At 43.9% G+C, this 67,355-nt stretch overlaps 1 protein-coding gene and 2 long non-coding RNA genes across 4 annotated transcripts in view; 2 read left to right on the forward strand and 1 right to left on the reverse strand.

The window, feature by feature from the left end:
* The window catches only part of LOC121668511, a 4,201-nt gene extending 2,095 nt beyond the window's left edge, over positions 1–2,106 (forward strand). The window contains exon 2 of the long non-coding RNA XR_006017408.1: positions 1–2,106. This exon is cut by the window's left edge and continues 1,221 nt beyond it. This is a non-coding gene — a long non-coding RNA (uncharacterized LOC121668511).
* Positions 2,107–23,083: 20,977 nt separating this feature from the next.
* On the reverse strand, positions 23,084–51,093 carry AZIN1 (antizyme inhibitor 1). Of its 2 annotated transcripts, XM_042035965.1 has the most exons (12): positions 50,801–51,093; positions 44,899–45,036; positions 37,237–37,434; positions 35,033–35,206; positions 34,601–34,773; positions 30,953–31,087; positions 29,353–29,434; positions 28,463–28,537; positions 27,236–27,401; positions 26,594–26,712; positions 26,203–26,417; positions 23,084–25,573 (listed from the first exon to the last, which is right to left on the reverse strand). In XM_042035965.1, the coding sequence occupies exons 3-12, from the start codon at positions 37,336–37,338 to the stop codon at positions 25,462–25,464; spliced, it is 1,353 nt and encodes a 450-aa protein (XP_041891899.1). In that variant the 5' UTR covers positions 37,339–37,434; positions 44,899–45,036; positions 50,801–51,093; the 3' UTR covers positions 23,084–25,461. The 2 variants fall into 2 exon arrangements, with proteins under 2 accessions (XP_041891899.1, XP_041891900.1); XM_042035966.1 differs by lacking the exons at positions 44,899–45,036; positions 50,801–51,093 and adding an exon at positions 36,174–36,344 and having other exon boundaries at positions 37,237–37,296.
* A 1,515-nt stretch (positions 51,094–52,608) lies between these two features.
* On the forward strand, positions 52,609–59,483 carry LOC121668527. The gene is made up of 2 exons (XR_006017428.1): positions 52,609–52,832; positions 56,002–59,483. It is a non-coding gene; the product is annotated as an uncharacterized LOC121668527 (long non-coding RNA).
* Positions 59,484–67,355: the final 7,872 nt, after the last annotated feature.

A 67,355-nucleotide genomic window follows, 5' to 3' on the forward strand; every position in this document is an offset into this window, starting at 1 on the left:
GCTGATGTAGGGTCTGGAGTACCAGCTGAGGGTTGTTTAGCCTGCAGAAAAGGAGGCTCAGGGGTGACATTATTGCTCTCTGTAACGACCTGACAAGAGTTGTAGCCGGGTGGGGGTCGAGCTCTTTTCCCAGGCAACAAGCAACAGGTTGAGAAGACAGTCAAGTTGCCTCAGGGGCAGTTTAGGTTGGACATTAGAAGGAATTTCTTCACAGAAAGGGTGATAAGCACTAAAATGGGCTGCCCAGGGGAGGTGGTGCAGTCATCATCCCTGGGGATGTTTAAGGAAAGACTGGATGTGGCACTTAGTGCCATGGTCTAGTTGGCATGGTGGTGTTCAGTCAGAGGTCTCAGATGCCTTTCCAACCCAATTGTTCTGTGATTCTGTCATTCTTCCTGTCCTTCCCCTTTTCAATGGTGTCATGGCCCTATTCTTTCATTCTGCTTAATTCTTCCCCATGCCAGCCAATTCCAGTTGGCAGAAGGGGTCTGGCAGGAGGTGATGTGTTCCTCTAACTCGCCTGAAAGCAAGGAAATGAGCAGTTTCTTCAGCCTGAAGATAGAATAAGGATATAAATATTGCAAAACATGATCATAGGTGTGTGTAATTTAAAGTAATACTTAATAAATTCAAAGACATGTATTGACAAAAGAGTGGTAATTTTATTCCCAGGAAGACACTTTTAAAAAAAATTGCTTTAATTCCAGTATTTCAATTGATACTTGTACAGATGGAATCTCTGTTACTTGGCGTCACAGTGGTACCCCAGACACATCTGATGGGATGTGCTCTCCTACTATACCCCCATGCACCAGGCCACCAGTGGTGGGATCCCTTTCTCCTTGCTCCTACACCTGCCACAATTGTCACCTCTAGGAAAACATGCCACTTGGCAGAGGGAAATCTGCATCTCACATCTTCTGTTTCTGTTATGCAGCCTGGGTATCTGCCTGACTTTCTGACAGATTTTGTAAGATCCCTCCAGTGCCTGCAGGGAAATAGATTGGCTTGACTGCCTTATCTAGAGGGAATTCCCAAAAGAGAATTCACTTCAGGATGATCCAAACTCCTTTCACTACTAGTAGCAAACAGTTGTTTACAAATTACTCCATTGGATCCCACGTGTCTGGGTGTCTTATCAGGAGAAAGTGTGTTTACTGTGTGTTTCACACTGAAATCAATGGGGAAAAAATGTTGATAAAAGGGTTGCTTGGCTCCCAGAACATGCTGTCCTTTGCCAAAAGGTGCTACTGTCACACAAGGCACAGCTGGGGAAAGAACTCCTGGCTCACAAGTGCATCTGTCTGCATCTGCCCCGGCTGAAATAAAGGTTATGGAACAAATACTCAATAGGTCTTGGTGAAATTCTGTGTTTTCTGTTTATGACAAGTTCTGTCATGGTTTCTGTGATTGTAACTGGTTTTATTTAAAACATTCTGAAATCTCATTTGAAGCATATTATTGCCACTAAAACTAAATCTGTATGTTATAAATGAAGTCTGTAATTCGTGCTGTTATGTATAAAAATGAACTGTAATAAAACTATACAGAGCCAGAGTTTCAAACCTCCCCACCAGCCTGGCTGAGAGGAAAATTTTACAACACTAGAGCAGTTGAAAAGGAAGTTTTTTCAGCACAGATGTAATCAATAGGTGAGGATTCCACCCTAGGTGGGGTTGGATCTTATCACTGGGACATTAACACTATGATGACTTGATCGCTATCTTCTGATATCTACATCTCAGCCGATAAGGAATTGGACATAACTGTTCCAGGAACCAGAGATGGCCCATTCATCATCCAAGATGGACAATTCATCAGACCCAGGAAATGCTTTGTGCAGTCCAACTTCGGGACAAGAAAACGTCATGAATGTGCTAAATGGCGAGAAGAACAGAATTAATTCGACTCTGCCCAAGAACTGTATAAGAAGGAACCAGCTGAAGCAGCATTTGTGAACTTGGGAGGTCTGATGGGATAGAGGTCAGATCTGTGCGTGTTCACCCAGCTCCAACCCCGGGCTCGGCGCTGCTTTTCTCGATCATGGCTTTCTGTGTGACCGATCTTTCAGCCACGGAATAAAACCTATTTCTTTATTAAATTTAATTTGGCTGAATTTCTTTACCTCATGTAAAAGTTGCACCAGCCTACATGATAAATTCACTCACAAAGCTAATTGTTTCTCCTGAACATTCAGCACGAAATTGTCACTTTTTTCACCCTCACTTGTATGTAATGCATATGTACAAATATTTACTGATACAGTAAGAACTTTAGTGTTAAAAATCTGGTTTCCAACATGAACAGAAGATCTGTAACATGGACTACTGTCACCATTTTTAGTTTGTTTGCTATGGCAACATGTTGAAGGTGTGTGCCGGAGTGTTTGAGGAAGTTAAGGTGATTATGCAGTAATTTTCTAGAAGTAAAGTGCTCTTTGGAGGGAGTACTATTATTTTCATATAAAATGGAAAGGTGAAATTAGCATAGCAATGTTTAAGCTTGATCATGTGCCCTTTAGACTTGTCATAAGGGTGACTTGAGTTTTGGCCATATCTGTCTCAGTTTATGTGATGTGAAGTAGGTTGTGATCCAACACTGACAGGTAGTTCTCAACTCTGCTATGGTGTAACTATGAGAAAATAACAAAGGGCTGACATGCAATGGCAGCTTATGCTTCAGGTGGCCTGTTCTGTTTTGTTCTTTTCCCATTCTTACTTCTTTCTCCCCTGTCCTTGCTTTACCTCCTTGCCCATCCTCCTCTTGGTTTCCCAGTCAGCCATCTCAGCTCTTTGTTGCTGTGGGCACTGCAGGATCACCCTTTCTGCTCCTGGCACCCCTTCCAGCAGCGACTCTCCATGGGTCCTCACGGCTCACCTGTCCCAGCTGCCAATCTCATGTGCCCCTGGCACACACAGTGCTTCTAATGCCTCTTAATGCACCTTCCTTCCCATCATGTCCATACTGCCTTTGCTCCGTGAAAGTCTCTGGCCATTCCCAGTAACCTGCACTTGCTGTAGCCTGCTCTGCACCACTTATGGCCATTCAGATCCTGCTGCCTCCTCCACCATTTCTGGATCCTCCTTAATGTATTCCTCCTCCACTGACACCTCCAGCCACTGATGTTCCCAGCCCTGCCTCCCCAACTGCCCTCTTCCTCTGCTTCTTTAAACCAGCTTGTTACAACTTTGATTTCCAAAGCAACCCTCTGCAGCCACGCCTCTCTCCAGTCCGCTTGTCCGGTTACTCAGGAAGCCTCCTGCTCATTCTCCCTGTGTGAGAGTCTCCTCTCACCCCTGGGTTTTGTTCCCACCATGTCAATGCTTGTCTGCTGCTGCCACCATCCCGGTGCAAGGCCCTGCAGGTTTTGTATTGTGTGCTGACCAGCTGCAGTCAAAATACACAGAAAGACTGGGGCTGAACTGGTCAGTCAAAAACCTGTTACACTTCTCCTTTAGGCCAGATCTTCAGATGTGTTCTGGGTTTGGCAGGGAGTATGGGCTTTGTCAGAGACTGCCTGGTGGTGTGGGGGATTGGGATGCAGGTGGGATGAAGGACTTCATGAGAGGGTGTAGAGGGGCTTTGCTGTGCCTGTCCTCCACAAACAGGCTTGACTGTCATCACAGTGGCATGTCCTGTAGCTGCATTTGTAGCAGCTGGCCTTGGTTCAGGAAAGAGCAGTCCTCGGAAGTGAGGAGATGTATCTGTTCCTTGACTCCCACAGTCCACAGGAGCTTTGTGTCCCCTCAGAGACCTCCGGTCCCTTCTGAGTGCACAGCCAGGAGCCCTGCCATGTATGTTCATCTGCTGTACCTTCTTTCCTCTTCTCCCCCTGCCCTGTGTTCTGCCTTTGAATTGCGAGGCAGAACTGTCAAAACCACCTCTCCCAAAAATAATCTCTTGCTTCAGAGGCTGGAAAATGTGACAGCTCATTTTCATATGCAGAGCGATGCAGTGGGTGTCTGAAAGCAGCTGAGGCTGAGGGGGTGGCCAGGGAAAGGCAGCTCTGAAATGGCAGCTGGGGAACATGAGAGGAAGGACGGAAGGAAGGGAGCAAATGAAGAATGGGGAGGGGGCGGAAGGACGGCCGGAGGCAGCAGACAGCGAGTCCAGGGGATAAGAGGGTTGTATGGTGTGGGACTGTTCTCTTTTCCCTGTCCTACTACTGCTCCCATTCAGTTACTGAATTAGAAAAGTATCTCTGCTGCTGCTGACAGCAATTGCGGAGCTTTATATATCAGATAACTGGGGAGAGGGAGCATACAGTCACCAACAAGGCAGTTTGTTGCTTTTTTTGTCTCCTTTTCCCTTCTTCTTCATACCCCATTTTCCTCACATATCCTAACCTTAAGAAAAATATGCTTCATCCTGGTTCTGCAATTGCTTATTGAAGTACCAAGTGAAAAACAGAACTTACTTGTCACTAAGATTTCAGGTTTTGGGTTTTACTTTGCTTTACCAGTCTGATTGCCAGATGGAGCAAATCCTGTTTGCCTGGCAGTGCCATGTTCCTCCCCAGCCCTCTATGATACTCACCCCGGTTTCTGTGTACGTGCATTTTACAGAGTATTGCTCATGGCCCTTTGTCTCTGGAGCATTTGTGGCTGTGCCTGAGTCATTGCAGTTTCAGTCCTGCTGTGCATGCTCAGTGGAAGGCTTCAGAGACTGTTGGCAGTGTTGATGTTTGCACTGCTGCCATGGGAGACAGCCTCGTGGGGTCGGGGGAAACCTCAAACATCCCTAGTGAAGCCAAAGGGCAGGTGAGAGAAACTTCTTTTTGGCAAGTGAGCTGTTTCCAGTGAAGCTGACCTTCTCTGGCAGCACTGGAAGCAGCTAAAGGATCACTGTCAATTCACAAGTATTTTCCATTTAATTTCCCAGAGAATCTGGGGATGTGGTTTTATGCCACCCAGGAGGAAATGGGCGTTTCTGTGGGAAGATGTTCAGGATTTTGACTGTTAAGCACTAGTTGGTTATTTATGTATGTCTATTACACTATATCTTAAGTTTAAATTTCAAAAAAACCCACTTGTCCTTCCTGCAGGTCATAGAATGGCTTGAGTTGAAAGGGACCTTTAAGATCATCTGGTTCTAACTTCCCGGCCATGGGCAGGGACACCTTTCACTAGACCAGGTTGCTCAAAGCCCCATCTAACCTGGCTGTGAACATTTCCAGGGACAGAGCACCTTATTTTTCTGATTGAAAAGCTAAATTGTCATGGGATTGGGACAATAAATTAGGGAAGAGAATTGAGAACACAGCTGGTAATTTACTGGCCAGCTTTGTAACTGGTCTAGGGGCTGAGGCTAAGTCAGGTGAAACTTCAGTCTCCTGAATTTCACCCCACTCTTAAGAAACACAGCTCTGTTACCATGGCTTATCTTGGCTTTGGCATGCAGAACTGAGAAGGTGTTTTAAGGTGTTCCTTTATCCTAAACTCTTTGATTTCTACCTACTAATAAGTGAGAGACATTTTCCACTTCTCAGGACATCAAGGGGTATTTTTCACTTCTGATGAGTACATGTTTCACATGTGGGATAGATGGCTATTTTATTCAGCGCAGAAATGGTAAGTAAATGACCATTTCAATACATACTAAAAATTTTGAGAGGTTTTTTTGTTGGTTTAACACAGCCTGGGTTTTGGTGTGGGTGGGAAAAAGCTGCTTGGAACTTCTATGTCCGGCACAGAGCCAATCGCTGAAGGCTCTGACGATGGGCAGGTTACTAGCCCACTTAGACAAGTTGGTAATGCCTCTGTAATGACATATTTAAGAAAGGAAAAATGGGGGGAAATTATCTTTCTTCTCCCAAGAGGTGGTGAGGCAACTGCTGGGACCCATCCCAGCAGGGGCCACCAGTGGCCACGTAGCTGGGGCCTTCCCAAGGCCAGGTCCATGTGGCTGGAACCCTCCCGAGGCTGGAGCCACCCATGCAGTGCTGGCAGGGACCACGTGGCCAGCAATTCTCCGATGCAGAGCCCAGATGAGATCAACCTCTCAACTGCAACGTACAGACACTAACTTTCTTCCAAGTCAGAGAAAAAGGCAAAGTGAGGATATGTGAGGAGAACCAACATGGTGACACCGAGGTCAGTGAAAAAAAGGAGAGGAAGGAAGTGCTCCAAGCATCAGAGCTGAGATTCACCTACAAGCCCTGGTGAGGACTACAATACAACGAACTGTTTCCCTGTAATTCATGAGGTGCATGGGGGCTGCAGAGATCCACGCGCAGCCCGTGAAGAAGAGCACTCACACTGGAGCGTGTGGATGCTGCAAAGCTGTAATCTAGTGAGGAACTCGAATAGAGAGCGATGACCCTTGCTTTTAGAGATAGAGGAAGAGAGCCTTCGCTTTCAAACTAGAACAGCTCATCCTTAAAAGACTAAACCCCATGAACTAAAATGACCCACGCTTGGCAGTTGTGGGAAGACTGCTTGGCCCGTGGGAGGGACTCACACTGCAGCAGGTTGGGGCGGGACTGCTGCTTGTGGAAGTTAAAACCACGCTAGAAAAGTTCACAGAGAACTATCTCCCGTGGGAAGGATCCCACGGCACAGCAGAAGAAACTCTTTTCCTTAAGCATACTGAAGAAAGATTTTTAAGAAGTAAAATACTGACCAAAACCCCATGTTTTGTTTCCTTGTGTGGTCAGTGGAAAGAGGGAGGGACTGGGAAAGAAAGGTGTTCTGAAGATTTGCTTTGTTTCTCATTACCCTTTTTACTTTTAATTATGTTAATAATGAATCTTCTTTATACTGTTTAAGTTTTGAACCTTAAAGTTGTTTTAAGTTTTGCCCTAAAGTGTTTTTTTTTTCAATAATCCTTAGCTCATGAAAATGAAGTTTTCAATTCCCCCTCCTCTGCTCAGCTATAGCAGAGGAAAATAAGTAGATGGTTTTTTCATGGGTGCCTGGCACTTAGCCAGCATCAAACCACGACAGGTTTTATATTCAACTCTTTCAGTGCAGGATTAGTTGTATGCCAGCTAGGACTTTCCTTGGGTCCTGTGGCTGTGTTTCTTTTGAGGACACTATACAGGATGGTTGGTACCAGCTACAGCCCTGCTTCCCATGTGTCTTTTTGGGAAGGTCAACCAAAACAGGTATCTGGTCAGCTCAAACCAGCCAATATTCACAGCATGTCTTGGCCCAAGAAATCCTGGGAATCCAGTGGCAATCAGGAATTAATACTGGAATGATTCCTTCAGTGCTCCCTATTTCACTTCCCATGGTGTGACCATGTGTTTATTTTTGTTTAGTATCTTGTGTGGTCTTTCTTCACTTGTGCAGTGCTGGTGGGTTTGTTGATACCTCCAGTAAAGCACAACATTGCTGTGTCTCCTGGAGTTTGTCATTTCACAACAACATGGATACCTTTGGAGAGCTGTGGAAGAGTGTGGCAAAGTGACATTGCTTTTTTTGCAGACAGAGCTTGGAATATATCAGAAAACAAAACAGAGAATGTTTTCTGCTTGAGAGAATAACATACAGATCTATGCATTCCTCTAGTTGTAAGGTATATTTAATATATTTAGCATTTTCTCAGTGTTGCGATTGATTTAACTATTCAGTATAAAACTTAACTGATCAATTTGAATTTCTTCTATCAAAATCAGATACTTAGAAGCTGAACTGTCAGCCAATAAAATGAGAAGCAAACAGCCTGTAAGCATTGTAGAATGAGCTTGTGTAGCTAACAAAGCCACCTGTTCCTGCTATGATCAAATAAATGTTTTTCCCAATGGAAGTGTTAGAAACACATTTGTGTCCTTTTCCTGCCAAAACAGAATTTGCTTGTTACACTGTGACCTAAAGGCTGCTGCATTTAAAAAATTCCTCTGATGGGCTAAATCCTGGAGGTATGAAGGAGATGATGTGTCGGTGTTATGGGACATAGCAGTATAATATAAAAGCTTTGCCTTTCCTCCTAACACAGGTAACAGCATTTGCATACTATAGGACACTATAGGTATTGTCCTGGTTTTGGCTGGTACAGTTAATTTTCTTCCCAGTAGCTGGTACAGTGCTGTGTTATGGATTCAGTATAACATTGATAACATGCTGATGTTTTAGTTGTTGCTACGTAGTGCTTCCTCTAAGTCAAGGACTTTCCAGTTTCCCATGCTCTGTCAGTGAGGAGCTGCACAGAAGACTGGAGGGAGCACAGCCAGGACAACTGACCCAAACTGCCCACAGGGATAATCCATACCATAGAATGTCATGCTCAGGTCCCCACATAGTGTGGGACCTGAGCATGACATATGGAATAAGGGGTGGAGAAGATGCTGGCATTGGCTGGAATGAAGTTAATTTTACTCGTAGTAGCAGGTTTGGGTCTATGTTTGGGATTTGTCCTGAAAACAGTGTTGATAACAGAGGAATGTTTTCATTATCACTGAGCATCACTAATACAGAGTCAAAGCCTTTTCTGCTTCTCACCACATTGCACCAGTGAGCAGCCTGGAGGAACACTAGGAGCTGGGATAGCTGACCCCATGGCACCACACTCAGCATATAAACCTGGGGGAAGAAGAAGGAAGGGGAGGATGTTTGGAGTGATGGCATTTGTCTTCTCAAGTCACCATTACATGCTTTCCTGAGGATGTCTGAACACCTGGCTGTTCATGGGGAGGGGTGGATGAATTCCAAATTCCTTGGTTTGCTTTGCTTGTGTTCCTATCAGACTGTCTTTATCTCAGTCCCTGAGTTTTCTCACTTTTCTGATTCTCTTCCCATCCTATGGCAGCTGGTGTGGGGTCAGTAGCTCTGACCGAGGAAGCTGTGACCGGTCCGGAAAGATGGTCCCGAGAGAGATCGTCTTCCCGGGGCCCGGTGTCTTCCCTCAGCTGCTGGCTGGAGGGCCCGTGCAGAGGCTGTCAGCTCTTTAGTGATTGTCAGCTCGTGATTTCAGCTCAGCTCTGCAGGGCAGCCTCCAAGCCAGACCAGGGAGAGAGAGACGAGAGGCTCGTGTAGCTGTTCCACACGAGGCAGCTTTATTAGTCAGGCGAAGAGGGGCTAGGGACGAGCATCTCTCTGCCCTCGCAGGGACAGGGGGCTGGCTTTATAGGGATGCAGGGGGTGGGTGTCAGAAGGTAAAGGCCAATGGGCTACAAAGGATCTGCATAGGGTCTCCCAGAGGATTCGGGGTTTGTCTTCTTCTCCCCGTACCTGCGAAGTGGCTGCCTTTCCAGGGGAGTTCTGCTGGGAGATTGAGCAACCTCCTTATCTCAGCAGACCTCCCTCCAGGGCGGGGGCTGGGTATACCCTACACCATCCCACTGCCAGGAAACAAGCAAGTGGCTGTGTGATGCTTAGTTGCTAGCAGGATTTAAGCCATGACATGTATTTTGATAGTAGTCATGGGATCCCAGGTTCTTCTTTCCTTTAAATCTACCTTTAATTATTTTTGAACTATTGACTAGTTTCATCCCCATATGACAAATGAGACAGAGATGTTAATAGCTCCTGCAGTGTTAATTTATTAATGTTTATACCTGAACCCACTGCAAACCTCTTAGTTTATATTCGAGCAAACAAACAATCTCTAGATAGGAAAATTAAAGTGAAAAAGGGCAGGTAGCATGTCCTACATATGCTACAGACTGAACTGCATCCAGTTTGGCTCCCTGCAGCTGATACACTCCTTCTGTATGTGTCAGCAGGCCTTGAGCTCTCCCATGTCCTGCTGCTCTCTTGCCAAATTTCTGGCTCACATACCACACCCTTGGCAGCATGGTAGAAAACACAGACAAGCTGTTAAGTCACCCACTTGCTATTAGTAATTGATTTCCTTATTTTTCTTAAGATTTCACAGGAACTAAGGGCAAGGGGCACACTTGTGAGACCTGTGGGGATTAAAGCTTTGCATTTTATTTAAAGAGACATCATAAGAGACACAGCTTTGCTGCTTACATAGTCTCTTAGCAGCAACATAAGGATTAAGCAATTCTACTTTAAATCTTTAAAACAAGAGCCTTTCTGAAAGCCAGCTTTGGTGTTCCTCAATGCAACTATCTCCACTGTGAGCTCAGACTGGCATATGGGGCTGCAAGAAGATAGATCTTTCTTATTCCCCAAATGCCCAATGTGCAGGGATGGTGTTGGCTTTGTCAGAGACCACAGGGAGGGAACCCCTGTCAGTGGGGTTGCCCTCATGACCAGAAAAACTTGCCCAAAGATTTTCATCAGTCTTTGCAGACCCCAGGTGTAGCTGGAGATTGTGCAGGTTATGCAATGTGCCCCACATACCAAACCCCTGCATGGCAGCAGGCTGCCAGCATCCAGCTGCTTCCTGAATTCTCCTCTGTGTGTCTCACTTTGCTCTTGCAGCTTAATTTTTGGGACACACACTTCATTCCTGCAGCTCCCACGGGACATACGCACTTTGGTCTTAAAGCTCAGTGTTGGAGAGTTGTCTCTGACCCACAGCTCATCCTTGGTCCTACAGACATTCACTCTGTGGGAGCCATAGTATCCTGGTTTTGGCTGGTATAGAGTTAATTTTCTTCCCAGAAGCTGGTACAGTCCTGTGTTTTCGATTTAAGAGAAGAATAATGTTGATAACACACTGATGTTTTAGTTGTTGCTTGTAGGGCTTACCAAAAATCAAGGGGTTTTCAGCTTTCTGTGCTCTGCCAGTGAGGAGCTGCACAAGAAGCAGTAGGGAGCACAGCCAGGACAGCTGACCCGAACTGGCCAAAGGGATATTCCATGCCGTAGAACATTATGTTCAATACATAAACTGTGGGGAATTGTCTGGAAGCTGCCAGGAGCTGCCTGGGGATGGGATGGGCATTGGACAGGGGTGGTGAGCAGTTGCACTGTGCATCACTTGTCTTTCTTAGGTTTATTTATAGCTCTTTTTTTCCCCTCCCTTTTAATTATATTCATATATATTGCGCTTTATTATTGTTATTATCTTTTACTTTATTTTAATTATTAAACCATTGTTATCTCAACTAATGGGTTTTACCTTTTTTTCCAACTCTCCTCCTCATCCCAGTGGGTGGGGGGAGCAGTGAGCAAACAGCTACATGGTCTTTAGTTGCCAGCTGAGGTTAAACCACATCACACAGTCAGAAGAAGAGGGACAGCGTGGGCCTTGTTTGAGGTGACATGCAAAGTGGCATCCTGACCTAATGGAAGCTTCTCTAGAAGAGGGCACTGTCTTGTCTATAGTAGATAGGATACATTTTTCCAATTGGATCTGTGGTGCAGACTGAGCCCATGCAGCTCGTTATGGTACCCACGACTCTGCAGGGCCTGTGAGTGATGTGCTGGCATTAAAAGGCTGGCAGGCAGCCTTCTAAAGACCTCCTCAATCTGAGCCTGCCTGTGACTGCTGCTGCCCTGGTCCAAAGTCTCCTCTCCACGAGGGGAAGAAGGGATGGTGGGCGAGGTCAGTGTCTGGAAGGGTGTAAATGGGTAGGCACATGTCTGTTGTGATCAGCCATGGAAGGCTGTTGAGCACAGAGAGTAGGAAGAGAGTAGGCACATGGGAAGCCAAGGAGGCCTGGGGAGGTGGGCCCTGCGCTGACATGCTCCCCTTCATCTTTTCTGTAGGTGCAAATCTATCGCGGTATCCCACAGTGGTAGGGAGGAGAAGAGAGATCCAGCAGGCAGGAATTGTGCAGCAAGATTGATTTATTTAATCATTTTACAACTCTTTTATAGACTTTTTTCTTCATAGTCTAATTGGTCAAAGGATCAGCCACCCCTTGGGGTGATTGGCTAAAATCCTAAAACATCCATTGTCAAAATATTTTTCTACTGTACCATAAACAAAGGTTTGCAAGGTCGCAGGTGTTCATGGTTTATAGAACTCTACTAATATCTTCCATGAGAGAGAAAATATCTCATGGGACTGGAAAGAAGCAAGAAAAATTCTTGCTAGCTGCATATTTGTATCCACACAAATCATCTACTCCAAAGGATCCTTGTTGTGAGCAGCAGGGAACTGAGCCAGTTTGCCCTGTTTGACCCTGGGCCCAAGGTTGTTCTTGGGTCTCAACAGCAAAGTGTATATCAATGTACCCAGAGTCACTATGGGTGGAGTTCATCTAAGATTAGGTGCTTATAACACAAACATCTGGTTTTATAGCTCTTTTTATAGTCAGTAAAGGTTCAAGCATGTTATGTTTTTCACCGATGTGGAATGAATTGCATTCTGAGCTCTGTTTACTCCATCTCCCTGACAATAATGGAAGCCTGGGCAGCAGCCACAGTGGGTGACTCTACGAAGCGGGTGGGGTGGGGTGGATCCCACCCCCAGTGCCCACAAGGCCAACAAGAACCATCAGCTGGGCAGAGCAGAGTCTCGTGGAGGGACAGTGGGAGCGGGTTCAGGCTGTTTGCTGGCTGTTGGCATGCAGGTGTTCACATGCATGTCTGCAACTCAAACATAGCACACACTACCTTTTGCTGCCAAAAGGCCTGGGGAAAAGCTGAGGGGAGAGAGGAGACACTGTGATGGGGACTCAAATTTAGGGAAGGGGAAAAGGCTGGGGGTCTTGCAAGGGCACAGAGGAAGTGGAGAAGAAGGTACTGTGTAGCTATTGAGATGGGGCACAGAGAGGACAGTTGCAGACCCTGTAGTGAACTAGGTTCTCACAGAGCAGCTGCCTCAGGGAACAGCTTGGTTACCTTTATCCTGCACCAGAAGCCTCCATTTTCCCCCATTCCCCCTGGACATGGTGCACAGCATGGCAGCTGACTGTCACTGTCTCTTGGAGGTTTTCTCTGCTGAGGGGCAGTGGGTCTGTTCCTCCAGGTTTTTCAGGAACATGCTTGCCCATTATGAATCTCTTCTTTGGCCCCTGGGTCTGTCTCTTTGGGTGAAGCTGAAGGACTGATGTCAAAGACTTTGTGATCCCTTTGGTTTTCAGTTTAGTTTTCACAAGTATATCTTGTATTGAAAAGTAATTTTAAAAGTCAGGAGACAGCCTGTGTGTAAGTAGCTCCATTCTCCCAGGAGAGAATTGACATTCATTTCTCACTACTTCCAGAAATGTTTGGTATTCTGAAATGTTGGTTTTTTCTTTCAACATTTTTCTAGTATCTTCCTGTTTCTTAAGGTGGGTTTTGCAGGTAGGCTCTATTTCTACACAAAGAGGATTGGCTGAAAATGGACTGATGTGTTCATTTCCATCATGAGCTTTCAGGGAGCTTTCTCACAGGTGCTGTTGAAAAGTTACTGGTTTGCAGTAGTGGAAGGACAAAATGATTCTTGCAAAATACTGTTTCATCTCCCTTTGTTTAGGGACTGAAAATGCAGATATTGGGCAGAAATAAAGAGGGTGTGATTCTGCAGCTGTCAATGCCAGTGCACTGAACTGTTTAGAGCAAGGACTAAAAGGGAATGGGAAAGAGATGTCTCCCAGAAGAAAGCTTGCATCTAATTGTTAGTTTCAAGAAGCTAAGAAGATGCTTTGGTTAGTTTAAAGATGCCTTAGTTAGTTTTGAGAAGCTTTCAAGATGGTTTATTTGATGGCACCAGATGTAAAAAAACCACTGATGTTGTAATGTCTGTGTGTGTACATGTGTTTGTTTTGCAGCTAGAACAGTTTTAACTATCAGAAAACTGTTACATCCCGCTCTGCACAGTCAGGATCATGCACTTACCAGGAAGTGTCTTCAGAGCCCTCCCAGAAAAGGGCATTTCCAGCATCAATGTGGGTGTGCGTGGAAGAGAAAGTAGCAAGTGAGGGTCAGGGGGTTCTTGTGCTTGCAAAAGGTTTTCTCAGATAAAGTAGGTCACATTCTCCACACTTTTATTCTGCTTTGTGTTCAGCCTTCAACTGCACAAACCTGGATGCACCAGTGGTGAATGCCACTCTCAAGGCCCTGCTCACAATCAGTGAGCACTGGCTGGGACCAGTGCTGGAACATGACTACAGGAAAAAGGAGGAGGGTGGAAGCCCTTTGGCTTCCTTTGTCCTCAGGAAGCTTTGATGTTAACCTCAAATCCAGGTCAGTCTCATGAGACAATGAACGATCTAAGCTGTAATTTCTCTGGAACATGTAACATCCATAACAATTCTTCAGAAAGCTTTGCCTGCTGCTTGGGCTTCAAGTTCCCAAGACTTCCCGCTCCTGGTGAAGTCCTGGGAACTCCTAAAGCTGGTGTGACACCTCCTTCTCCTCCACCCCAGTGTTTTGTGTCCTGTGTGAGCTGCATTGTCACATATTGTCAGCCTGTCACAGTTTGGGTCTGTTTCCTTAGGCTCAGTGAATTAAAGGCTCAGATTTCATATGAGAGCAACTGGAGGAGCTGCTGTCATAGAGAAATCAGTGCTGTACCATCCTGGTCAGCACACCTGTGGAAGGCAAAGCTGAGACACTAAAGTACATGTATGTGAAATAAAACCATGTCTGGAAAGCATTTCCTAAATTAAAGAACCACAGCATATCAACCCATGCTGAAGGAAGCTTTGTGGATCCGAGTTAGGATGACACAGACGATACAGCAAAGACATGGGTTTTTAGGAGCAGACCTATGAGTGGCCCTGCATGCACAGACCCCTCTCCTCTCTTTGGGATGACTGTTATTAGCACGGTGTCTGACCAGCCCAAATGCAAGTGCTGTGTGGGTCTGTTTGGTTACTGGAGAGCTACTTGGCAACTCTGGGTGAATGCCCTTAAATAATCCTGCTGGCACTGGGTGTTGGAGAGGCTTTAGAAACTTTTGGGTCAAATTTACTCTTGTTAAATAAACAATGAATATTGATTAGATCATATGACAACCCAACAGAGCACTCTTTCAAATACCGCTACTCACCAGAGTTCCTTTTTATGTATTTATATACACAGAATGCCTTGAAATGGTTGCTTTGGTGAAAGACATGCTAGGTCTTTTACTCATGCAACTCTATATACTTTTATATCCATGGACCTGTGCACACAGATAGGAGGATTTTCAAGGCTGCTTAAAGGATTTGGATGCTCACTTTGTTTGTTTTAGTTGGAGACTTGAATCCCTTAGGCAGATTTGAAAATCTTAGCCATAATTCTTTGCTTATCTTAGTACATTGGGGTAAGACCTTCTCCATGTTAAAATAATTTCTAAGTGCTCTTTTCTTGCTGCCATAAAATAAAAAATTTGTTTAAGCAGAATTTTAAGAAGCATTTGTTTTTCTAGACATATTAGTTTAGTTTATTCATTTGCTGTTTTGTTTCCTGAGGAAGCTCTTAAATCACAGTCTGTTTATATTTTGTACTGAGTAGAGTAGCGAAGGGTTTGTCTGGACTAAGCCTACACATCTATAAAGGCCTTTTATTATCATTATTTGTACAGCTTAAATGTCCTGGAAAGGTTTTCTCATTTTCAGTCTCTCAGCAGCACAGTTACGTATCTGGCCTCAGATGTATGTCAGGAGAACACCATATGGCCCTGCCAAGTGCAACACCCGCGCACGCAGGTGCTGGTTTGCAGCGGTGGGAAAAGAGCGAGGAGTGCAATCTGTAAACAGAGCGGAGTAGGTGAAAGGCTGCGGCTGCTCTGCTTACGTGCGTGCCGAGCGGGAAGCTCTCGCGTTGCACTGGCAGCTCTGTCCGGGCAGGAAGAGGAAAGCACAGCCTGTCTCGGTTTGCTTCCCGAGGTGGCTTGTTGCGCCACTCTCCATGTCTGGCAAGGTGCTGCTGGAAGCCCGGAGGAGCCGCAGGCGCAGGGTGTTCCATCCATCCATCCATCCATCCATCCATCCATCCATCCATCCCAGTGCCCTCCCAGCTGCTCTGCTGCAAGTAAACCCCCAGCCCACCCTCGGGGGAGGCCAGTGCGAGCAGTGGAAGTGGCTGTGCGCAGTGGACACCAGGCTCCTTGCACTGCTAGCGGGGCTACCCAGCGTGGTTCCAGGCTGCACAGGGTGAGTGTTGCCTTTCTGAGCTGCCCGGATGATGGGAATGAGCTGATGCACTGCGGAGTGCCAGAGCAAGCAACAGACCCAGACGTGACCTGGATCTCGTTGCCAGTCTTTTGGGTGGCATTCTGTTGGGTTTAACTCTTGTTTAGGGCAACATTTTCCGTTTTGCTCCCACCGAGGAGAGGATTTCCTTGGGAGTAACAGGCTGAAATAAACAGAACTTGGGAATTTGCTTATTCTTAGAGTGAGCAAGGGACTGGTTGTGCTTTAGGCACACACAAAAGAAGATGCAACTCAATAGTTTTAGACCAATTTTTAAACATTACTTTGCCTTACCTGTACACGTTGAAATGCTACCGAACTCAGATTTTGTTTTGCTTGCAAATGCGGGAAATGGTGCAGGTGTTTTGTTAAAGAAAATACTCACTTGTCCCCAGCAGTTTATCGAAGGTGCTTCCCCCCCATTTCCTCTCCAGCTCCAAGAACAAGAGCTGACAGGTAAGACTCCGAGCCCTGGAAGGACTGCATGCCCTGCAGCTGTCCCTGCGACCGAAAGAGCTGAGAACTCACAAGGAGCACCAGCACCTTCTCCTGCACTCCTTTTTGTTTTAATTGTAGCCTGGCCTGTGGCCCTGGTGACACTCAGGAGGTGACCCTGTGGCTGTCCTCGATGTCTGTGGTCCCTGCCATGAGTGTCATCCCCTCTGCAGGGCTTGCTCTGCCAGGCTGCAGATGTGCCCCCTTTGCACGCTTGCAGACACACTCTGGTTTGACCCTGGTTGAACAGGAGTGGCCACAGGCTGGAGGCATCGGCGCCTTCCCCAGGCCCTGCTTCCTCCATGCCTCCAGCAAGAGCAGCCCCATGTTCTGCCAGGGGCATGAGGAGTGTCCAGCAGCTCTTTCTTCTCTGCTCCAGGTGGGAGAAGTCTCTGCTGTGGGCACCTACAGCACATGCAGGGAGTGACAGCTCATGGCTGCATCCATCATCCTTCGGTTACTCATCTATAACTCGTGCCAGCTCCGGAGAGGCCTGAGGGATGTTGAGGAACAGTGAGTGCCGGTAGCTGGGTGTGCAAGCTGCACATCATGCCTTTGGCAGGGATAAGTTGCTTGCAGGCAACGAGCCATGAATGGGCACCGACCCTCTGCCTGCACAGGGACATAGGCGGGGGGTGGACGGTCACCTGGAGACTGCACAGGGCCTGATGAACAGCAAGACCTGAGACCAAATATCATCATTGGACCAAGAGATGCGTGCAAGGCATGTGAAGAGCAGGTGCATAGACTGAGAGGGTATAGAAGCTCAGGGATCTCTTTGTTGGGGGTCCCTCCCCAGAGGCACCTGCTCAAGCTGTTGCTGTACCACAACTAAAATACTTAAAGGAACCAGATTTTTGAGATCCTGCTATGGGAAAGCCAGGGTCGGGATGGTGACTGTGTGAGTGGTGTGTGTATGGAGTCAAGTGTCAGCTCACTGGAGCTGCCCACTGTGAAGGGGTTTTGGTCCCAGCAGTTAACATTTGGGGTGATGTGAGTGAGACTCCCAGAGTGGCTCCCAAATGGACAGGGAGGTTTCCTTAACAGTGAGACAGGCATACTACCATGTCACTCTCCTCTGCTGTTTTTCCATGGGCACAGGACAGCCTGTGAACCATGGCAAAAGGACCTCTTGGAAATCTGTTGTGAAATCCCATAATCACTGATTTTAAAACATCCAGCAGAAGCTACAGTCATTTAATAGGCTGTCTCTGCTCATCTGGTCCTGCCATTTGTAGACAGCACAGACACTCTGTGTGAATTATGGACTAGATACCAAGCCAAACAATGAGCTCTCATCTGGAGCATTACAGTTCTGCTTCTTGCTTTTATCAGTTTGCTCAACTGGGCAAGGGAGCCTAGTGCGGAAACTGATTTTCTTTGAAAAAAACCTAGCAATCTACTTAATGCTGAAACAATGCCTTCTGACTAGCTGTCAGGGCCTTCAGCTGGTTTGAGTGTAGCTTATTCCAGACAATGATGCTTTATGTGTCATGGTGCATGTCCTCAGCTTCACCTTTCCATTGTGCACCTTATCTGAAACCCTGCTCCTGGGACTTGCAATGATTCATTTGGAATTAAAAATGAAACAAATCACCTTAGATTTCATTTATGTGTGAAGCTGAGAACTGTACTGGGTAAAGAAACAACTTTTGGTTTGTTGCATATCATGGGGACATGCTGCAGAAGTGTCCCAAAGCCCACCATGGTGTGTGTGTAGAGCATGCAGAGTGTGTAAATAGAAGCTTGCAAGACAACATGTTTTAAGGTGAAATTGCTGCAGGATGAGACAAACCCCAGAAGCTTGAAGGGACAAGGTCAGTCTGAGTTTGGGGGATTGTTAGTAGTCACTGGAAAGGCAAAAGAAGGTCACAGATAGAAAGAAAATGTGATCATATGGAAACAGGCAGGTGAAGCGAGCCCAGCTGCATCCTCTCCAAGCCCAGAGCAGCATGTTGGGCAGACAGGCTCAGTCCATGGCACAGGGAGCCTGCACCAGCTCCTGGGAAACCCAGTGCTGCTGGGGGTCAGGGTGCTGTAATGAACTGCAGAGGGCTGTGGTGTGACAGGGTGTGACAGTGGCACCATATCCCCTCTCTCCTCTCCCTGCTAGCCATGTCACATCCAGAGCGGCCTCCTGCCCTGTCCTGGCAGGTACACAGCTCTGGCTGGTGGGTGTGCAGGATGCCAGTGCCTGGGCAGCCAGGCACACTGCTTGGCTGCAGCTGCAGTGCCGGCCCTGGCATGGCATGCAGGCTGTCTGCATTCCTGCACTGGGAGCTTGCGGCCACCATCTCATCCCGCGTGCTTTAGTCCTGCATGAGTGCATGGCAGGGCACTTGGCACGTGAGACAGGCTGCTCTCCTCTAAAACTTCTCTAATTCCAGTGTCCCCCAGGGTTTTGCACGGGGGCAGGACTCATCCTGCTGAAGCTGCATCCAACATAACCAGTCTGCTGGTTTAATAGGGTTGATGTCAAAGAAACTCCCTGCTCTGAGCTGGAGGGGTTACCCCGTAGCTGCCAGTGTTTGCTTGGGCCAGGAGCAGCTTTGTGTGCTGCGCAGAGCTGGTGCCTGGAGCCGCAGCCCTACATGCCTGCAGCCAGAGTGGCACCAGAAGGTCGTCCAGAGCACCAAGGTCTGGAGCAAGATCTACGTGTGAGCCATGGGCTGCAAGACCCCTGTGGGCTTTATGTGCCTGCCATTTCATTGTCAGGCTGGGGGTGACTCGTCCTGCCTTGCCAGCTTTGAGGTTTGAGATGGCTGAACCCCACAGAAATGCCCAAGCAGGTGGCATCCTCAAAGGCCTTAGGCTCCAGGGACAGCAGCTGCACCCCAGCCATGCAGGCAGAGCAGCAGTGGCCCATGGAGTGGGTGGGTGCATGCCCTGAGTGCAGTGGGGCTGGGGCTGTGGGCTGCCTGCTGCCGCTGGAGAGGAGCTCCAGCCCTTCAGCAGCACCAGCGATGGGAGAGCCCCTGCTCCAGGGAGATTGCAAAATGGATTTGGCAGAAGCAGAGACACAGCATGCTAAATGTGCTAAGCTAAACCAGCTTTGCTTTGAGGATTGGTTGGTTTTTTTTCACAAGCCACCAAACGAACACTACTTTTGGGCCTGAGCAGAAGCTGGGAATCCCTCTTCTGTTTCTGCCTTTCCCCCACCTGGGGCAGCCCAGCCATTCTCCCTTGTCCAGCCCCTTGCAGGATCCCACATGGCCCCCACAGCCGCTGGAGCAGCACCGCAGAAAAATGAATTGTGGTTCCATGGAACTCGGCTCGATGGTCCCAAGGGATGAAGGGCTGGGACTGCCAGGGGAGCAGCAGCTGAGCCAGTGGCCCCAGCCTGGCACTCTGGAGCCTGAGTGGCTCTCTCTGTGAGGCTTCCCATGCAGTACAGACTTCCTAAAGCCATCTGGAAGATGTTTTAAAAGCAAACATTGCAAAGCATTGCCTGGCCTTCCTCTAGCTAGCAGGGGGGGGGGGGGGGAAAGAATACCCGAAAGCTATTCTGGTCTCGCATGCGTCTCAAGTGGAAAATTTCAGCTGAACTGATTTTGGCTGGCGGGGTTATGGGAGGTGAGGCCCAGCTGCCGCTGGCTCTGCAGCACGGACGGACGGACGGACGGACGGACGGACGGCTCCCCGTGCCTGCCACGCGGGCAGGGCTGGGTCTGGCAGCGGCTCCGCTGGGGAGAAAGGAAACCTGAGCCCAGGGGAGCGCAGGGTTTGGGACGCAGCTTCAAGCGGCGTGGCCGCTGCCGCCGCTGTTGCACCTCCCTGCCAGGGAAGGACCCGCCCCCCCCTCCCCAGGGACTGAGGGCTGCCTTTCCACCTTGTCCCCGTCTGCCGGCCGCAGTCACTCCTCTCGGTGCAGCCCGTGGAGGGGGTGTAGCGGCACGGACGCTGGGTGCGGTGGTGGCGGGGCCAATCCCTGTCCTGCAGGAATAAAATGGGGCATGTCACCAGCCCTGCTGACGGCACAGGCCTTGAGCCCGGCCTTGAAACCGAGCCAGGGGAGCTCGCCTCGGACCAGGGTCTGCGGCGTGGAGCCCGCGGGTGCGAGCGCCTCGGGGTGAAGCACAGCCGGAGAATGAGGTGTACGCTCCTCATCCTTCCCCTCAGCGCTGACATCCCACGCCCATGCACTTTGGGACCTAGAGAGGGCTGGGAACTTGCTGTTCAGGTGTTTGTTTTTGGAAAATAGTAGCAATTTGTTGAAACTGAAAGTTCTAATGGGAATGTTCGTATGTGTGCGGGAGACTGAGTTCCCTGGTCTTGTGTCCTGGAGCGTCTCCCACCTTTCCCGTCTAGCTGGTACTAGCACAGGTAGGTCAGTCCCCATCCTCATACGGAACAGGAAGGTTCCGGATCCTCAGACAGCTCAAAAGAAACGGGTTTTCCAGCCAGCCCTACCCACAGCACCTGCCAGCACAGCTCCAGCCGTGCAGGCCAGCAGCGCTCAGCCAGGGCGGTGGTGCCGCTCAAACTGGAAAGGGGGTTTGTGATCCGGTGTCACAGGATCACCGGGTAGTTCTGTGGGGAAGAGGGCCCTGGAGGTCTTAGGCTCAGCTCTGGGCAGGTTCAGCCATTAGGTCAGACCAGGCTGCCCAGGGCTTCGTCCCGTCGGGGCTGGGAAAGCCTGCGGGAAAGGATCCCGACAGCCTGTCTGGGCCGCCCTTGGCACTCACTGCCTAACGCATCCAGGCGGCTTCCCCCGTCTGCAGTTCCAGGGGCATTTAAGGAGCGCGTTAGACCGTGACGCGGCGGCTCGGAGCGTGTCGCGGGCGGCCGTGACTGCGCGGCGCGCCCAGCCCGGCGCCGCCGGGACACGGCCCGGGCTGGAGCGGGGTGCGGGGCAGGGCTTTCCCTCCGCCCCCGCCGCGGCGGCTCCGGGCGGGCGCTGGAGCTCCCTGCTGGCCGCAGCTCCCGGGGACCGGCCCCGCTGCCACAGCTCCGGCGGCCGCCTCAGAAGACGAGAGGGGTCGGGGCGGCTTCGCCCCCGTGCCCCAAGGCCGCCGCTCCAGGCGCTGCTTCCGAACAGCGATACTCGCAGTGGGAGGCCCTGGATAGTGCTGCTGTTCCAAAGGGGCGGTACTGGGAATGGCTACTGTGGAGCCCATAACATCCTTTGGCCATCGCTGGCTGCAGCAAGCGACTAACAAGTGAGCTGTAGTGCACAGCTCCTCTGTTTCATCGCCTTCAATAACAGGGAGCTCCACTGGGAAAATGTAATAAACGTGTAACACAAATAGCTGAGTGGTTTGCTTAAGGGTATAAAGAAGGGTCACACTTGAGAGACTGGGTAGTTGAGCAAAATATACAATCAGGATCTAAAAGCAGATTCTCGGGCCTGAAGTATTCTCTCCCCTATCTGACTGATACAAAGGAGTTGCCCTGTACTGACATGGCACAGTAGGACAGGTGTTGTTACATGATGCACATTTGACAGATTAGGGTCTGCACTACCGCCCTGATTCAAGCATTTCAAGAGAACATTAAAATAAAGCATTATATTCAACAGAAATTATGGGAAGCAGCCGGTTGAAGACAGGGGGGAGCAGCCCTGCTGCCACATCCCAACTCAGGCTGACAAACACAATTAGCTTTGTCCTGTGAGCCAAGAGGGTAATCCTGTTGGTCAATGCCCCTAATTTATCTCAAAGACCACGCAGTTGCAAAAAGATGAAAATATGAAGTGAAAAAAGCTTGCAAATAAAGTGAATAAAGCTTGTTACTCCAACATAAGGACTGTAAGAGGAAGGGTCCCCCCACCCTTCTCACCTCTGTGGAAAGGACCAGCTCTTAGGGAAGAGCTCTGGAGTCCTGGGTTAAAGAAACCTTCACCTGCCTTCCCTTGGCAGGTCTTCTGCCAGTGCCACAGACTCCCACCCCCCTCAGCTGTGGATCCAGCAGAGCATGCTTTTCCTTAAACCTCAGGGCACGTACTTGAGGCACCTGACTCCCAGGCAGTAAAGCAATAACTAGCAGTAAACTGGTGTAGTGAATTACATACTACTACTTACTTGAAATTTTAATAAAGGGATGAAATAAGAGCTCAGAGAAAAAGCAAGCCTGGAGTCAGTGCAGTACTTCCAGCAAAAGGAAAACTTAGGTAATATCTGACACCTTCTGAAAGTACATGTGGCAGTCACAGAAATAATTTTCTCCTTCACTTATGATCAGGCCAGTTAAACCATCTTTGGTACATACCCTGTTCCCTGTAGCAGTCGGCTGGCACTACCAGCACCCACCGAGCCCCTCCTTTGGGCAGCCACTGCTGCTGGCGCCTTGCTGGCATCCAGGCTGCTGCTTAGGGCTACATTTGCTTTCCAGCTGCTGTCCAAGGCCTTCGCAAAGCCCTGAGAGCATTCTCCCTCCTCTCCTCACAGAAGAGGAGACTCACAAGGTACAGTCCTGGGTCAGCAACATCAGTCTGGACCAGAACAAGGGCAGTTGCTTGGCTCTCAGGGATTAGGAGAGCCAAATTTTTCTATCCAAAGTTTTTGGGGGGGTGGTTTTTTTGGCTGGGTCTTTTTTTTTGTTTTAGTTTGTTTTTAGGTGTTTTGGGCTTTTTTAAATTAAAAAAAACCCCAAGGATTCAAACCTGAAACATTAACAGACAACTCCACACCCCCCCCACCCCCAGAAAAAAAGCAGAAACAAGAGTACATAGGAAGCAGCAAAATATCCAGTGGTGGATCCAGGGCACCCGCTTTTATTCTGATCCAATGTAAGCCAGTTGTGCAGCTGCTTGGGCACACAATGAAAAGTTGGAACCATTTTCTTCTGTTCCTAAGGAGTAACAGGCAACACCAGTACCACAGCCTTGTCTGGGCCCACAGCCCTGGATCTTCCTTAGGAAATGGAGCACAGGCTGCAGGGCTGCATCAGGGAAGCATTCAGGCCAAAGCAGGTGGGGCTGTTTGCCATGCACGACCATCAACACATCACACAGTGAAGCTGCAGGTCTGTGTCACACACCCCTGCTCCTGCCACAGCCTCAGCAAGCAAGAGAGGCTGCAATTGTCTAGTGAGCACAACAGGGCTACATTACTTCCAAGTACTATAAAGAAATCATCCAGCTTTTTTATATTTTGTAAAAATTCTGAACTGCAGTTACAATATAAACAGTAGCACATAGCAAATCAAACTGAAATACATACTGAATTCAGACTCCAGGTTGGCTTCAATAACAGACTCTCTTTAAGTACAGCAAGTATTTCTGCTCTGACCACTGCTGCATTTATAGAGAAATAGTTTTCTACTTATCTGTAAGTTAACATAAAACAACTCTCAAAGACTGTATGACAGAATCCTGTTGGATTATCTAACCTTAGGCAACTGTACTTGCATTTAGTCAAAAACCACACAGCAGTCTGTCTTGTCTAGAAAGACCTCAACAGGTAAACTGAAGCACTTGAGATAGGTCACAGCTAGTAACTTCAGGTTAAAAAAAAAAACCAAAAACCAGAAAACCAAAACCAAACCACAGGTTTCCCCCTATCATTTACTCCCTTTTCACTTCCACATTTAATTACAGTAATAAGTATTTCTTAGACTGCATCTCCAAAGCATAAGCCATTTTGCATCTCCTAACTGGCCTGTAAAACTGTTCTGACAAATACAAACTGAGAATTTACTTTCAAGTAGAAGTTCATTAAGTTCCATAAAATCTTTGCTTTACAGAGCCAGAAAATAAAATTTCCTACCAGCTGGCCATATAAAATACACTTGCAGCCAAAGGGTAGAAATTTTACCTCCAACTAAAGGGTTTAAAAACTCCCTTTTGACTGTAGGATCCAGACTTCAGTGTATCATCTCAAGACCCTAACACCCTCTTCTCCTCCTTCCCACAGTTTTCAAGTAGGGAAAGTTAAAGTGAGAAAGCAAGCAAAGGACCTTGAAGAAATCAAGAGGCTGTAGTAACACAATAAATTCTCTGACCAGTTCTGGCAGTTCATTAGTCAATGTACATGTACTTTTAGCAATCTGATTTACCTTTAACATTATGGATACAGTTAAATGAAGTCCAGTGCAAGAGAGCATTTGAGGTTTCTGAAGTCTTGTGCAGCCCTACCCTAGAGTCAGCACTATACAGAACTAGCTGAAGTTGAAAGACTTTTCAAATAAACACTATTAAAAAAAAAGAGCCAAAGGTTCTGTGACAACGTGCAGAATTGGACTAACCCATGCTGCCTCAGGGCACTGCATGCACACGAGCTGAGACAACCTCTCCGTGCACACCCATGCTGAGTGCAGGTTAGCTGGTTGGTGTGAAGAACTGAATCTAAGGTCATGCTCTAAAAACACACCACAAATTGCCTTTTAGCCTTCCAGGAACTTACATGACTTCCACTTCATACAGATTGATTAATCTGAAAATTTTTACTGTTTAACACAAAGCTGAACCAATGGGCTAGAGAAAAGAAGGCTTCTCAAATCAATCATGTATACACCTATTTTATAGCTACCTGCCTAGTTCCTCCCAAAGTTAGCCTGAAAAACAGTAAAATCTACACAAAGTTTTATTGCAATCATACAAGGGATACATCAAGGGTCAAATACAACAAATACTATGATGCAATTTTACATTTATTAAACTACAGTTCAAAGCACAAATTTACACATTCTAAATACACTAAAACATCTAATGAAGTCACACTGGTCTCCCACTGACATTTGATATATCTGGGCGAAAGACAATAACTTTACAAGACTTTTCTAACAGAAATCCTTAGTATAAAAACTGTACTTGTATGTAAACTGTTGAAGAACCCAAGTGATGGGTTTCCATCTCCACTAAGTCATCCATTTTGTTGCATATTTAACGCTCAGGGGTTGAATGAACTTGATTTTAAATTTGGACACCATTATCTAACCCTCCCACCCCCCACTGAATTGTAGCTGTAGCTTGTTTTGCCTGGTCCCCATTACTATTACTATTTTTTCAAGTTTTGAAGAGAATGAATTGAATTCAAGATTGTTCCATTTCTTCCACATTGGAATGTTGACCAGACAAACTACAGACTTGCAACTGCAGGTCTAAATGAAGCGTTAATGCCTGTTTAAGCTGCAGTGGAAAAGCGGTCTTCTGGGCTCAGCTGAATGCACGAAGGCACAAAGAAGAAGTTCTTCATCAATGTGTCTGAAGCAATTCCAGCATCTTGCATCTCATCCCTGCAGCAGCAAAGGTCAAGAGATGTAAAAACATGTTTTCAGGTTCAATTTCCCTTCAGAAACCAGCCTCAACACAGCATTTGAAGCCAAGTGCCCCCCGCGTGGCTTGGCCCCAGGCTCGGCAGAGGGGAGCCCAGCTGTGCCAGTGCCTGGCACACAGAAATGCTGCCACTCTCCAGGGACGGAAGCGCAAGGCCCTGCCTACCTCAGCACAGGAATGGGTTACCAAACTCTCCATCACCACAAGAGCATTACTGCCCTTCCTGCCTATGATGGTGCCAACACTGTACACAAGCTGCGGTTACTTGGATTAGGAAAGCTCAAAGGTTGATATTGAACAGCCTTTGTTAAGCCAGTAAGAGACTTTACAACTGCCACTGAACTCACATGTGAGATTAGTCAGGTATTTTGCTTTCCTTTGTCATCCCTAAAGCAAAGAAGGCATTTTATTAGAGATCCCTGTTTAGTCTCAGCAGTCAGACAGAGACCAAAAAATAAAAATCCACAAACGAAAAAGGCACATTCTTGCACTCAGTATTCTCCTATATTTGCCACTGAATGTAATTTGTAAGTGTACACTCCTGAAGGAAGCAGAAGTAACCTTGCCATTATCAAGATAGTTTTCTTACCAGTCACTGAAAGACATCATGTAGTAGATCAGTGGCCTCTGATAGTTGTTAAAGGTAGACTGTTCACCTAAGGTACCAGAACCCATATTGTCAAAGATGAGCCAATCTCCAACGCTCAACTCGGGAAGAAGACAGTTTTCCACAATTTGATCAAGCTCGTCACAGGATGGACCCCAAAGGCTGCTTGCAAACAGAGGCTCATCTTCCTTGTATTTCTATATGGAAATGATTGAGGCAATTCAGGCTTCAGTTTATTGAATAAGAAAATTTTCAAATATATAGAATGTTAATTCAATAAAGAATAAGCAATTATATATGTATGAAGTGTTAAATATATATTCAACAGACAAAGATAGTAAGGACTACCTCTGAAGAATATAGAAGGACTCACCTTGTGAACCTCTGGGATAGTATTGAGTTTCTCAGACAATTTACTTGCAAAAGAACCATAAACACCATCATTTATGTAATATGTAAATACTGGTTCATCATCATTCCTGGTTTGCTCCACTGGAAGTAAAAAAAGAAGTTGCCTTGCATGCATGTTTTGTCATAAGTAGTCCTTTTGCAATCTAACTTAAATCAGCTGCTTTCTCCTGACAAGGGGGTTCCATATATACTGGAATGGGAGAATTACAAGCAGAATAATCTGTATGAGACCAGATTATAAATTCAGTTATAACATTAAGTGTGAGGCTTAATAAAATTAATACTTTCAGTAATAACCACTGCTAAGAATATAAATCCAGAGAAGCAGAGAAGTAAGCTTGCTCTGTTGACGTGATTTATGTTCTAATACAGAACCTTCTACCAGCCTTCTGTGAAGCACCCAATATAGGTTTAACCTAGCAAGAATACAAGAAGTGCTACATAAAAGTAACAGTGAGATACACAGAGAACATATGGTCAGAATCCAAAAGGCATATTACACTGCATTAGGGAATGCATTAAATATATAAACTAGTCTATCCCAACTAATAGTGGGCAGTTACCTGTACCAATTCGTAACACAGAAAACAAATCCAACCCTTACCTCCAGAAGGAAGAAGTTTATCATACTCAACAGTCTTCTTTGCAATAATGTTCACTGCCAGTGTAAATGCAGATGAAACATAGTAACATCCAGGCTCTGCAATCACACTAACACCAGACTCCTTTGGAAAGTAGACATCCAGCAATGGCCTGATGACATGATTAACCTAGGAAATTGAAGTCAGAGGTAAGACCAATTAACTCAGCTTACAGATGTGTCAGATACACACACAGGTCTAGTCAGCACACCAAATAATTACTCTGGTCCTCTGTTCTCTGAGAAGGGCCTTTACCAGAGGTCCACAATTTATAAAAAAAATGTAAGAAAACTGGTCATTCTGCTAAACACTGAAGATTGAGTACCATGAGTCTGAGCACTACACAGTCTCTCTTCACAACCACAGTTCAAGATGTAGTACACTCAAGACTGCACGAGTAATTTCAATGTCCATGCAGCAGTACAAATAATGTAAAATTATGTATGAACCCACAAGAACAGGCAAAGGGCCTTTTTTTGATCAGTTCTGAATAGTATCATATTAGAAACAGAATTCTTTAATACTAATGTTCACATCTTAAGATACATTTGAAGATTAACAGATATTTTGGACAAGTAATAGAACCATTAGAATTGAGAGAAAAGCCCTGATTACTGTTAGTAACTCCTCCCTGCATCACTTTCACTGTCCTGAATTCACAGAGTCTATGTTTTAAGACAACATAACAGTGTAAACTGGTTATCCTGTTTTATGTGCCACTTCATACTAAAGATGGCATTTAGGCCAAATCAGAGTCTAGCCAAATCAAGACCTTTAGCTTTCAGTTCTAAAGCAAAATATCAGAAGTTTTCATCCAGTAGCAACAGGGTTTATGATCCAAAGCATGCTAAGCTACCCTGGCCCAAATCATGCAAGAGTCACCAACTGGACAATAACAGTAAAAAACCCCTTAAATTACTACTGATAGGGTTGCTTCAGATAGTAATTTAATCTGTAACAAACTCAAGTCAGCATTCACCCAGTATGAACATGATTAAAAAGAAGTAATGATCCCCTCCAAGAACTGATTACACTATCCATGATCAAGAATACAAGCCCAGCTATTGGGATCTTGAGTTACAGTCTAACACTGAACTTAGGTTTCAGCTATCAATTCAAGCTGCAGTTTGAAGGTTAAACACTTCAGCTTCTTCAAAATTAAGAGTTTCAACTTCCAACATATTGCATACCTCTTCCAGCTGAAGTTCTGAACCTGTGAAGCCCCCACCAATATCCAACATGTTCATCTTAAAGCCAAATTCTTCCTAAAACGCATAGGCAGAAGGTAAGTACATGAACAACTGTAAATGCAAAAATATTTTTGTTGCTCCTTACTGTGGTTGTTTTCTGTGTATTTAAACTTTTGAAAATATTTAGCTGAGTACATCCAGTGAGGGAGTAAGGGCATAGTACAGCCCCATTAAATCTAGTAGCAAAGCACTGGGATGTCAATAGAGGCTGGTTACACAATTCTCTGCAAGTCCCACAGCAATATCAACTCCCATCTTGTGGCTTTTGTTATATTCAGACAGTATTTGCTGAATAGGTGGTGCATTCTGACAAAAGACAGTTTTAGAAATTCACAAATCATGTGACTAGACCACTACAATGAATTTGCACAAAGATCAGCAAGATCCTCAATTTTATTGCCCCCATGTGTTACCAGCCACAGCTAAGGCACTAACTGCAGTAATAAGAGTAAAGAGACTTGCAGTCTTCTATTTAGTTTACAAACTTCTCATGCCACAATAGATGCCAGCATACAATTGTTCAATTTCAATGTAACCTAAAAGCATCAGTTGTGTATTTGCAGGACTGAGATCTGAGTATCAAAAAGCCCTGACCAAAAGTGGGAACTTTAAACAGCATTCAAGGCCCATCAGTGGGACAGTATTCATTACCATAATTAGGACAAAGTTAGTTTTACCTCTACCACACATCACAAAGGAGTATTTAGTCCCTTACTAAAAGTTCTATCCCCAATGACTTATTTTGGAAAGAATGTAGTTGTTTATTAGTATCATTAGACTAGAATGGAGTCTCTACCGTAGCAATTGCATGTGTGTATAGATCTACTTACAGCCATGTCAAACACACACCGAGCATCAGATATAGCATGAATGTACGTTTGCAGATCCTTGCAAGAGCCTGAAACATGAAATCTGAAAGAAATAAAACACAGTTAATACACTGAACCATGCAACTTTCAGACCAAGCAAATAGTTTCACCATATAAAACAGCAACATGAGCAATTCATTCCCAAGTGTCTCAAAACAAGCTTAAATGGTAATACAGCAACTGTGCAAAGAATAAGCTCAGACCACCACTGCCTTCTATTTCATTGGATTTGTACTTGAGGATTGTCTTCCTCTTAACCCCAAGAATGTCCCACAATATTCTCAACTTTGAGAAATAACAGATTTACTGAATTTTTCAGTCTTCACTAACAAAGTGGCTAAAAGTTGTTCTTCAGTAGGTGCCAAAGCTGCAGAGAAGTACTGATGCCTCCCACAAGCTCCTGAATCCTCTCTTGTTTCTTGTTCAAAAGATTTAAGTACTGCCATATGCAGTTAGTCACTGAGGTGCTAAAACAAGTGCCAGCATTCCCATGGGCTTCCTCAAGGGGAATATGGTCTACTGGTTCTAGACAGACCATACAGACACCTGAGCCACAATGTTCTCTACTCCAAGTCTACTCCTCTAAGGAATGCCATTTTGAGGCAAAGGTCACTTTTCAAACTTACTTGCATGAATCCACATATGGATTTTAAAATTATTTAAATAAAATAATGCACAAGAGCCATGTGACTTTAATAAAAGTTGGTTAAGACATTATATGAAGAGACATGTTTTTTCAGAAGTACCTAATTTTTTAAGACATTTGTAGTTTATGCTTTAACATTCATTTCAAACAGATATACATCAAAACATTTGTGGTTTAAATCATCAAAATGTGGCTTTAATTTTTTTTATTGTCTTGATGACCCATTTATTTGTTTGGTTGCTTTCCTAAAACAGTCATGAGCATATGATAGATTTGTAGCTGAAGGTAGGCAGAGCAGACTTGTGCATGTATTTTTCTCCCATATAGTAAAATATCTGTCAAACTTCCAATTAAAATACCACAGATCATTTATAAGAACTTGGAACTCTATTCTGTGAATGCAGGATTCATTCCTGCCACCTGCAAGTCAAAAACTTATCTGAGTATTTTGTCTTGAAATGATCAAAGAGTGACATACAACCTTAACTCTTACAAAATCTGACCCCATGTTCATCTTGTTCAAACTACCCAACCTATTCCATGCTACACTAGCACTTCTGTTACACTGTTTATTGCTGGGAAAAATACAAATCAAGTTACCACAGAAGTTCAAGAGTACAGTTAGAGAATAGGAGAGGCTTCCAAACTTAGTTTTCATGCTGACAGAAGGATATCTGACACTTCATTTCATACTGCTTTGATGTCTGTAATAGTTACTTTGTTTCATACTAGTTTTTGCTTGCAAGCAAAAGCTCATGATTCTAAAGTGATGTGATATTGTTTGTCTGGGGCTTTTGTTGATTTTTTTAAACCCTGTAAAATAGTGTCACAGGAGAAAAATTCTTTTCTATTTTACATCTTAAGTACATCATACAAATATGTGCTCAGCCAGCAGAGGACAATGAAGCTACTCACTTGACACCAACTATTTGGACTCCCAGCTCCTTAGCATATTCCATGAGGTGTCTACAGTTCTTCAGGGTGGTGCCAAACTTCATATTCACCTCCTCACCAGCAGTAATGTCTTCTGTGGCAATGTGCAGTAAGAGCCTAAGAGAAGGGGAAGATGATTGGGGCAGTTGGTTTACATCATCAGCACATGTGAAGCCTGAAGACTTTCAGAAGTGTGTTGATTATGTTGTCAGTACTCCAGCTCCATCGATGGATGAATCAAGGCAACCTAATAATAACAATCCTGTACAGAGAAAAAACTAGCAATTAGGGGCTAAAACATGGAGCCAACAAGGACAAGGGATTTGAAATGCAGCAACTAAGACTCTTGTAGCAGCAAGAGTCTGTTGAGCGCTGTAATAAAAAGCAATGTTACCTTCTAATAAAGCATAGTTCCTCATAAACTAGTAAGACTAATATGATTTTTCCCATCTCTGTCCTCCTCCCTAGCTAAGAGGTTCCCCTTCAGTCAGACACATATCAGTCTTAGTTAAACTCAGCATCTGGAGAACACCAGGCTGACACACCGAAAGCACACTCTGGCCATATCCTACCACCTCCCCTTCTGGCTAAGCACATGGACTGAGGGTGAGGGGGTAGGATGGTCAGTCCATTCCCTGCCCCTTCTTCCAGGACACTGCAGAGCAGAGAGGCAGCAAGTACCATCTCTTACATTCTTATGTCATGGGACATCTTTTGCTCTCTGGTTAAAGCCTCATTTTGGGTTGATCTGGCAAACTGCAGTGCCAATGCTGACCTTTTTCTGTGTTAAAGTAACACTTGAGGGGCAAAGGCATGGTCACATCCAAACCTCTAGAAACATACCCCAAAACCTCACAAAATCAAACTGCTGTCCACTGAGAAAGTCACACCCTCACACCCAAGAGATAAATTAATTAGTCATGCAGTAAACTTAACAGAGGTGGTGTCATGACATACATGCAGACTGGACAGAGCACATTGCAGTTAACCACGGTGAGGAGTATAAATGAGTGGAAGAAACTCTGCACCCAGAGTGAAATAGCTCTTTACAAGACAGGCAACAAACAGAACTCAGCCTAGCCACTACTAGCCTAACACCTACCGTGACTTGTTACAAGTTCTTTCCAAATGTTTCATGTGTTTAAAATGCATCATTTTATAAAGAGCAAAAAGTCTTAAGTCCTCACACAGGCTGCCCTGCGATCCTTGTTAATTTTAATTTATACCATTTCATCTTGAGAAACTGACTGGCATCTCATTTTCTGCTTCTCCACTAGGACAGAAAATTCTGTTCAAAAAATCTGTAATAAGACAATATTTTGCAAAGCATTTGGAAAAATGTGCTAGCTATAGCAAAAAATTATTACAAGTCAAACTCTTTAAAATGTGATGGTAAAATTCAAATTCATACTACAATTTTTAACCTTATGTTAAGATTAGTCAAAACCCCTCCTTAAAGACATCCAATGTTAAATTTATTGATGAATTGTTATAGCAGCATTTTAAGTGAATCAAGCTATTTTTCTAGCAAAACCCACTAAGTCTGACTTCTAGAAATCTAGCAGGATTCTTCCTCCTGGGTTTCAGCAGGGCTAGAGGGTGATGTGTGCATTTAGGATTTGGTTTTACTTTTTATCGTTAAGGGGGTGTTGATACTTTTAACAACCCTGCCTCCACTGACATTCTTAGGACACCAAGAAGCTCAGCAGTTAAACTTTGCCTGGAAAAAATCTAAAGATGTAGTAAAGAAAAGCAATACCTAAGCACTCCTTCCTGACATTTCTCATCTTAAAAAAAAAATTGCAATCATTTGAGTTGGCAAGTCTTCCAAAGGCAGAAACATCAGTTATGAAAGAAGACACCCTCCATTACCAAGTTAATGTGAAGTTGCACAAATTTTCAGAAAATGAGAAGAACCACTTCCTAAATATGACTTCCTCAGCCAAAACACACTGGCTTCATCTACACAACTCAGCTCTAACAATCGCACATAGGAAAAACAAGGCTATATAGTGGCTTTGAATTTTGGAAACTATGCCAAGGAAGAGAAAGGAAAAAAAATGTGTCATTTGAGCATCGACATTAAAATGACCTGGATAAGATAATTCTAATAAAATTAAGGGAAAAAATTCTATCCAATAAGAGAGATCATATTTCTAAAAAATTTAGACATCAAATTGCAGTTCTTTTGTAGAAATTGAGTTTCTTGCCCTTGGTAAACAGGAACTTTTGCAAATATTAGACAATGGGATCGTCGAAAAGAAGTAGAGTTTACATTGTTTTTCTCTAGCTCATGATACTCCTTCATACTGCCTCCCTAATTTACAATTTCTCTGGCTCAAGAAAAATCTGCATCCTCTCTTTCTTTGGATGTTATCAGACAAGACCTTCTAAAAAAAGTTGTTAGAATCATGGAAATAAATCAACAAAAGCTAACAAAACTCTTTTACCAGTTATTCACTGGTGGATCTACACTAATGATGTAACAGTCAGCTTTAGTACTGCCAAGGCTTTCAAATACACTAAGTATACCACAGCCAGCAGTTTCAGAAAAATTTATCCTGCATAACATTTTTGCACAGGAATTTCTCTCCAGTACACAAAGCACAGACAGACTTCCATGAGGATGAAGTGTAATCACCAGCAACAGCAATATTAAATCTTGTAGTGTTGAACAAACAAAAAAACTCCCTCAAATAAATACCACCACCATCCCCCCAAAAAAACCCAAACCAAAAAAAGGCCACAGTTTTGGGAGAAGACACAATAGTTTCATAATGACTGTTTAGAACAAAGGACTTTGTAAAGGATGTCAGGAATTCAGTTCCTCCAATGACATTTATGGAAAGCTATACCTTTAATCACTGCAAAGCACTGTAACATTCACTTAGGCTCTGACTCCATATTTCATAAAGGCATAGCCCACAGCTAAAGCATCCACATGTGAGGGATGTGATGTTAAATGACATGAGTGCCTATCATCCCAAGAGACCATTATACACTGGCAGCAATAAAATTGTCATATTTAACAACCAGATTATCAGCTTTGATCACTTTTCTACAGAAAGCAGCTGAGCTAATACCAAAGTGACTGAAAATAGAACTGGAATCAAATTTCTCATTGTTCTAATCATGTGGAAATACCTGTAGGTGTATTTAATAGACCTGCAGAGTGTGCCCAAATCCCAGATGGGACCCGATGCACACAGTCATTCTTTGGGTAGCTCAGCCCTGACTTCAGCCAGAGCCAGTAATACCCAAACAGAACTCCCTGAAAGATAACACTGAAGCCACAACAGAGCAGGAGGAAGATGTATTTGCAGATGATGAAATGCCAGACTTCTGAACTTTAATCACTGAAACCTTTACATCAAGATTGCCCTAAAAAAATCACTTTTTCCCAAGATTTCTCCCAAACCAAGGGCCCTACTATCTATCGTATTAGGAAGCCAAGACTCAGCAGGAAAAGATGCAAAAAAAGCTATTTTCAAAGGAGACAGAGGAGAAGAACAAATCCAAGTGATTTGTACTAAAGAAAGCAGGTACTTTGCTTCTAACTCAAACCACCCAGAATACAGGCAAATTAAGTTTCCCCCACATTAATAGCAAAACCAGAATTCTGACACTTACTTGGCATTTGGATGGTTACGTGAAATTTTCTTCAGCTCAATATCATTGTCACAAGTCATGATGTTTATCCCAGCCTTCGCTGCATACTTGATCTGAGAGGCTTGCTTGCAAGGATTTGTGTATATGATGTTTTCAGGAGAAATGCCCAGGTCTTGTACCAATGCCATTTCAGACTGAAAAACAGCAGCATACCAGTTTGACAAAGTGCACTGCACCATCTTTCCTGAATTTTTATTTTATGTGCTCTACTACCACACCAAAGAGAAAACTACCTACTGCTTCTAGGGCAGAAGTATAGATTTTCAACAGCCAGTTACAAATGAGTTCCCAGTTCAAGTTTTATTTATAATCATGGCACTTAATACCAAAAGGATGAATTTAAACCAGCAGACATATGAAAGAAAATAAGGCACATAAGCAAGACAAACTTACTTTACTGGAACACGCAAAACCAACACCAAGGGTTCCCAGAATTTCCAGTACACCTGGAGTAGAATTGCATTTTACAGGATAAAATGGCTTTATTGGTGCCATCACATTCTGCCATTGTATGTTATTCCTTACAAGTTTTCCAAGATCACCAACATAAAATGCCTTTTTTCCAGTCTGCAAAAGGAAGAATAGGAAAATAAAACGACTGAAATTGTAGGTTTGCTGTCAAAACAAACAAACAACCCAAAGTCTTAAACAATTATGTACTTTTTTAACCCTGCTCTTAACTTTTAGATTTGACCTTGAACAATGTTTTTACTTTCACCTAGCAATTGGAACTATTTTTTAAAAATCAAAGGGAATACCTACCACTTCAGAGATAATATGAATGCTATTTAGACAATAGTCTGAGATTCCTGAATAAAAGATTCTACTTAAATGCCAAATGCTGATTTTATCTAAAAATACAGATTAAGTTACTAATTTTTTCCAACTTTTTATTTTCAGAAGTCTGCAACTATTTATAGGAAGAAAATCCACTGGGATGAAAGCTTCCACAGTCTCAATGTAATTTGTATCTTGTACAAGGAATAAAATCTGATGCACTAACATTATTTTAACATCCAGTTAATAGCTTGTTTTACTGAAAATTTGTCTAATATTTCAGTTCAGGAAGCCAAGTTTGAGACTGTTCTCCACATCTTGTGAAGAATAAAGTTCAAAAGGCACGTTAAGAACTAGATTCCATGTTAAAGGGGACAGAATCAAGTACATAATCTTTAAGAAAATGAACAGACTTTTCTGGAACTGTTAATTTCCCTTTGCACATCTGTTACACTATAGTCTTTCTCAATATCAGGTCATGATGTGGGTGTAGTGGATCAAAATTCAAACAGATCATTCCAGATTTGTTCATAATGTGCACTAGTAAAATTACTGTAAGTGAATGGCCTACTGTAAATCAATTAAAGACCATCACTACATATATGATCTATCTGAATCGAGACTGTACATCAAATGTTAATTCTAGCACTTGACTCTTGCAGGTACAAAACTATATGTTGTGGCTTATTTTATACAAAGTCTTTATTTCTGTTTAAAAAACACAAATAGAAATTCCATCGGGTGGAAGCATACTGACCCCCTGTACGGGTCACCAGCAGGAATGGGATCTGGAGCTTTAGATCCATGGCACAGGCCTCTACCCCTTGAGCTAAAGGAGTAAATGAAAGCAGCAGGAGGCAGCTATCCTCTGTGAGCCAGCCAGTGGTTGGAGACATGACATGTTGCCAGTAGTTTACCTATTTATTTGCTAGACAGAAAAAGAATATTAGGAATCAGGATTTGGGAATCCTACACCTGAGTTCAGAAGGCCATGGAATTTAGCTATTTGCTGTACTATAGTTGAGCACTTGCACATGAGTATTAGTTCTGAGAAACCACAGGAAAAGTGAGCAACTCCTAGGTATGGCATATGTAGAATACAGGATTTGCTTAATGAAACTTTTTTTTCAGTTTGCTCTTTCTACAACTTTGTCTACAGAACAAAAGCTACATTTTTCTTCCTCCTAAGACATAAGTGAAGCCTAATTCAAAAAAATTACTACACACAATTATTCAAGTTTCTTTCCAGTTGGTTGCTAAACTTCAGTAGCTTTTAGACCAGTTTGTGTTGAAAGATAGCACCTCACAACGTGCTCATACCAGAGCTTCCAGTGGGGAGAAGGGTAACAGGAAGATGTATAAATATAAACCATGATGGCCCACAGAAATTTTAAACATGGCTCTAAACTGGCCCAGCATATACATTTGTTGAAACTCTGCCATATTTTCAGGGAAAGAACAACAAAAAGGTTCTAACTGAATTTATACACTTGCACAATTTCAGGTGCCTGATCTTAGACCCCATTGCTAATAAAATCTCTTGGAACAATGAGATGGGAACTTGTATTTAATTACATCAGCCAGACTGCTTTCCTGCTAGCCATTCTCAGGGAGGTAAGAGTTGATGCCCAAATTTCCCCAACAGAATTCTGCCCAAAGCAAGAAAACAGCAAAGAAGCAGAATTAGAAGAGGAAAGTATAAGGTGAGTGAGGCTTAGCTGACTGTTCCTCTGTTACTGTCAGCTCATCAGTTCTAAAATACCTTGACCTACTTTGAAGACTTAGGGAACTAAATCAAAAGATATGGAAAGCAAACTTACATGAGTATGTTCATAAATACAGTTGTCAATGACATCTGCAAGAGTTGCTCCTTCATCCAACAGACCAATGGAGTAATTTGCATCCTCAAGAAATCCTTTCATCTCAGCCGTATTCCACAAAGCCGACAGTCATAAACCAAGAAACACAAGGGATGGGCTTCCAAGCCTTATATCCGGGTCCTTAAATTATGCAACAAACTGTAAACAGAAAAAATGCGTCAATGGAAAAAAGAGGCACAAAGCATACTATGCTGCTATTTAAAAATCAGTTTTGTACACCTGATGTCCTACAAACAGTAACACACCCTCTATAAAAACCAAAGATGTTTTTACTGTGCTCACCCTGCATTTGTCAGGGATAAGGATGGAACAGTTCTACTGAAGCCAAGAATAAAACAGAAGCTGTGTACTTTAAATCTGATACTAACTTTCAGAAGCAACTGATGCAATACTGTTCTTGAGAAGAATTCCAGACTGTATGCACACTGATCTGCACTGAGCTTATGCAAACTATGAAAATACTGCAAGTGCAGCATAATTGGACAAATGCCTCAGCTCAGTTCTCAAGTACAGCATCTTAAGCAATGCTAGCATTAAAGTGTGCAACTGGAAGACTGTCTGTAACAGAACATTTCTGAATTTGTTATAGAAAACTTGTAGCTTATTCATTAAATGTTAGCATTGATATTTGTCAACATTCTAGTTTTTGTGATGCTAATTTATAACCACTGCATTTACATGTCATATTTATTAGACATTTATTTTGTTATGTTCATAACATCACCTATAACACTTCAAAACCTTAATTGCAGTAAGGGTTAATAAAAAGAAGCCACTAGGCTAGAAGTAGTTTCAAAAGTGATATTCTTAGTAAGTAGATTCTCATTAAAATAAAGTAACAGTTACAGTCTACTTTATTTGCATCTTGCTTATCCTCAGATCTCCATTGCAAATTAGCTTAGTAGTTAGTAGTTTATAAGCAGTGTTTTCCAAAAGATAATCTGAATCAACACAGCCCAAACACTGAAAACACTGTTAAATATACAGTCTTAGAATACAGATTGACTATCTAATCACAAGTAAAAATCAGCAGACAGCAGAAAATTACCAACAGCTGATTGTATACCTTCATTTCCCTTAACTGACAAATACAACAATCTGCAGCTTACATTCCATTAGAGTTGCGGGTCTTGTTTAAAAGCAGTTTATTAATTTACATCAACCCATTGACCACTTTTTTGTTTCAACTGTCATCTTTATGACTAACACAAGATTGATCAAAACCAGCTAGCTAACTAGATGCCTTCTTCAAATGAAGACCTAAGACATTTTTAATCTCTCAACAGAAGTTGCATAGTACTTGTAAAAAAGTGATGGTTGTTTTCTAAAGGCACCTGCACTTAGATTTACAATAGCGGAATTATTTTTCTAATTAAAAGTGTTTATAGAAACCACAAACATTACAGCTGAAAGTCAAAAATACTTCATTAGGACTACAAAAGTTAAGATAATTTTGGCTTCAAATCATCAAAAGGCCTTGGTCTTAACTCTGTCTCATGTTTCATCCACCACCTCCATACAGTAAAAAAAAAAAATTACACAATTTGCAACGTAGGTTTGGTTAATGTTGTCAACAATATGAACAAAGTTACTTTGCTGTAGTTTAATATTACCACAACTAAGTAGCAGTTGCTCCTGTTTGTCATTATGCCAAATAATGGGAAAGAAGCCAGCAGGGTTTTATATGCTTTCTGCACAACTCAAACATGCCCCCTATGTTTGTTACAACAGCAATTTACTTCCAGGCGGACTAACTCAGTGGCGGCAAGAACATTCAGTTCTGTTCAGAAGCTAAATGATAAAGACAAGTACACTGGGTAAGAAATACTTATATAGTGAATCATATGATTATTTAAGAGAATCCTGAAGATCCAAAACAATCACAGAAGAGCAAGATAATTATCACATTGATGTAAGGATTTAATTAGTTATAAAAACAATGACTAGGTGGTAAGACTATAATAACCAGGGAAAAAAAAAGTCTTTAGTCAGTCATATCTCAGTGTAAGACTAACAGCTAAAACTCCTTAAAAAAATACCACTAAACAAAAGAGTCTTGTGAACTAAGTTTGCCTTAGAATCAGTCCAACAAACATGAACACCACAGTCATCTTCATAAAATATCCATGGTTTTCAGAGGCAGAGGACCAAAAAGGTTTAGTTATCTTTTCTCCCCTGGAAAGAAATGCTGGCATCATTATTTTACTGAAAATTTGGTATAGTTTTGGAGTATTCCAACCATGAAGATACAAAGAAGAAAAAACCTAACAGCAGAGTTTAATTATTTTAACTTTCTTTTTTATACCATGACTTTTACAGCCTAATGTTTAACCAAGTTTTAAAGTACTTTATGCATCCTTAGGAACTTGCTGGTTGTGTAATAAACACATTAAGCTTTTCTCCTACAATAAAAGTAACACCCAAAGAGAGGAATAAGCACAACCATGGTGGACACTTGCAAGAACAAAGTGATTTCTATTTTCAGCAGATCCCTTAACCCTTCAAAAATCCCAGGTGTTTTAATCCTTTCATGATACAGAATGGTGTTAAAGACAATTTTTCAAATAGATTATGTTGCATCTGAATCTACAGGATTTTTTAGGATATCTGGTATGTCCTGTAACTTCAGATGTTCAAGAAAACTTCATGGCAACATTTTGACACAAACAGGACAGGATGAGCTTCCATGATTGGCCTTGCCCTCCCCAGTCACACCTGACCAATACATATTGTAACCATACAGTTACAGGCACTGCACACACGTTGGAAGCCACTGGGCTGGAAGAAGCCTCACATCAAGTTGGGCACTTCCTGTGTTTCTGATCTCTTATAAGCAAGCTCTTACAAACTTCAAAAAGTCAGAAGGTGAAACTAAAGCACGTGAAGGAATTACTGTATATACAAGGGTACTACGCTAGATTTTTAAATTTTGGTTGAGATTTTTTTTCATGCTACAAGCCACTTCCTACAGTCTAAAGTGTGCAGACAGTCAAGAGTCCCTTCCACCTCAGATCTACCCCACTGGAAGGTCTCAGCACACCCACTGGAACCAGTCACAGCCCAGAACAGATTTTTAGACTCACCACACACACAGAGAGCACTAATTGCTTGTACCTTGTATTTCAAATGAAGCAGCTCAGTCTAACCAACCACACACCTTCTCTTTGAGTGTGGGTGGGTGTTTATCTGAGTTACACTGGAGTAGATATAAGTTAGTTGTTTAGCACTCTTTTAAGAGTTTTTTTTCATAGTTAATGACTGTGGTGTCTATAGCTTTCAGACAGATGGTGTAGAAGAATACTTTCCTCCAAAAGCTGCCCTTTTAATTTTGGGGAGACTGTGTGGGAAAGAGGGAAAGAATCGGTTTAAGTAAAGCATGGGGGGAGAAGGACTCAGCCACCACCAACAAAAAGAACAATTATCTAGTAAGTTAGTTTTGATGAAGATTATTTCCTAAACCAGACTTGTCTCCTGCTCATTCATCAAAAAACGACTTACGGTCAAGAGGCAGGGACCAAAAGGAATATATGCTAGTAGAGATTCAAGGACATAGATTGCAACAAACCATTAACAACCTCACATAACCTCTCCCAGGCTGCTAAACAGTGATTGCTTTTTCTAAGCATATCCAAGATATAGAAGCTTTTCCATCTAACAAAATTAATCTAGTAGAAAAAAAGCACTAACATTTGTTTAACAACTACTGTCAAATTTCCCCTTTTTAAAATAAATTACATCTTTTCAGTCTTGATAGGAAGAACATTCTACAAAGAAAAAACAAATTCCTAGAAGCACTGCTACAGCACCACTACAAGATAGTGGATACTTGAGAAACATTTCTTTAAGGGCTTAATACCTTACAGTAGGATTTGGGACTCTGCTGTCACCTTATTCTATCCTGACTGGTTCCCTCCTGAGGGGGGAGGAGAATCAGTGATAAAATTTGCAGAAGGAAATCTAAAGGATGGTTTAGGACTTTTTTTTTTAATGTCTGTAAGATGAGTCAGAAATCATTAGAGTACAGAGTTCACTCCTTGCTAGAAATGCTGACTTGCTGCAAGTCATTATTTGACAGACTTGGTGTGGTAACACCACCCATTTTCGCACCTGAAATGTTAAGACTGCACAATGCTCCAGGACATATATTTTAAGTCAAACAAAAGCTGTCAAGTGGTATGAGACATCTACATAGGCATGTAATTGCTTTCTTTGAAGTAAGCGTTACATCCTCAGGCTCTTTACATTTTAACACAATGACTTCCCAGATGAAGAACTCTTAAGATAAAAGTGTACATATTTAAACACTGCAATTACTGCAGATATCTGGAATAAAAGAAAATGAAAATTCTCTGAACAGAGTCTAAACACATGCTTGTCATATGTAAGCATCCATAACACACACAATTTTCATTTTTTTCTTTACATTGCCTGAACTATGTATAGTTTGGCCTAAGAATTTAAAAAAACCCAAACACCTATAAGTTTGGTTCTTTCATTAAAAACTTCCTCTGCAAAAAAAGTCTCTGCAAACCAAACAGGCTCCAAATAATGCCTTTCAACCACATCTTATTAAACAAAAATATTTATGAAATATAATAACTATGCTGATGCAAAAATCATAAAGGGCTAAAACCACATTAACCTCTCATTCATTGCAATACTGGTTCCTCAGGGGTAACAAATCAAAAAAACCCACTTTGTCACTGACATCGGCAATTCAGTACAGAACAGGTATACTACAAAAGTAGAAACATGAGTCCTCTGTTTTCAGTGCAGGAAATACCTACTTATACTGGGAGCATCTTTTAAAAAATATTCCAAGATGCCATTTCACCAACTTGCATCACTGTAATTCAGCTAGCTGAATGCAGCTACTAACCAGATGATGGACATGGTGAAACAGGTGGGGTTTTTTTGCATTACTCAGTTTGTACTCATTTGTACTCTCAGGGTCATAAGTAGGGTACCTGAGGTCAGTTGCATCCTACTCTATTCTCTCAGCAGCATTCCACACAGTTAAGTGAGCAATGTAGCAGGAACAACTCTGCTGAAGCAAGCAAAGGGGGTAGATACCGAAAACACAGTGCCCCACCCAACATCATCTACAGGAACAAGAACCTCCTTCTGTGTTCCTGAAGTTTGAATACATTATTCAGAACCAATAAGCTCACAAAGCTTACAAAGAATAATTACTCTTCTAAGTGCACCTATACTTCTGTGGTACCAGACCAGGACTTCTCTTTCACAAAAGTGCAAACAGTCACTTCCCCATCCTACCTTCTCATTTGTTAGTGTTAGTATTTGGCCTCCCCATTGCCCCTAAGACTCCAAAATCCCAGCCCTCCTGTTCCCCAACTGCCACCAGCTCCATTTACACAAAGCCAAGAGAGCTCTCAAAGTTAGCCAGTCCAGATAGCTCCTGCTTCCACTTGGCATAGACAGGGCTTGTTAATAGATCAGACTTGCATTGCTAATTCCCATCACTTCTGATCAAACAGATGTGGCAATAAATGTAAGATTTTGAAGGAGCAAAACTTCAGGCCACAGTTGCCAGACTGCTCAGGGAGTGAGAGCTTGAAGAGCAGACAGAAGTAAACCCCAAGTCTTTCCCTGGCCAGCGTAACACAAGGAAAAAGTGGGATGGAGAAAATGATAAAAAGGAAGCAAGTTTAATGGAAATTTAAGTACACCTTCAGACAGATTATTTTTATTTTAATTCCACTGGAACATAACATTACAGTTATATTTAAAAAGCTCACTTGACCGTTTTCCCATTAAATCACTTGGCCAGTTGAACAAGACTCAAAAGTACCAATTAGCTCTCTAACTTACATCTTAGCTGTATTTGAGGCAATGACCTGTGCTTCAGTACACCAAAACAGGTACAGATTTCCTGGCAAACACTACTTCTACCTACATCACCACTACATTCAATACTGAATTACTACTATTTGTATACAGGACATTATTGCTGAACCCATAATAGATCCAAGCTCAAAATAAACACACATTATCTGAACATTAAGCTGCAAATAAAGCAAATCCAGTGGCATTTCCATTCTAGGGCAACCTGTATCTTGCACTGCTTGTCACAGCACATCAGTCTACCAGTTAGAGAAGGAATATCTCAAAGAAGTACCAGAACAGCCTTTACCTCAGAGTAAGAACTTCTGTCACAGCCAAAATTCTCCTTAGACCAGTTTTAGAAATTAAAATGAACATATAGTACCTCAAGATTTCATACTTTATACACTCCTTCCCAACAATTCTTCTGCCTTTCCTGCCTTTTTACTACTTTACCTTATTTCTGTTCAAGTGCAACATGTTGTGCAAGTGTTCTACCCACATACAAGAGTGAACAAAAATTTTAGCTGAACAGAAGAAGCAATGTTCTCAGCTTTTTTGCTTATAAAAACCACACCTAAAACATAACAGTGATATTCAGAAAATTCTCAATGTTAACTGAATTCACTTGAGTAGAGTATTCAACTACAAAGAACCAGATATATGCAGTTAATTCAGTAAGTTTCAAACAGAACAAAAAGAACATAACCTCTGGAGATAAAGCCCGAAACCATGATAAACCAAGCTCATCCTGTGCCTCAGCCACTGTGGTATTTTCAAAGAACAAGTTTATCTACATTAAGTACCTTATTAGGAGGCATACTAATACAACCAGCATTTGGAATTTTGTGGTCTTTAAAAAGTACCTGGCTCAGGAAGATGTACTTAACCATTTGCAAGTTCTACATTAAAAGGCATTATATAATTTATAGGTACTAAGCCAAACAAAACCGCCTTCAGCTAGACAGGAAAAAGGTAATGCTGTACAAATACTGTATAAAGTCAGCTTAAATGCATTTGTAGTATCTCAGTTAAGACTATCGTTAAAAACCACACAAAACTATCTTAAGTTAACCAAACATGATAACCATACACATTTCAGAGTTTTCTGTGCTCCTTAAGATCAGCTAAGTGCATTCATTTGTTTTCCATTATCATGGTCTTGTTTTTCTTTAATAACTATTTGCCACTTCAAAATATAAATGCATTTATAATTGGTACACATTTTCCATCCAACATTAAATTCCACATTCTACTGTAACCCCACTACAACTATTTGTGGAAGCGGATAGTAATTAGCAAATAATGGAGACAGGCATTTGGGAAGGCACACCCTTCATGATCAGCCTTAGTTACTGTTTACAATAGCAAATTTTAACTATTTCAGTACAAACTAAGAAATCACACAGTACTCAGCAAGTCATGATTTGATGTTAAAAGTCATGCAGTCCAATTCATGACTTCAGAATTACCACAGAGACTGAAGTCGCAGCATTTTATTTTAGGATTTCTGCACCCAACACCCCTAATTCAGAAAAGTAGTTCTATTTACCAAGTTTACTGCAAAACTTCATCAGATAATTGTATTGAGAAAGGTATTAGATGAGTAGAACTTATAGTCCCCCGCCATCCCAAATGAAAGTCCTATGTAATTTCGATAACCTACATCCAGACAGTTATCTTGCTTATCAAAAAGCCAATACAAACTGTATTTTTGCAAGTGCTTATCCTCCTGCACACAGATGAAGAGAGACTTACATGGACAAGTTAGGAGATGGAACCCTACTATCATCAGCTAGGTTCCCAAGGTGGCTCAGCGTTGAAGTCGAACTGCTCTCTATAAAGCACTTCTCCTAAGCCCTCTGGATAGTTGTAAACTTGATCAGAGATTTTGCCCTGTAGGGAGAAAAATGCACACAAAAATAAATCTTACAGCCAGAACAGAATAAAAGCTTTATCATAAAACATGCAACAAATGCCTTTTCAGTAGTGCTTTTAAGGAGGCTTGCAACACCCCACCATGAAAGTTTATAATCACATCAAACACCCAGTTTGCAAGAGCTAATATAAACTCTGAGCCAGAACAAGTCAGATGTACAAAGAGCTGCTAAAACACATGAAACTACTTGTTTGTACTTATCTTTCACAGTCTGAACTTGAAGATTTTCAAAACTAATGGCAAAGAGCTCTACATGATCCTGCTGTAGGGTAGTATGCCTTAATACTGGACTACTCTCCCAGAAGTGCTTTTAACCCTGTAACCACTGCATTCTTCCCCTCCCCACTTCCTTTCTATTTCAGAATTCCCTTGCCACGTTCTTTCTCCCTCTGCTGTGAATGAACACGGCATGTGGGAGAAAAAGCTATGTGGGTGAAAAATAGTGCTTTATATAGTGAAACTGAACACCACACAGACAAATCCAGAAATGAGCAAGACAATAAAAACAAAGGAACTTATGCTTGCCTTCAGGAATGAGGAGACATTTCAGCCAGCCCTTAAAGGCTATTACACACATCACCAAAGCAGCATTTTCAAGTGCAAGGCTGTATTACTCAAAGTAAAGCAATCACACAAACCAGTACAATGAACATAAAATCAGTCAAGGAAACATTTATTAGGAAACTATATAAACATTTATTATTTATTTATGAGAAGTTGTTCCTCCTAAAAGCAACAATCAAACAATCATTTTCATGAAATTAAATACACTACCAAAGCAGTCACATGTAAACCCAACATACAACAAAGTTTCTACAAATTCACTGTGATATATGGCATGAAACATGGAATGTATCAACCTATTGTAAAAATAAACCTTTGCTACTTTCATTATTTAAATGATACTATATGGGCTGACTACAAAAGCCTGACTTCTGGGAGTCACCCAAAACACAAGATCATCTTCACAGCCATGTCAGTTAAACTCCCAAAATGTACTTTTCCACTTATTCTTGCTAGTGGAAAACTAAACTAGTACACTCTATAAAGTACTGCATAACACACAGAGGTAATGCAACTTGAGGGTAACTCTTTCACAGCAACCCCCACAGAGCAATCCCTGGAGCTTTACCACATAAATTAGCATTTACTAGCATGCAACATTAAAAACAAACCTCAATGCTTCAAAATTGGGTTATTACAGAATTTTGCCAGCTAGAATTAATGTATATGTATTATATTTAATCTTATCCTTCTTTCACTAAAGCAAGAAGTCAGTAACATTTAGTTCTGCACACACCAGTTTTACAAAAAGAAGGTGGTGCCAACTTTTAAAATTAACTAGTAGTTACACTGTTTCCTACTGCTGTTCTGATTATACTCAAGAATTCATAAAAATTTTCCAGTGATATGAATTAAGTTTACCTTCCTAGCTGAACAAGTCATTAAACACAAGTGCTTCTAGGGAGAGCACATGACCTTCAGTGCAAAACTTAAAATGCAATGCTTCAGCCAAATATCACCTGCAGTATTATGCCAATAAATATTCTCACATGTCCCAAGGAGGAAAGTTTACAGTGAAAGTTCCTGTGGAGCTGGAATGAAACCCGACAATTTTCTGTAGCAAGTCAACTTTGAGCTGTGCCAAGTTCTAAGTGTCTTTCAGAATTTCTTTCAAATGAGAATTATTTATTTAAAGGATCTACACAAACATACGCAAAATAGTCTGACTGCTTCCTTTGTGCAGCTTTGCCAATTCTAAACATTCAGAGGAAAATGGTACAATTTGAGCCTTTCCAATCACAGTCATCTTAGTGAACTTCAACCAGCAGAAAGAGGGAGGTTGCTGTAGAGTGGCAGAGCTGGGCTACCATTTTAAGTAGAAGTGTACTCGATGTCCATAACCCATGTGAGCAAACAGAGTTTTACAAAAACTGCATATGTTATCAGCCACAATGAAGCATTCCTTGTTTAAGGGTTTTAAAGTAGGTATAAAAGTATTCTTTGCTAAGCAGAGAGCTTTGAGTTGTGCGAATAATCAGCAAGGTAGCTCTGCCTTTTAGTACTCAAGTGACACCTATATGCATGTGTTTATCTATCATCTGTTGGTATACTCTACTAGCAGGTTCCTAAAGTTTGACTACAGCTCAAGCAACAACAGTCACAACTCACCTGAGGACCCAAATCACCCCCTAGTTGTCCGCAGCACACAGTTTTGTCAGAACACCTGCATCGCTGCAGCAAGCCCTATGAGCACCCAGCAGGTCGGTTGGGCCAGGCTTTTTCCAGCTCACTGGTCCCCCTCACCACCCCACGTGTGATGCCAACAAAACCAGGCATCAACTCATTTTTTTTGAGGAAAGAAAAAAAAAAAAATCCACTGCATCTGTTTCTGAGAAGAGACCCTTTAGTGGCTTGAGCTAAAATATCCATTAACCAAACCCTAAAAATCTAGAATTACAATGACCTTGCACATTTACACCAAGTGACAGACTTGAAGGCACCAAAGCTACTCTGGTTCACAGAAAAACCTAGGTGTTTTTGAGTTACAATAAGCATCTTCCAGATCGGGGAGAGGACACTGTGGCAAGGGGATCCCGGGGGGGGAGCAGGTCCTGAAGGAAGCACAGGTCCCTGAAGAATTCTCCCATGAACCACACTCTTGCTCCTGTGCTACATCAACAGCATTTAGAGCTGAAATTTACCATTATACCCAAATTAGCACACTGCATGATTAAGCCTCGCTTTCAGGAAGGGACAGTCTTAATTCTCTTCCAGAGCACTCTGTCTCCCCTTTAATTTGGAGAAATGGAATCATTTCCAGAACATACAGCCCAGCAGTGCAGCAATCACACACCTGCACCAGCCTTCCAGGGAGCAGTGAGACGCACAAGCTGAGGGTCCAGGGGCTGGCTGCAGTGCTGAAAGGCAGTAATCCTGCCTCTTGCCTCCAGTAAAACTGTGCCCACAGGAGAAACATTCCCACAGCTGTTCACCATCAAACAACACCCTCCCCCTCCCAAAGACCCTCCTTTTTCTGGGGTTTAGCAGCCTTCCACTGGAGCTCAATGCCCAGCAGGAGGGATGGGGGAGAGCAGGCCGGCTGGCTGCCTGCCGGGGGTCTCAGCCTACAGAAGGCAGAGAAGGGAGCTCACCACAGCCAGAGGCACACGGGGAAGGGGCTGCCTTGTCACAGGCATCAGCCACAGCAGCAGCAGCATTGTTCACACGGTGACAGGAAGGAAAGAACTAGACTGGACCAGTCCAGACTGGAACAAACCCCTCCTACCATCACCATTATTCACAACCCCTACCTCCCTCCAGCACCACTGCCTCCCACGTTTATCCAGGGAAGAATAGTGGGCAAGTGCAGTATCTTCAGAGATAAAAATCCAGCAGCCAGGGAGGGCAGAAGAAGTGGGGCAGGACTACCCCCCAACCCACTCGCACACAAGAGACCCAATCACGCATCTGACTAGATGGCTGGCAGGTCTACATTGCTTTATTGGACGTCACACAGTGTTTTCATTCAGGGTGGCTATTACCGATTGGGACTACACAATTGTATCCTGGTTAGTCACAGAAGACTGCTGCAAAGGTCTGAAATGCAGTGCTTCCCCTGCCTACAGACACTAGGCAGCTGTGCAGGATTTTGTACTGCAGAAGATTCACTTCGGAAAGGCTCAAAGTAGGATTTAAGCTCACTTTCTTCCCCCTTCACCACCACCAGGTACCCCCCAGCACATACATGCATTTTCATGGGCTCAGAATGAGCTCAGACTTATGACTGGAAAAATGCTGTCTAGTACCCAGCCATAATAGCATCCTCTTCAGCCACACCACGATCCTGCACTTGCACCGTCTCACCTACACATGCATCAGCCCGGCCCACTCACTCACCATGCCTTCAGCTCCCCTACAACCAGGAACAGACACCTCTGCTGATCTTTCACCGCTGTAAGTAGTTACACGTACCTCTGCGGACCTCCTACCAAACAGGGAGCGGCACTGCAGCCAACACACACACTCCGGATACTCCAACATTCAGATGCACGCACTTTACACACATGAATTCAGCCGGCAGCTGAGCAGGAACCAGACTCTCTTCTGCATACTTTCCAAAAAGCCACTAGTACACCAGTGGCCAAATAGACCACAGTACATTGGCAGAGGCAGCCAAGCCAAGCAGGTTGAAGCTCAACCAAGAGACCTCCAAAAGGACCAGCAGCATCCAACCTGCTAGTGCTACACTAAGGGTCTGACCAAGGGGACAGAGAAAGGGCGCGCCCGTGAGATGACCAGGAAACACCCCGGGCAAAGGGAGGGGGACTACTAACGGGAGGGAAGGGCTCCCTTTCCACATGCCGGGTGACCTCACGGCCGTTCTGCGTGACGGCAGCTTGTCCCGGAAAGCGTCACTTGTGCAATGCCCTTACAATTCGCGCGTTGCTGACAGCCAGCGCTGCCACCCTACTCCCCGGCGTGGCCCTTGTTCACCGTGCCGAGAGGCACAGGTGAGGAGATCTCGTGCAGCCGCAGCTCAGGTGAGGGGAAAAGTGGAGCATGGCAGCGGGAGCCCGGATGGATAATCACGCTCACAGAAGCACAACATGGCCCCTGAGAAGCAGGCGAGGAGACGCCGCGGCCATGCCACCAGCACTTCTCCAGCCTCTGCCCCCGTCAGGCTGCCCAGCACCGAAGCCTGTCACACACGGCTGCCCCCCCAGGCTCGGGGGAGCTTCCAGCGTGTGGGTCACACGCGGAAAGGGACCGTCCAGCACCCGCACGGCAGCCTGTGCTCCTCAGCCCAGGCAGCTGCCACAGGGCATTGGGAATCCCCTCTCCCTGCGGGATCCAGGCGAGGACGCCCCTCGCCCCCCGCTCCCAGGCAGGGGCGCCCTGCGAGAGGCAGCAGCGCCCAGCGGGCGCGGGTCTCCAGCCGCGGGCACTGCCCCAGCTGTGAGGGGGAAGACACCGTACAGCCCCCCTCCGCAGGAATCCGCCATGTTAGGGCGGCCGCCGAGCCCCGGCTGCCCGCGGAGCTGGCGGCCCCGCCACCCTTCCGCGTCCCGGGTACTGCGGGAGAAGGGGACGGCGGCACCGCCGCAGCGTTCACCCCGGTGCCCGGCCTCTGCTCCCGCCCCGTCACAGCTCGCACGCAGCGCTGTCCGCCATGTTAGCGCGGTGGCCGTTGACCCTCCGCCCGCCGACGCAGACACCCTCCGGGGTGCGGGGGTCCCGCTGCCCGCCCGCTCGGCCCCCGCACTGCGGCCCCGCACCGCCCGGCGCGCCGGGGAACGGGGGGGAGGGGGGGGCGGGGGGCGGCCCTCCGGCTCTGACTCATCCCGCTGCTCTCCATCTGCCGCCGCCGGTGGCAGCCGGTCTCGCCCCACGCCGCCGGGTGGAGAAAGGGCAGCGGGAGGAACCGGCTCCATCCCCAAACCTCCCCGGCAGTCACCGCCACGGTACTGGCCGCCGGGTACTCCTCCGCCCTTTCCGAGCACCACGAATATCGCTCCCCGTCCCTCCCTGCACTGCCCTGAGCCCCAGGCCCCGGGCAGGGGGAAGCCCCTATCTCTCCCGCCCGCCGCCGCTGTCCACGGATGCTCCGGCCCGTTTCGGAGCTGGGGGTGGGCGTCGCCGCTGTTTCCCTCCCTCCCTCCCTCTCGCCACCTCCCCCACGGGTGGTGAGAGCCCCAGGACCCCCGCTCCGGTACTCACGTGAGATAACGGCCCGAAAGATTTGGTAAATCGTCTTCTCTTTTTAGGCGGAATTTTTAAAGAGGGATGTGGGAACCTACAGCAGAAATACAGGCGGCGGCAGCGGCGCCTTCCAGGGCCATAGGCTGCGGGGGCGGCCGGCGGGGAAAGCGCAGCACAGCGCTGGGACCAGAGGGCACAGGCGGAGAGAGACAGGGCCGGGGGCTGCGGCAGCGGCGGGCGGAGGCGGCAGCGTGGCCAGTGAGGAGCAAGCGAGCGGAGAGACGCGGCGAGAAGAAGGGGGCGCCGCCGGCAGCGCTTTTATAGAGCGGGCGGGCGGGGCGGGACCCGGGGATAGCGTCACCGCACCGGGGGCGGGACCCGCCGCCTTTCCCCGCCGCCTTTCCCCGCCGCCGCGGCGGTCGGGGCGCGCTGGGCGAGGGGAGCGGGGCGCGTGTCCTCGGAGGGACTGGGGTGTCCCCGGCGGGCCGCCCGCCCTGGCTGGCACCGAGGGCGCTGCAGTAGCAGTCATGTCTTTGGTTAGTTCCTGACACAAGGCAGGGCAGGGACACCGTCAGCATCCCACCCGGGCAAGTGGTTACCATACGTGTCTTCACACGGCATCTGGGATCTGTGCTTCTGTCATGTTTTCCACTAACCCGAGACCTGTTCTGTGTCACTACGGCTTTGAGCAGGTGGAAAAAGAGCCCAGGGTTTAATGGTCAGCCAGAGGCCTCCTTCACCGAGTTAACAACAGACTGACAGCTTGCCCTGATTCCCTGGGCATTGATGCGCTGCTCATAATGCTCATCAGAGGAGACTGATCACACTGCATAGCTGGCAGCCTCAGTCTCCCAGCAATTTCAGGCCTTCAATAATCCTGTAAGTAAATACATGAATGGAAGGCTTTAGCTGGCCCATATAATTCCCACAGAGTTTCACTGGAGCTCTGGGACATCTTCAGCATACCCCAAAGATTTTAGTTCTTTCTTAACAGCCTTATGAGGGAGTGTTGCTCAGCTGCAAGTGAAAAAGAGCCACTCGGAGATGAGGTGCCTCAGTTAAAGGTCACAAAACTGTTCCATGGTAGAGCTGTGGATGAACCCCGATCTGCCAGCCTGACTCTGCCATGTCAACTTTACTAAGCCACACAGGGCTGCTTTTAAAAAAAATTCATTCCAGTAGTCACAATTCTTTCCAGACACTAAAATATGTAGTTATGGAGTTCACTGAAACCCACCAAAAGATACACTTTTTCTGGAAAATACTTCTTTCTCTCAGGGCACATTTATTTTCTTTAAAAAAGGTATGTTAGTACAGTTTGCATTTTTTTTTTCCAAAGCAAATTTGGGTTTGTTTAGTTTTATAGCAGAGAGAATTTAGAAAAGGAGTGAATAGATACACACCTGTCATCTCTTCAGAAAAAGAATGGGACTGAGGTTTCACAGCACACAGACATGGAATTTTCTTACTCTTTTCATCTGTTACCACCTTCTCTTTTGCAAATAATTTTAAATGAGGAGGAAGTCAACAGACAAATATATGCAGTCTCATTATCATGTCTCATTTTTCCTGATAACAGCACTAGCAGGTTATGGGTGAAAGCTGGTACATTGATTAAGAAGTCAGAAAACCTCTTATATACATTTGCAAACAAACCCTGTATTGAGGACACTGCTGTTTTTTCAGGTGTGTTCTGTATTACACCCTTCATCAGTGACTTACCTGTATTTTGAGTTCCCATTCCAGAACGCAAGTGCAGCAGGAGGGATCAGATTATATTTTAAAAAAACAAAACCCAAAACCAAACAAGCAAACAAACAACAACCAAAAAAAAAAAAAAACCAACAAAACCAAACCCAAACAAACAAGAAAAAACCAAACCAGAAAAAGCTATAGAGAGATAGGAAGAGAAATTTGGGCAGAGCTTGGTTATGGCACAATAATTGTCAATCATTAACAGGCAAAGAAAGGAGGAAGGGATAGAGGGGAGGACAAAGGTTATAGTGATATACATGGAAGAGCAGTCCAGAAAGATGTATTCATTGGGAAGGTAGGTTTTTTAAAACACACCTTTGGAAGGGATATAAACTAGGAAAAGGACTTGACTAGTTTGGAGATGTTACTGTGTATTTTATATATGTTCTTAGAGACCTCCTGTTGGTAATACCCAAAGATATCTCAGTAATACATGAGTGATTTCACTGGCACATGTTACTGCCACATTCATCTTCCCAGGAGAGTTTTTGTTTTTGTAGGTAGGGGATGTTCTTAATATTCTTACTGGGAGTAAGAAAACAGATGGACTATTTAAGAGGAGTGCATAGTCACGTAGGACAGGAAAAAGAACTTCAGTTTGATATGCAATTAATTGGGGGATCTGTCAACTATTTTAAAAATGCATGGAGGGAGAGAGGATTTCCTGCTCATGAAGGAAGCAACACTTAAAAACAGAAACATAAACTTCATCCTCTCAAATTTACTGGAAAAAAAAAATAGAGTGGCATATTGTTAGAGAGAGTGCAAGACTGAACTGTGTAGTCACTTTATACAAAATGAGAAAAAAATGATAGATAAATGCTTTATACAATGTTTCTGCTACCACAGGTGATATTAAAGCAACACTAGAAAACTGATGCCACAGCTCAATGTATATGTCTTTACTACTGTGCTATACAAAAAAAGCAGTCCTGTTTTGTCTGGAGAGGCAAAATGTAAAAAAAGCTTACATAAAATTTCCTTCTGCCTCATTTCTCTGCACTCAGTTTTAATACTAGGATTCCTAATACTTTATGGCTCAATATCCCCATTTCATAGATTAGTAGAGTAACAATTTACATTTTCTGCTCCAAAGATAGAAAGTCAGCAAAGCACAAAATGCATCTCCAGCTCTGAGTTCCCCTTACTTCCAACTGTGAGGCACTTCTACCACATTATGGGGTTTTTTTTGCCTCCATGTTTTCTTTTCAGTATGGTTCACAGTTGGATGTAGACAAAATCAGGTGTTATCCCTATGACGCAGATAAACCAAAGCAGGAAAGACATCCTTCCCCACCTCATCTTTTGGAGTGCAAAAAATACTCACTAGTGAGGCAACCCAGTGACCAGGAGCTCCAAATTGCTTTGGACAGATGTCCTTCCCTGCTAATCCCAAGTATTTCCTTCTCTTTACGTCTTCCTAAGGGCTCTTTTCTCCTCTGGTTCTCCCATTTCCTCTCCCTCTCGGATGCACCTTCTATCACCAGGCATCAGCAGCGGGGTCGGATTCCACTCCTGCAGTGAGAGAATGAGATTATTTCCTCCTCCATCTCCTCTTCCTCTTCCCCCTCTGCTGCCAACTCCTGCAGCAGTCAGTGTTTTTTCTTAAAGCCTCAGGTGCAGGAATTATGTGATTACACAGGAATTTAATCTGCCATTGAGAATAAAATGTTCCTAGCTACTGAAAACTCAGTGCAACAGAAGACAAATACAAATAACAATCCACCTTCCAATGCAGGGAAAAGGTTGCTTCAATTTTTGAATGCTTGGACTTGAGTGTATATACGGTCCCTGTTCCATCTCCTTTTACATGTAGTGGTATTTGGTATAGTTAACACTGGATATAGCTAAAAATCTGTAGCCATCCAGCTGGAGCACTCAGCTGTTGGGGTAGGAGGAAAGAATCAGTCCAAAGTGCATTTTTGTCTGAGCTGCTCAGGGCAGGAACGCCTGTGCAAAGGGAAGAGGCATGAGAAAAGGAAGCCTGTGACAGCTCTGGATGCCTCGTGCCCGCAGCGACATAGAAATACTAGAACTTCAATAGTCCCTTCTTTTAGTAAAATAACCTGTATAAATAGGACCTTGTAGTAGTAGTAGTATCAATTGATACTCTCATCTTCAGACCTTTTTCATTGCTGTGTACTTGGGAGCTATCACCGTTCCAGTCCAGTTGACAGAAATGCTGATAACCAGCTGGAGGATGATTGATAATTATTAAAATCTCAGAGGTAACAGGAGGAAAGACATCTCTGCTTTAACTCACAGGGACAGTCACCTTTCACCTATATTTACTGACTAGTTTTCTGGATCAAAACAACTGGGGCAAAAATAAGGTTCCAACTTTCTAGTGTGCATTACTTTGGTTTCAGAAGAGTGTAATGTCTTTGGAGAATGGTTAGAGAATAGATGCTATACTCATGCCAAGTAGTTTACGCAAAGTTAATGGAAACATCAACTCAAAGCACTACATAAAGGCATCACAAGTAAGTAAAATTAAATTGGGGTTGTTTTACAAAGTCAAAGAAAAAGAGGGAAAGAGCAAGAGAAAAGTCAGTCTTGGTTTAGGAGTATTCAGAGATTTACCATAAACTGATTGCAGTTCAGTGCTAGAATGATTTCAGCTCCAAAAAATCTGGACTGGATGGGCAGAAACTAAGAGAAAAGAACCAGCCAGCAACCAAGTATTGCTCCCTCACCAGTGGTATTGGGAGAGAATTGGAAGGGTAAAAGCTGGAGAACTCGTGGGTTGAAATAAAGACAGTTTACTAGGTAAAGCAAAAGCCACTCACACAAGCAAAGCAAACCAAGAAATGAATGAATCACTGCTTCCCAGGAGCAGGCAGGAGTTCAGCCATCTCTGGGACAGCAAGGCCCCGTCACATGCAACAGTTACTTGGGAAGACAAATGCTGTCACTCCAAATGTGCCCCCCTCCCTGTTTCTTCCCTCCACTTTTTTTACTGAGCATGATGTCATGTGGTCTAGACTACCCCTTTGGTCAGTTTGGGTCACCTGTCCTGGCTGTGTCTTCTCTCAATCTCCCATGCACCCCAGCCTCCCTGCCAGCATGGCAGCATGAAAAGCAGAAAACACCTTGGCTCTGTGTAAGCACTGCTCAGCAATAACAAGAACATCACTATATTAGCAGCCCTGTGTTCATCAGAAATCCAAATCATAGACCCATACCTGCTGCTGTGAAGAAAACTAACTCTACCCCAGCCAAAATCAGCACAATCCAAGCTACGAAATAAGGACTATTTAAGAGAATATTAAGCTTGAGGGTCTAGCCACCTTCATGCCTACTCCACTTTAACTGGTAAAGAAAACAAAAAAGTTTGAAGTATCTGCAACATGATATGGATTTTTTACTGTTAGGAAGTGTGCCCAAGTCAAGATCAGGTTAGAAATTACTTGGGCTCATTGTGTGATAGATATTGAACTGTGTGTTAATCACACCCATTCTAGCTCCTGTTATCCAGGTGCAATGGATCATCACTAATACCTGAAGGGCCAGCTGGAGACCAAAGGTTATGCCTCTGTGGAATTTATAATTTTTCATTACAAATATCTCGGGATTGGAGAAGAGGCATGGAGTTCCCCTGTGTGGATAAACAGGAGGCGCTGTTTCCCAGAAGAGTGAACTGGTCAGCAGCAACAAATCAACTTTAAAACACAACAGTCCAAACAGTAAAGCAGGATGAATGAATCTGTGGTCTGTCTGAAGTGGTCTGTGTACCATGCAAGGAGGTTAAAAGTATGCATATCAAGTGCTGTGACTGATGGTTACTGAACTGGGAGATTCTTTTTTGTTAACTTTTTTGGAATTAATACTATCTCTGTTATCATTGGTTGCATTTGCAAGAAGTTTTTGTTCCCAGATGTTTATTCTCAGCCCTGTGGTTCTTGCGTAAGTAGTCTTCCTCAAATGTGATCCTAGCTTTATGCAATGATTAAGATTTTTTTCAGGCTGGTTGGCTTGCTAGTTGTTCTTGACAGTCACGTTTCAGCTTTCTGAACATGCACATGTTCCTCTCATGATTTCTAGTAACAGCATCCCCTGACAGCCTCCAGTTTTGCTGAGCTTCCCCAGGCTGCTAGGGCATTTTGACAAGAGAGAAGACTCACAGTCTTCAAAAGAAAGATTTCCAGCTAACCCCTGGAGAAGCACTTTCTACTTGTCAATGTCTTTCATCACCCTCCCAGCTCTGAGAGGTGGTGATGATCTCCCCCGTGTTATCCAAGAGCAGCAAGAAGGGAAGTGGTCTCTTGAGATTGCTCTCCAGTGCCATTGGAGATGCCTCCAGATGTGTGCCTGCATTTTTTCTCTCACTGACAATGTTGTCTCACACATTTTGGGATTGAGAGAACCACAAGTCAAGGAAAAAGCCTTTCCCACTAGCATGAAAGTAGTAGGACTCTTAGACAAAACACTAGCAAACTCTCTCACTACTTTAAAGCAAGTAACAAAACATTTGAAAAGCAAAATTGACCCATTTAATAGAAATCCCATAAATCTTGTTTACTTTGCTTGCATGACTAGGGTTGCTAATGTTAGCAGGAGGAAGATGAGCAGCATGTAGCACTATTCACTTCCCTCTGCATTTGAATTTTGTAATGCACACATTTTTCCCTTAGAAACTGAAGGCGCTTTTTTAAAAGAATTTTTTTTTCTTCCACATAAAAAAAACAGAGAACCCACAGGTGATAGGTTGGCAATAGCGACCAGTATGGAATAATTACCTCTTTAACACAGTTAAGAGATACAGAAGGAACTGTCACATCTGTGCCACCTACATACAGGAAGGAACAGACTGTGGATGTGTGCATTTGGTTGTCAGACCACTGCAATACTGATGCTGCTGGTACTCAGGGCCTTCAAAAAGGCATGTTTGTCAATATGCTTTTGAGTCCCTAATTGTACTCCACCAAATTTGATCTTCACCTTGAGAAATTGTTTCGTGTACCTTCTACTCTTTCTCTCTAGGGCCTGGGCCTTAACGCTAAGATTGGTAGCTTGTAACTTGTTTTCCCAGCCTCAGTCTTTCTGTGGTCCTCAAAAAAGGGGAAGGAAACCCCTTTTTCACTTTGTTGCCATTAAGATCCCTGATCCTGTTCAAGGCTTGAGACATCGTTGGCTCAAGAACATGGAGCTATGTCCTGAATCAGATACATTGTTGGAGGTGAAACAGTAGCTATGGATACCATCTGCTCAGGTAGCGTGTCAGTGCTATCGCCTAGCTTTGCTATTTCCAGCCAGATTCGCAGAAGCAACAGGAAAAGTTACCAAGCAAGGCAAACAGGGCTGGGTTATTTTTGTTACATTCCGTTTCCTTGCAGCTGGTCAAAACACTCAGAACCTTCCAAATCTGACCAGATAGAAATGCAAGTGAAAACTGAACTTGAAGTGAGCAGCAGGCAAGCCTGGAGCAGTATCTTGTGTTTAGTACCTGATCCCCTTTGTCCTGCTCTGTTTCATGAGCAAGAATGAACAGCCTTTTGTGCACACAGAAACCAGAAGGTGTAAGTGCAAAGCCAGAAGATCTCACCTATTTTTAACATCTCCCAAACCCCAGGGCAAGACCCCAAGGAAGACATTATGCAGGACAATGGGGTCATGTCAGCCAGGAAGCCCCAGGGCAGCAGGGGCTGTAGCCAGGGCCCCACTGGGTGGCTGCAGAGCAGGAAGACCAAAAGGCAAAGAGCTGCTGAGCTGAGCCGAGCTGAGCTGAGCTGAGCCTTCAGCCCCAGGCAGTCCTCAGGGGTCCTGGCCCTCTCCCTGCCATGGTGTTCTGCCATGTCTGTGCCTCTGCAGTTTACCTCCCTGCAGAGAGCTCCCAGGCCAGGGGACAGCAAACTGCTCAGCCCCTGCAAGTTCAACCGCTGCAAGGAGCAGGGAGATGGTCTTATTTAAGGACCTAGTACAGTACCAGTAAGCCCACTGCAGTGGCCGCTTCCTGAGTACTTACCCTGCCTCTGCTCATGAAAAATACCACCTAAATTAGACTTGGGCCATTAAGTTTGCTTGGTGCTCTTAGATTGGGATTTGTTTCTTTTTATTAGATACAGTTTTCCAAAGGGGTGGATAATTGCTATTCCATCTTGAAATTAAAACAAACCCATGATCGACTTTCTTGTTACGTATAGTTTTCTTGCATGATTTAGGATTTGTTTCCTCTTTTCTCTGCTGCTGGGAAATGTGGGGCAGGGACACAACACAGCATCTGGGAAGCTGCTGTAATCCCATGCCTGAGCTGGTTCATCAGCTCAGGTGCCACGGGAGCTGGGAAGAGAGATGGCTGCCCCTGTGCCATCCATCATGGAAAAAAAAATGCCTAAAGCAGTGTGTATTTAAGGTTACCATCTCCCACATGGCCCTTTGCTCAGAACATCCCAACATGTTGTTAGTTACGGAGCAGGGCTTTGGGCTTAGGTTTATTGTGAGAAACCAAAGGCGTACTTACCATTTTCTGTAATAGCAGTGGAGTTTAAATGAATGATTGTAATAATAACTAGGAACTGTGTTTCTCAGATTTTACTACATGTAAACACAATCATAAGTGTAATCAATGTCAATGACTTCCATTTAATTCTCAGATAAAGTTTCCTTTTAAATACCACACCAAATTTGACACAGTCAATGATAAATGGAATGCAATTAGTTCTACTATTTGCTTTGATGATATGCTAAATTATTTCTTACAACAGACCATTTATTATTCAAAGCTAATGGTTATACTGTTGCATTTAACAAGTTGAATATATCTTAAACTGTGGCAAACTGCTACGTTTCAAAATTAGATACTAAAGCCTAGAAAAAAGTGATTCCATGAATGAGTTTCATCTAATAAATCCTTGTCAATGCTCAAGTCATAAAATCTTAAATTGGAAGAATTTTGTATATATTTCTCATGATTGCACAAATAAAAAAATAATTATGCTGCCTCTTAGTGATTTGCAGTCACTGAATGGATATTTAATCCTAAGGAAAATGTTCAAATTTAAATGTTCTTATGGCATTTTTAACATAAGGCATCTTCTAATTGTTAACAAGACAATTATTACTTTTTTTCCCTCCAGAAATTTATTATGAGCTTACCATGATAATTGAAAAATCAACAGAGAGAGTGTAGTACTTGGAAAGACAAAAGTAATTTCCTAACTTTTCACTTCGTGTTGGTTTTGCATGTCCTGGTTTTTGGTAGCAGGGGGGCCACAGAGGTGGCTTTCTGTGAGAAGCTGCTGGAAGCTTCCACCATGTCCGGCATAGCCAGTCTCTGATGGCTCTGAAGACGGACATGCTGCTGGCCAAGGCTGGGCCAATTAGAAATGATGGTAATGCCTCTGTGATAACAGATTTAAGAAGAAACCAAAACAAAGGTGGGGGGCACAGTTCTAATTCCAGTCAGAGAAGAGGAGGCAGTGAGAACATGTGAGGGAAAACAACATGGCAACATCAAGGTCACTGAAGAAGGAGGGGGAGGAGGTGCTCCAGGCACTGGAGCCGAGGTTCCTCTGCAGGCCGCGGTGAGGACCATGGTGAAGCCGCTGTCCCCCTGCAGCCCACGGAGATCCACGGGGGATGCAGAGATCCACCCGCAGCCCGTGGGCGAGGTGCCCGTGCCGGAGCGGGTGGATGCCTGGAGGAGGCTGTGATCCAGTGGAACACCCGGCAGAGAAAGAGGGCCTTTCCTTCCAGGCTGGAGCAGCCTGTCCTTGGAGGACTGCACCCCGTGGAAAGAGAGACCCACGGCGCAGCAGTTTGGGAGGGCTGTGGGCCCATGGGAGGGGCTCACGCTGCAGCAGGGGCGGGGTGGCTGCTGCTCGTGGGAGTGGACCCACTCCGGAGAGGTTCAGGGAGAACTGTCTCCTGTGGGAGGGACCCCCGGCCTCACAGGGGAAGACTCCTCTCCCTGAGCAGCGGAAGGAGGTCTTGGGTGACAAACTGACCAAAACTCCCACCCCCCTGCCCCCCTGTGCTGTCAGTGGGAAGGAGGTAGGGGTTGGGGGAAAAAAAGGTGTTTTAAGGGCTTATTTTACTTCTCATTATCATCCTCTGATTTTGTTAGTATTTTGTATCTATAAGTTGAGCCTGTTTCACCCTTGGAGTGTTTTATCCCAGTCCTTATCTCAACTCATGAGCCCTTCATTAAATTTTCTTCTCCTCTGTCCAGCTGTAGCAGGGGAGGCTGTGTGAGTAGCTTTTGTGGGCGCCTGGTGTTTGGCCAGTGTCAAACCATGACACACTTACACTGAAATTTCCTCCTATCATCAAAAGGCAGGTCTGTCCCATCTTGATTTATTTTATTCCAAGTTTCAAAATAATGCAGGCAGCAAATTCTGGTTGTTGTTAGAGAAAATTCTTTCACAACATGAGGGGTTACAGAAATGGGCAATTAATTCTTCATTCTGTGGTTACCTTAATAACAGAAAGACAGGCCTACATCAGGTTGCTCTGCCCCAGTCACCTTGCACACACTTGTCTGCCCCCTCCCAAACACCTCCTGCCTCCCTGTTCTTCCTTCCTTCCTTCCACCCACAAGTGGCTGCAGCCCCTCCAGGCACATCTCTAAATCTTACACTCTTCTGCCATTTCCCTAATGTTTCTTCTTCCTTCTATTTATTGAATTCCTCAGAGATTTTTTTCTCACTCTAGTACCTTCTCCTATTTTCTGAGCTCCATGTTTTCTTGTTCCTTGTGTGCAGGGGTTATTCTTCTCAACAATTCAATCCCTCTTAAGATGACAGGAAGAGTTGACACTAGGGATTAAGGAAAAATTAGAAAATATACCAGTGTTTCACAATGAACACTTAAAAACATCACAAATATCATACTGGTCTCAGTAAAATCCTAAAAATTAGCAACCATGGATTGCCCCTTCTGCCAAGGACCATGTAGAAATGAAAAGGGCATCTTAGCGTTTTTCCTTAGGAGAAAAAGAAATGCTCTAGACATTCAAATCATCCTTCCAATTTTGCTGTCCATACAGTATCTTCATATATCTGTCCATCTTGAATAAAAACAGCTGCAACAGCGAGATTTGACTTGGGAAATTCCACTTGCAGGACCACAGCTAATACACTGCTGTGTTTGGTAGGCTTTACTTTAAGGCTCTGCCTCATTATTTTCTCTGTAAACTGTCTGGTCTCTAAATTCTGATCAGAAGTATATTCCCATCATCCAGATGACATCCTGTCTCCTGCCAACATTTTGGCTGGGATAACATTCCCTTGAGGTTCTCTGTCTAGATAAAAGAGACCTCAAAAAATTCTGCATGACTGGCCTAGGGCTGCCTGAAGCTGCAAGTTCTGCTTAACTCTGTCACAACACTCCATTGTATGTATTCATTGCCCCTGCATTTATCTTAGCAAGATTTCATAAAGATTTTTGACGGATGATACATGACTTCTAAACCTTGGTATCCCAACAGAAATATCAGAAAGTGGCAGAGAGCTGCTTCTTTTTCAGTTTGAGGAAAGGCTGCAGACACCAACAGTAGCAGTCTATCATTGCAGCAAAAGCAGTCCATCATACTTGCTATAGCTTCCACTCAGCTCCAGTCAGATACAGCTCTGTGATTTTAGCACTTCAAAGTCTCTGCATTTCTCCAGCACTTATCTTTTTCTAGGGAGTCATGTTAAAATGACCCACCTGCAGAAGGTTTTGTCTTCAGCTTTTTCAGTGAAAAGGATTTATTTAGCAAATAGAATCCTCTTCCCTTTTTGGGGAGGGCACTGGGTAAAGCTCACATTCTACTCATCATTTTTTTCTGCAGCAGAGTGGCTGCTTGCACTGAGATGAGATGTCAGCAGGAGCTCAGTGGTCATCTGCTCTGTTTAGCCAAACAGCAATGGCTTGGACCAGCCTCAGCACACCCCATCTTCTCCCTGGCCAGTCCTTGACAGGCTATTGGGGGCAAGGGGTGTTGAGAGATATAGAGGGAACCTGGGGCTGTGGAGGAGGAGGGAGACAAGGATGGGATGAGGTGAGATAGGATTTCTGCACAAATCATGGGAAGCAGACATGGTTACTGCTGCTGCCCATGGAGCAAATTGTCTCCTCCTACAACACCTTAGATGAGCTTCTGTGGGACGATGACACCACAAAGCCATGCAATCCATGTACCATTACCATTGGCCAGAGCCCCACAGGGGAGATCTAAATCACGCATTCACATGGCATGCTTAATGACCCCATGAGTGAAGTATAAAACAAAGGTAATAATATAGAGCTGCAGTGAAATCCCTTAGGATACTGATGAGAAAGCAGGCAGCTCTGCTTCCTGCAAGGCAGGCGCTGATTTCCTCCGATGGCAGTACCAAGCTGTCACTGCGGCTGCTTGCTTTAGCGCGGGATGCCAGCTGCATGATACCATTAGCATTCCTCATCAGCCACGGCTTATGTCTCTCTGTGCACAGCGTTGGAAAACCAGGTCATTCTCTTGGCTCATCCTCCTCTGATAACTCCTCTTTTCTTCCACTGCCGGGAAGACGAGGATGGAGTAATTAGTTTTCACTAATGTTCATCTCTATGTGGAACTGCTTTTTTGCTCAAGCCAAAAATGAAGTTTTCACATAGTTTGCATGCCCTAAGAGGAGGAAAACTGGAGACAAATTTGGGAGGCACCCATTTTCCTTGTGTTATAATGATTCAGCTGATATTTTACAAAATACCACAGAGAATACAAATGACATGTTAAACTTCCAGTACTCACCGAACAGAGAATAAGTGAGTGTAATTCCAATGAAAATACAAAGTTAAATGCCTACCCATGCCAGATAACAACTGGTACTGCAAGGCTGTCATAACAAGCAACCTAAAATCACACCCTTAAGTAGAAAAGCTGCCCAAAGTTGTATTTAACTGCTCGGGGTTTGCAGGCAGATCAGAGTCCTGATATTCCGAAGAAGCTGCAGGGGAAAATAAAAATGATAAATTCAACCCAAACACCAGATAAGAAGTTCAGGTTTTCTTAATAAGACAATGAATGTGATGGCTTCTAAATCTTTGAGGAATAAATTTTGAAAGGACTGTATAGAGCATGATACAGAGAGATAAAGCAACAAACTTTATTAAAGAGTAAGTTATTTTGGGCTGTGGGTGAATACATAAACATAAATGCCCACAAAGAATTATCTGGTTGGTACAGTGAGGCTTGTATATTGGTAGAGTAACTGTATCAGTAATTAAAGCTGCATTAATGTGCTTGACTGATGCTCTGAAAGTGTCATTGTAATGGCAGTCACAGCACCAACTGAAGCAACTAAGCTGTGAGAGGAGGAGCTACTAGCTACAGAGGCTCCTTGTCAGGAATATGCTTGAAATTTAATGTGTTGGTACACTATTAAAAATAACATGATTTAAATAATAATACGCCCCCATCCCCCACTGTTTACTATCTACTGGAATAATTGCAATATCAACCAAATTGCATGCAGTGTTTTAGGAGATAAAATATGAAGCAGAAAACTCATCAGTAGTCATTGATATCCTCTCATCACCAGGGGGGCTCTTTGGAAAGAAGCACACCAAGTTTCAAGCTACTACATTGTATTTTGGGAGGCTGGGAAGGATCAAAGTCACCCTGAAATTACAGTTGGATGTGAAGACACTAGAAACATTTAAATTTCTCTTTTGCAATGATTTAAGTTAAGAAGTCCTAAACATGGCATATAAGCTGTCCAGACCTCTGAAAACACAGATCTGTTCCTTCAGTTAGGTGAGAGTTACAGCTCACTGGGAGAAAAATATCAGCCAGGAAAGTTTGCAAATAGATTTAGTGGGAATACTTTTGCTCCTAAAACAAGAGAAACATTAAAAAAAAAAAAAAAATCCTACTGAAGCATAGATGATCCTAGCTGCCTAAATTCAGAAGAGTAATTTTACAGAAGATTCAGATACATCAGCATTATTAAAATAGGATTTAGCCCAGAAGGCCACACATCCCTTAAACTTGTCATAACAACTCCAGATATAATAGAAGCCCAAGGTCAAACTATACTTCAGATATGTGATGTTAGTTGCAGATATCTTTGTTATATTTTTCAGCTTCATCCCTTGCAAGCCATCGGGTTTCAAATAGATCCTGAAGAAATAAGGATCTTCAGTAAGTCAAATGACCTATTACCTGCTTCCTGAAGTGATTAATTTAATAAAAACTATTTCAGTGTTATCCACAATCAGTACCAATGTGATAATGAATACCACCTTAGTCCTCCATGTTGTGTGAAAACAGCACTTTGGTTCACAATGGGGTAATCACAATTTCATATATACATGAGACCAATACTAAGGACTTAACAGTTACAATGATGCACAAAGAATTAATTCAAAGAACCCCTGGACAGAAGTCCTTCCTTGAATTTTTTTCCAGATTTGAGCCTGGAATGTCAAGTGTGCTTAAAATGTAATTTGCAGCAATGAGCATTTTACCATGATTGGGCTTTTCTTATGCATTGCCAAAAGTGAGATAAAGGAGCTTCTCTGACACTGTTAGGCCCCGATTCTTGCACTCTACATGCTTTGGTGATATTTAGACTATGAAAATATGCACAGTATTAGTGCTGGTCTTTTGTAATGCAGCTACTGAGCTGTTAAGAAGAAACCTAAACTTTGCAGTTGCCTCCTCCCATAAATCAAACACTGCCTGTTTCATCACTGGAGGTGCAGAATTAAATACCCTTTAGTTAGATCTTGTAGTGAAGACAAACACTCTGCTTTAGAAATTAACCCTGCAAATAAAAAAGTACAAGCAGCCACCATTTTTTTATGTTTTACTGCATATTTTCAGGGGAGTGCGAGGAGAGAAAAAGAGATTTCCAAGTTCACAATATATTAGAATAAATCCCTTTCTAGAAACATTGCATAAGATAGTGTAATAGTTCTGGTTTGATTCATTTATGACTTAAGATATTCTTTACAGATGAAGGGACACCTCTTCCTACTGCCAGCCCTTGGCCAGCTGCTACTCCTGGCACTTTGTGCTCACCCAGCAAACGGCTCACACCCAGGCTCTAGCAGGCCACTGATCAATAACTAACACTTTCAGCTGAGTAGAGACTTCCATGGCAGGATAAAGTGACAATAGCAGAGGAGGCAGATTGTAAAAATCTGACCAGCCATAGTAACACACACTGGAGGACAGCTTGAGTTTGCACATTAACTTCTTTGTTTGTCTTTCTCCAACAGATGATACTTCTATCGCATAGTAAGTGAGCAACATTATTTGGGGTTTTGTATTTAATTAAAAGCTAAGAAAAAAAGGCTAAGTCCTCTTCTATTCTTATTTCTTGCAGCCAGTGATCTCAAAGGTTTTCACTAAACAGTTGTGCTAATACTCTTGTAGTCACATATCAAGAAGTGGGAAAAGTGGAAAACACTAGAAACATAGAACCACACAGTATTCTGAGCTGGGAGAGACTCAAGAATATAATTAAATCCAACTCCTGCCACAGGGCAGACTAAAAGGTAAACCATATACCTAAAAGCATTGTACAAAGCCCTCTTGACCACTGACAGGACTGGGGACGTGACCACATCCCTGGAGACCTTGCTGCAGTACACATCTCTGAGCATTCAGCCCAAAAACTGTGCGAAGAGACCTTTTGTTGACAGCACTGTCATGGAGAGCGCAAACCTTAGCTGTGGTTGTGCAATTGTGTTGCGAGGGTATGAGAGGATAGTAATTAGCTGTGCAGGAAAAGGTCTGTGGGACTGAGTTTAGGCCTCAGGCTCTGAACATGAGCCAGCATGGTGGAGCTGCTCAGGAAGACTGCTTAGAAGCTGGTAGAGACACTACCATGGTAACGCCTGCAGTTGTTGGATCTGGTTCAGAAGGTTTGGCTCTAGCACCCATGGCCCATTAATGTTTATGCAGTGTAATATATTATAAATGAAAAGCAGTTCTGGGGGGGTCCTTTGTACTGCTGGTGATGAGGTGATTCCTTCCACAGTTTCATCCATGCTAGCATCTTCAATAGGAAGAGTGGTCTCTAGACCATTCATGTCTCACAAAAATGCTGCTGAAAGAGCCTGCAATCTTCTTTAGGATCCTAAAAAATGTAGTTGTAACAGCAAGACCTGCGTTCCTTAATCTGCTTTTTCATTAAGATAATATCTTATATGCAGATCAGCTTTGTTTGCCTCCAGCTTATTGCAGTTATGCATCTAAAGCATCACAGCCCTGAATGTTATTCATGAGTTGTAGTCTTCCACCCAGTACCACAGTGCATACACATCACTAACCTCACAGGCATAGGAGAAGGAAAAGTCACAGTCCTTCTGTTTAATAAAACAAAATTATGAGGTCACTTCTCTCTGCCTGAAGATGTATTAAAAATAAGAAAAACATTCTGAAAATATTCTGAAAAAGGTCAGAGCAACAAATGACCCAGTAAAGTGCACGGCTCTTTGAGCAGCAATACCGCTGAGCAAAGAAGTCTCTTCTTACTGTGCATCATAAATCCTGTCTCCAGTTCTTAAAGTGTTCACAAGTCATCTTTCAAAATAGAACATAAAACCAGTTTCTGCATATCTGTGATATGGGTATAAGGGCTTCCTACAGGAGCAAGCCTCACTTCTCCACCATCATCATCTATTACCATAATCTCCTACACTTCATGGTACTAAATGCGTGGTACTAAAAACAAAGTTTTATTACTGAAAAAAATTTCCTAAAATTACTGAAATTATTTTTAAATGCTACCCCAAAACACTTACATGGCATTTAAATGTAGTCCTAAAGCACATGTGGCTAGTACAAACTGTTTGCATTTCTGTATTTGTGCGCTTTTAGGAGTGAAAAGGATTTAGACAGCAGTTG

The sequence above is a fragment of the Corvus kubaryi genome, unplaced genomic scaffold, assembly GCF_017639235.1.
Source record: "Corvus kubaryi isolate FWS band 111438036 unplaced genomic scaffold, C.kubaryi_AGA036_p1.0 37385, whole genome shotgun sequence".
Classification (NCBI taxonomy): domain Eukaryota; kingdom Metazoa; phylum Chordata; class Aves; order Passeriformes; family Corvidae; genus Corvus; species Corvus kubaryi.

Excerpts from the sequence above, each read along its gene's own strand:
- AZIN1 (XM_042035965.1), bottom strand. The coding sequence starts at position 37,338 with ATGAAAGGATTTCTTGAGGATGCAAATTACTCCATTGGTCTGTTGGAT. Across the intron at positions 35,207-37,236 it reads GTATTTATGAACATACTCAT|ACTGGAAAAAAGGCATTTTA; the intron begins GTAAGTTTGCTT and ends TTCCTTTTGCAG. Across the intron at positions 26,713-27,235 it reads TAAACTTCTTCCTTCTGGAG|TGGAGCAAACCAGGAATGAT; the intron begins GTAAGGGTTGGA and ends TTTTACTTCCAG.